The sequence below is a fragment of the Ambystoma mexicanum genome, chromosome 7p, assembly GCF_040938575.1.
Source record: "Ambystoma mexicanum isolate Mex_15411 chromosome 7p, UKY_AmexF1_1, whole genome shotgun sequence".
Lineage (NCBI taxonomy): Eukaryota > Metazoa > Chordata > Amphibia > Caudata > Ambystomatidae > Ambystoma > Ambystoma mexicanum.
In genome coordinates this window covers 721,793,947-721,866,035 of record NC_090939.1, presented here as the reverse complement: position 1 = coordinate 721,866,035, position 72,089 = coordinate 721,793,947, and positions in this window count along the sequence as shown.

Below are 72,089 nucleotides of genomic sequence, written 5' to 3'. Positions count from 1 at the left end.
GCCAACTCACTGCTTCTTAAGTAAAGGCTCCAGCCAACTCACAGCTTCTTTTGAGTCCAAAGTGGTGTTATCCCCACCACGGAGGACAAAAGTCAGGACATTATTTCTGTTCAGGAAAGCCTTCACTCCAGCTAGTTTAGTCATGTCTTTAGCCTCCTTAAAAGACTTCCTGATAGCCAAAGATTCCCTGGGGTAATCAGGGTAAAAGAAAATCTATTTTCCCTTGTAGAAGACTTTTCCTTTCATCCTTGCATATCTGAGCAGCTCCTCCTTCATCTTTGTACTCATAAAGGAGATGAGAATTTGCCTTGCGTTAGGGCCTCCTTTCCTTCCAACCCTATAAATATTATCCAAGTCATTCACAGTAATCTGGTCACATTGAAAGGAGGTTTTTAAGATGTCCAACACCAACTGCATCAAATCTTAAGTATTATCCTCCTCAAATCCAACCAGCCCCAGATTTCTGGCTCTAATCCTCAAATCCAACTCCAATTGTCCATCTTTCCCCTTCTGTACTTCCTCCTTCAGTCTGTTATAAGCTCTGTAGCTGCCAGCCATTTCAGAGGAGATGGATGCAGACCCACTTTCCAAGGCAGAAACCTGACAATCTAGCTGGGACAACTTCAAGGAAATATCCTCCATGGCAGACTTGACATCCCCCACATCTTGTACTACCTTTCCAAGATCCTGGGCCATCTTCAACAGCAAAGAGTAAATGTCCTTTGTGCTTGGTATCTCCTCCATCCCCACAGCAGGCTTTGACTTCTTAGAGATCGGATTTTCCGCAGTTTCAATTTTCTTTTTTGAGTTCATAATCATCCAATATTATCATAAAAGGGAGAGGGTCAGGAGCTACAGGATTATGCTGCTGCCTCTGCTGCCTGCATTCTGGAATCTCCACCGGTCTGATAGCTGTCTTTAATCGTAACTTCTCTCTTCCTTAATGCCCCTGCTCTCCCACAGCAGGCCTCCACTGGCACTCATAACTCTCTGGACGGCTTGGCTTATGCTGATGGCAATTACATGAGGGCTGTCAGATTCCTCATCCAAGTAATCCCTACTCATGCTGTCTGTCTATGCCGTTTTATGTCGCAGAATACCTGGGTTGTCCCTGTCTCTTTATTTTGCCTTTTGTAGCTAGTCAGTCAACACTTGTCAGTTTACCTTGGGCCTGTCCCCATGTCTAGGGAGTTACTCCTTGGTCTTTGACCTCTGAAGTTATTTCAGTTTCTCTTGGGACTGTGCCTGTCACCTCGCTTTACTGCTTGCAGGGTTTGTAACCTGCAGTGTGATCCGGCTGCCAGGAGGGGATGTGTCCTACAATGAGGCTCTGCTGTTGCTCTCTGACGAGCGTTAACGTTCCAGATGATTTTTGATGCGTTCTTACGGCCCAATACACCTCCTAAAACACTATTTCCTTGATCAATTATTCAGCGCTCCTTCAGGCGGTTGAGTTCGGAAGATATGCTTCAGCGCCGGAACCTCTACGAGTCCCGTCATGCTCAGCGCAAAACTTCTGTTTATTTTTTTAAAACTTTTATTTATTAAGAGAGCAGCTTCACAGCAAGACCATTTATGTAAACATTGCAATATAATTTGAACATAATTCCGCTACTCGTATACATAAGGTAGGCAGGCAAACATCGCAATTTAAGGTGAAGACATAGGCGTTACATCTGTGTCAGGAATCAAATTACACAGGTAGAGGCGTAGCAGTGCCCATATGTCCTTGGGGCGGCAGGGTGTCGGGATCGACAGTACAAAGAGTTCCTCATCATCATTTACCATACACAGGTCTTTCAGGAAATTAGCTCGGGTTGGTCCAGCTGCGGATTTCCAACATTTAAGGATACATCGTTTGGCAACTATGCATGAGATATTAAATAATCGCCTAGTGGTCTCCCTAACTTTGCTGATGTCGCCAAATAGATATTTCAAGGGGGACAGACTCGCAGGGATCCCCGTTATTTCCTCAAGGAGTCCCGCCACCTTCCGGTAGAATTCCACAATCAAGGGGCATGACCAGTACATATGATACGGCCCAGCATTGGGAGCATTGCATTTTGCACATGACCCTGTACAATTTTCTACAAATGTAACTAGTTTAGCAGGGGTGTAGTGTAATTGATTCAAGATTTTAAATTGAATCAATTGGAGACCAGAATTCATTGAGACAGATTTGGTAAATTGGCAATAACGGGTCCATCTGATGTCATCGATTTGAGAGCCCATGTCCCGTTCCCAGGTCTCTTTAATTGTGTTACGTGACGGGGAGTGAGTTTGCACTAAAGAGTATAGCATTGAGACCCCTTTGCCATAGCCATCTGTGGATACTACAGCTCTATGCATTCGTGCGCCTGGGGTTCCAGTGGGAATTTTGGCCATCTAGCAGCAAAAGCGGCTCTCATTCGATGGAACTGGAAGCGTTTAAGCTGGCCTCCTCCCAACGCATCAATGAAGTCCGTAAGTTTGCAGAACGTGCCATCTGTGAACATGTCCCGCATCTTGAAGAGCTTATTAGGGTCCAAAGATTGCTGAAGGGCCTTGTCAAACGTTGGGGAAATGCTAGAGAAATTCCACAGGGGGACCTCTGGGTCGTAGGGGGTCTCCAGGCCGATCCTTTTGTAGATCTTGGACCAGCCGTGTGTGGTGGTACATACCGGGACGAATGGGCAGATCTCCCCATAAGTGGGGTTAAGGATAACGGAGCGTATGTAATTGGGGCGGACTGCATGTTTTTCAAGGGGTATATGTGGGGCTGTGTCCTCGGGATCGAACCAGTGCTTCGCAAATTGCACCTGTGCAGTTAAGTAGTACAGTTCGAAATCAGGTGCAGCAAAACCGCCCTGTGAATATGGTTCCACCATCTTAGCTCACCCTAGCCTGGCTGTCTTCCTGTTCCAGATAAAAGAGGAGGCGAGTGACTTGAGTTTCGTGAAAAAGGGTTTACCGGGCCAGATCGGGATGTTGTTGAAGTAATATAGGAGTTTGGGGAGAACCACCATTTTGAGTAGTGCTACTCGGCCATATAGGGACAGTGGAAGGTTAGCCCACAGCTGGAGCTTGGTCGTCAGGTTCAGCAATAATTCACTGTGGTTATGTGTGTAAAGCATTTGTCTATCTCTAGCCACCATGATTCCCAAATAGTGTACCTGAGTAGGGGCGGGTTTAAACCCTGTTATCCCGGATAGGTCACCTGTATCAGGGGTCAAAGGAAATATTTCAGACTTTGGGACACTAATTTTGTATCCCGAGTGTTCTGAGAACTCATGTATGTCTGATATAATGTGTTGCACATTTTCCTGTGTGTCTCGGACGTATAATAGGGTGTCATCTGATATGATCTGTGGGGGACCAGTCATCCTGAGACCTCTATGTGAGTGATTCTGACGGATGTATTCCGCCATTGGTTCTATGGTGAGTGCAAAAAGGATAGGTGAGAGGGGACAGCCCTGTCTGGTCCCCCTGTGTAGCCGAAATGTAGAGGATAAAGTGTTATTGGTTAAGACTTTGGCAGACTGCTGGGTGTCCAATAGCCGCACGCATTTAATAAAGTATTGATCGAGACCAAACTGCTCGAGCACCAGAAAGAGGTATGTCCAGGACACGGAGTCAAAGGCTTTTTCAGCGTCTAGGGCCACCGCGGCAGCTTTTGCTTCCGGATCTATCTGTGCCATTACGTTAAATAGATGCCTCAAATTCAGGGCTGTGGATCTTGTTGGTATGAAGCCAGCCTGGTCTGGGTGGACCAAGACTGGCATATACGTCAGGAGTCTGGTGGCCAGTACCTTAGCGAAAATCTTCACATTGGTGTTTATCAGGGAAAGGGGTCTATAGGAGGCCATGTCTTGTGCTGGCCTACGGGGTTTCAAAAGGACCATGATGATTGCCTCGCACATCGACTCCGGGAGGACACCCCGGTCCATAGCCTCTTCCCATACTTTCAATAAAAGCGGGGCCAGTTCGCTCTGAAATTCTTTATATAATTCCGCGTTCAGGCCGTCCGAACTTGGGGCCCGACCACCGGGTAAGGATTTAATAGTTGCTATAAGTTCTTCGACTGTAATAGGTTGGTCCAGTATGTTTCGTGTCTCAGGGGTTAATGTAGGAAGGTCTAGGCCATCTAAGTACCGGAATGTGTCTTCTCTGGTTTTTACATCGTACTTGGAGTATAGAGAGGAGTAGAAGTCGGCAAAGGTGGAGTTAATGTCTTGTTCTTTATTTACCCCGACCGAAGTCTGTATGCTGGCGATCGGCTTGTGATGTCTATTAGCTTTAAGCATATTGGCCAGAAATGTTCCCACCTTATTGCTTTCCCGGTATCTGCGGGCCTTGGCCAGGGCAGCCATGTATAGGACCTCCCTGTTGGCAGTTCGTTGAATTCCTCTAATGTAATGAGGATATTCGACAGGGTTTCCTTATCCATTGTGGCGCTATATTCCGTTTGTAACAAATCTATTTTGGCTTCGGCTATACCTAGTTCCCTTGACACAGATTTCAGCATACCCGTGGACTTGCCCAGTATGGTTCCCCGAATCCGGACTTTGAACGCCTCCCACAGGGTGGCGTAGGTGCTCACCGAGCCCTCATACAGTTCCAGAAATTCCCTGATTTCAGTATATAGGGCCTCACAGACATGGGGATCTCTAAGGATCGTGGGGGCATCCACCATCTTCTAGCCGGAGGTGAAGAATCATCCAGGCCTATGTCAAGTGTTATCAGTGAGTGGTCTGATATGGTGCGGGGATGTATTTCGCAGCTAGAAATCATTACAGCCAGGGATGAACTGATAAGCCAATAATCTATGCGCGAGTGGGAATCATGGACGGACGAATAGAAGGTGAATTTCCTCTCATATGGGTGCAGTGTACGCCATGCATCTATCATGTCAGTCTGTTCCATCAATTGTTGCACGACCAGTGCAGCTTTGGATGGGGCCCTAGGGGCGGCTGAAGAACGATCTAGGGATAGATCAAGTATCGTGTTAAAATCTCCATCCCAAATTATTTGTGCCTCCCCCAATGTGAGCAGCATATCCAATATTGTGCAATAAAATATTAGGTCCATATGTGTTAATCAGGATTATCTGGCACCCTGCCAACTCCCGCCACACCAGTGTATATCTACCTTGCGGGTCTATCTTGCTGGAGTGATATTTGGAGCATAGCTTGGGATGTATAAGTGTCAGCACTCCCCTAGATTGCGCTGATTATTCCGTATAGTATCTGTGGGGGCCCCACCGTGGCAGGAATTTGGTGTTGACATTCCCCAATGCATGTGTTTCTTGTATGGAAAGGATATGGGGGTTATGGCGTACGATATATGCTGCAATCTTCCTTGCCTTAAGAGGGTTATTAAGCCCACAAATATTCCAAGAGAGCAGCCTGATGTTTAAGCCTCTGTTAGCCTGTTTCATAGTCGTATCTCGGGATAACCATTTGCCCGTTGCATTGCCATTGTATCAAGTAGTGGGGGTTTCCCGCTATGAAGCAGCCCTCTGATTTTAACATTGTAACTTCCCCTAACAGTCCTGACGCAGTGCCAGGATGAACCCTTTCTTGATTTCCCCACCACCCTCCACCCGCATCATCAACCCCAACCCGATGATGTATCCCTTGAAACATAACTTGGGAAGTCTCCTGGGGGTGAGAGCTGTACTCACGTGGCCGTCTACCAAGGGGGGCTCACGGCCCTACTTCAAACATGTGGCAGTCAGGGCCACCTCGCCGCCCACAGGTTTTTAACTTTGTGACAGTGCAGTGTGGTCTAAGGCCTGTCAGCCAGCGTGGTCCCCCGGTTCGTCAGCTGGCTGGGGTGGCAAGTTCTGGTTCATTGCCCGGCCTCCCGGGGGAAGTGGGATAGAGGCTTCAACGTACGACATGGCTTCTGTAGGATTTTCAAAGAAATGCGCCCGGCCTCCTTGTTGGATCCTCATCTTAGCCAGGAAGACGAGCGCATAGGGAATCTGCCGTAGTCTCAGCTGTTTCTTAACTGGCTCGTAGGACCTTCTTAATGTTTGCACATTTATTGAGAAGTCCGGGTATATGTGTACTCTGTTGTTCTCGTAAAATAAGGAGTCTTTCTCCCTGGAGATTCTCAGGATAGCGTCTCTGTCTCTATAATTAAGGAGGTGGGCAATGATTGTACAGGGTGGTGCTCCAGGCCTGGAAGGAGGTGCCAGGGTTCGATGAGCACGCTCCACAAGAAAATTATCTGAGAAGGAGTCAGGGCCCAGAAGGGATTTCAGGAGGGTTTCCACGTGGCGTTCCATGGATCCCCTGCCAAAGGTTTCGGCAACCCCGACCAGACGGATGTTGTTCCTTCTGGACCGAGATTCAAGATCTTCGCATTTATCTAGGGTTTTCTGTAGGTCACCCTTCAGCTGGGCGATGTCACGGCTGTGTTGTGTTATCCAGTCCTCATTGGCGCTGATCCTGTTTTCAGCCTCAGTGGTGCGTGCGCTTTCTTTATCGACTCTTGCCTTCAAGGAGCTGATTGTTGCCCCGATATCGTCCAATTTACTATTGACCACAAGAAAGCCATTCTGGACCATTGACATCAACCTGTCCACTCTCTCGTCCATCGGGGGTTCTGGTTGGCTATCCGCCGCTCTGAGAGGTGGTGTGGTGGACCCATGCGGCTGGGAGCTGGCGAAGGAGTCCATTGGGTTGGTTTTCTTGGGGCCCATCTCCTTCTTTTCGTGGCGGCCCATATAGTGGGTCGAGTGGTTTGTGTTCTCCCACGTGCCTCTGCTCTCTATAATATTATTATCCAGCAGTCTGGAGTGGAGTGAGTGCAGTGTTCTCGTGTTCGCTGAAGGTGATCCTTCTTGACGTTTGAGTTGGGCTTGTATGGTTCAGCCGCAGTGAAAATAGAGGTGCCAGGGTCGCGTTGGGGTTTATACTGTAATGGCCGAGCTGTATGTCGGGTTATAGGTGCTTAAGCAGGCTCCGCAGACTGTTGAAATTTAGTATTTCCAATGTTCTCCTACGGGCGCCAACCTGAGGTCCATTGCCAGAATCCAGGGCCGATGTGTAACCACCTGTTTAGGATAGTGTCCAGTGCCAGCGGCAATGCCAGCAAGCACCCAGCTAGCCTGTTGCGTTGCGGGTGCATCTGGAGTCGGGGGACCTTGTGGACAGGGACAGGATTTGTATGGCCTCCTTAGACAGCTCGTGTTGCCACTTGTGGTTGATCCAGGCAGGTCACTTTGTACCACCAATCCGCCTGTTCCCTTGACCTGTGACCGTAGTACAGAGTCATTGTGTAGGCCGGATCCAACTGGATAGTGGCCCTCCTGGGCCCCGGGACGGGAGGTTGGTGTCCTCTGGGCATATGGATTAGCTATTCCCACTGTCTGGCCGTCCCACCAACCCCCTCAATACCACAGCCAGTTCGGTGTTTGTCCGGGTCGTTCCAGGGCCGCAACGTGGGGAGCGGGTAGTATGTGTCTTGTAAGGGCAGGGCCAGGGTAGGTCGCTCCAGGACCCGACTGTTCTCCCACAACCCGTCCGATGGTTGTTAATGTATTGGGTATGCTCGGATCGCTCTATGGAGGGGCTGCGATGCGGGCTCCTACCTCAGGCTGGCATGCGCGGGCTTCAACCGGCAGAAATAGTTGCCGCGGCGGTCGCTGCAGGGTCCGCCCAGGCCACGGCCCGCCACCCCCCAGATAGTCTCGGGCATGGGTGGAGGGTTGATCCGTGTCCCTCCAATGGTCAGGGTGGAGGACTGTGTGGCCCGGGGGCCGTCACCAGGATTTTGGCTGCAGCGGTTTGCCTCCACCAGATCGGCGCACACAGCCGGGAGAATCGGAGTCCTCCGTGGATTCACCTAGACCGCTCTGGGGATGTATGCCTGGGCTGATATCCGGACAATTGCGGTGTCCGCCGCAGGCCATCTCCGCAGTGTCTCGGCGGGATCTTTGATATGGAGGCGCGTAGCATGGACCATCCCCCACTCGGCCTGCAGTCGAAATCACGCCCCCGGGCTGCTGTGGATTTCCTGTGGAGCCGTGACTTAGGCCGTCTCCGCCGCTCCCACGGTGCAAGTTCGCTGGGTGACAGCTCGCGAATACGTGTCCGTTTATATTTAAGTTTTGCCTGAGTGGCGCTACAGGTCTTCCACTGCCATTTGCGAGCGTTTTCCAGCGTTTAGGTGGCCCCAGAAGGATTAATTGTTAAAACGGATGAATTACGGGCCGGAGCTCTCCTCTCAGGCGGCCATCAGCATTGTGCGCAACAGCGCCCCCCAACGCAAAACTTCTGTTAATGTACTGCCTTCTGCTGAGCGCTGGAGCTGAGCGCCGGAGCTGAGCCCCGACGCGGTCCCCTCACTCGCGGATAAACTCTGCCACGGCTAAGCGTACAAAGCTAATAATCTAACTAACGCGTGTCAAACATTCCATGCACATACAAATAAAGGATAATGAAATTGACTTATCTCAGCTGCTCGAGCAGCAAAGAAAGAGCAAGAAGGAAAAGAGGACAAGTTGTTTATACTGGATTGGAAGTATATGATTGGACTTTTGGGACCACTTGAAGTGTTTAACCAATGAGACACACACTTCAAATTCACATTTCATGGACATTGTAGTATTTGACAGTGTGTTCCAATTTGATGTTAACTGTTTTTTGGCTGCTCGAGAAGTAAAGAGTTGAGTTGAGCATAATTCGAGCCTCCGAATTTTGACATAGAATTAAAGGGTCTACGTTGCAAAAAAGGAACAACTCGGGAACAACTCGGGTTCTCTTCAACCATCTCTGCTTTGTTATCAATTTCTAAAACTAAAAATATTATCTGTCGATTCTGCTCCTTTCATGACTGCCTTAAGGACTACAAAGCCATCACTTACGGGCAGACATTTTAATCAGTTTCATTTTAAATGGGACCTAATCCCATCCGGGTTGACAGTTTTCTGTAAATATTCACGTAATATGCTAATTCAACATCTCGGCAGGACAGCGCAGAGCAACACAGGTTCGATCACCCGGGTCTGTGCTTAGAAATCTCTGGGTATTAAGCGCGTTGTAAATACTGAATTATTATAATCAGGCATGTTTTCGGTGAGAATACCTCTGATGTACAGCTATCTCTGAAGTCTGCCGGTAGGAGTTGTGAGCGCTGCAGTGGGAAATCAAAAAGAGAGCCTGTGGATATGCCTGTGCACTTATGTGTATTGTATGCGTGTTTGAGGGAATGGACTTATATGTTCTTTGAAATTGTGTCTATGTAGATGGGTGAAGTATATGACTAACTATATAATGGTTTATTTGGGTCTGTATATGTTCGAATGTGTTTGCGCTTGGATATATATGAGCGTATAGTACAAGTTTGTCGCTAGAGTATGTATTTGTGTGCGTGTATGGCTAGGCATGCCCAACGTGTGTAGTCCACATGTGTGAGGAAACGAGCGCCCATCTATAGATATAAAGTGTGTGTTAGTGTGTGTGTGCAGGCACTCATTTGCGTACGTATGTGGAGGCATATTATGTGCATATATGTATATCGCCGGACCGTGTGCAAGTTTGTCTATATGTGCTTGTTCACATATGTTATGTATGGATGTATTATGTGTGGGGGTGTGAGGTTCCTGATTGCGGGAGGGGCGCGCTGGGACAGGGCATCAACAGCACGCATGCAATGATGACTGGACACATTGGCTGCCAAACAGGAACTGATTTATTCGCACGTGATGCGCGTGAATAAGAACTATGGTCACGTGAGTGTTCTGCGGGTCAGCGGGTCCCAACAGGGTGACGTTGCACGACCCTACATCGCCCCTCAAAATACATGCAGTCTTACCCCATTTCCTCAATCCATTGCCGAGGTATCCTGACTATGCAGTGTGGCCTTCCTTGTCGGGGTGACTCCTCATTTTCATCTGGACATTCCCCTTCATGGCTCTGCTAATTTCTATTGGGTTATTCTTCATCTGCAGAGTATCCTGACCCTCCTTGTCTCTCTTCATATTCTTCTTCATCACTCCACTGTCCCCTCCTGCTATTTTGAAGAAGGAGATGTTTCTGGTTATGAACCATCCGTCTCTCTCTGCCGTGATCATGGACCCCTTTATGTGGGAGACCTTTAAGGGTTGTGGATCGAACAGTGGCATGTCTTTGTGTGTAGGTGTTTGTCTTACTAGTGTTTGTTCTCCTACAGTCAGCTTGGCAGCTCATGCTCATTTCCTTTTGTCCGCATACTCCTTCATCTTCTCTTTTGCGCAACGATCCATTATCCTGGCTTCTGCCATTGTCTCGTTCTCTTGCATTGCCCTTCCCCCCAAGGGAATACTCGTCCTTACCAGGCGTCCAAACATGAGTTCTGCCGGGCATGTTCCCGTGGAGTCATGCAGGGTATTGCGGTAGTCCTTTAGAAGTTGGCAAAGGGCCTGTTCAATAGGCATGTGGAAGTTCGTTGCAATGCGAACGGCCATCTTGATGTTGGCCATGAAACGTTCTACTATTCCATTCGTCTGAGGCCAGCGTGGTGTGACCTTGCAGTGATGAAACCCAAGGTAGTTGGCAAAGTCGCGGGAAATCTTGGCTGGTGATTGGTGGGCCATTGTCAGATTTTACTACCTTTGGCACTCCAAATGCAGAGAATATGTAGTTTAATGCTGGTGGCAGCCGTCGAGGGCACTATTTCTGTTTCTGTGTAGCGGGAGTGTTCATCTAAGACGACCAGTATATATTGCCCTCATCTGAGGGGCCCAAAGAAGTCTATTACTACTTCCTCCCAGATGCCTTTCGGGAGTCCGGACATGTATAGGGGCTCCGGGAATGCTGTGCTTTGTAAGATAAAGCAGATATGGCAAGATTTCAGTGTCTCTTCTATTAGTATGTCCATCCAGGGAACCATATCTTGCATCTCAGCATGCGTTTCGTGGACACAATTCCACTGTGGCTTTCATGGGCTATTTCTATTATTTGTTGATGAAGTGCAGCTGGCATGATTATCCGGTCTCCTTTTAGTATCAGGGATGATGGTGAGATGGACAATTCATCTTTTGACCTTGACAGCGCTTTGAATAGGCTTTCATCCAATGCTTCATTTCCTCGGATCACCTGTTCCGCCGATTTCCATCTTCCATGGTTGATGCAACACGCTACCAAGCAAGGGTGGCAACTTCAGCCGTATGTTTTGCAATGTCCTTCATGGGAATTGTTAGGGAGATTTCCTCAGAATGGCTAACTTCCCTTACCTACTGAGTCCCCCAGCAGCTTTGCTGGATTTCTAGGATTTCTTTTTTTCACCTGGTAAGAGTGTGAGCCTTTTTTCCCACTCTTATGTGTGTTTTGCTGTGTGTTTAACATTTTTGTGTTCATAGACTGTGGAGCCTCACCTACTCCATAGGCATCATCTTTTTAGTGTGTGTTACACAGCACCTTTAGTGCAGTGACACAGGGTTGTCTTTTTCAGACTTCCCACTTTTAAACTCCATTTTCTGGGACTGACTACTGTCTCCCAGAACATGTAAAGTTTTTTTTTTAGTTTTTTAATTTTTTTTTTATTTTCAAATAAGCAAAACACACACCAACCTAATACGAATTGCAAACAACAATACAATTTCACATTATTATCAATCAATGTTAACCACTGCTCCCATTGTCCCACCCTCCCCTACGAGCCTATTGTTTTTCCCGCTCTGTATCCGCACCGCGTGGTGGGGTCTCACTTCTGGTGGATTCTGTCCACTCTTGTATTGTTCCAAACAGTTCCGCTATCATCAATTTCCATGCCATCAGGGTTCCCACTTCTTCTTCTCCCCCTATATTGCTTGCTTCTTGCCATACCATGGTCTCTGCCTCTGCCCATTTCTGCAATTCTTTCCACCACATCTCGACCCGTGGCCTGTGACAAGCCTTCCATCCCATGGCAATTCTCCTTTTTGCGAGCACATATGCTAGATCCTTCAGTTTGTTAACATGCTTGAGTTTCTGCGATCTGGGGAACCCTCCAAGTAAACAAGCCCAGACTCAGTCTATAACAATAATAACCCCCTTTGCCGCTAGTTTACCCGCTATCTCGCTCCAAAAACGCCCAATCACCGGGCAGGACCAGAACATTTTTTTTTTTTGAAATATATTTTTATTTTATATAAACCAAACAACAATACAACAGAACATAAATAAACACATTTAACAACAAAAGCACTGCAATCCCCATCCCTCCCCCCTATGAGCCTGTATGGTGTCCGCCATCGGTATCCGCTGCAAGCGGAGGGGCGTCGTCGCTCTCAGGTTCGATTTGAGCCGACCCTGTTCCAAACAGCTCGGTTATCATCAATTTCCATGCCGCGAGGGAGCACATTTCCTCCTCCTCCCCTGCAATACTGGTATCCCGCCACACCGCCGTCTCGGCCTCCGCCCATTTTTGGAGATCCCTCCACCAGACCTCCACTCGTGGCTTATGACACTCCTTCCATCCCATAGCAATCCTACGTTTAGCAAGCACATAAGCCAAATCTTTCAATTTCTCAACATGTCTGAGTTTACGCGCTCTGGGATATCCCCCCAGCAAGCAGGCCCAGGCTGAATCCACTTTGAGCGTGATACCCTTTCCTGCCAGCTTCTGCGCCACTTCACCCCAGTAGCCTGCAATTACTGGGCACGCCCAGAACATGTGTATCATGTCTGCATTCTCCTCGTCACACTTGGGGCACGCCTGGCGTCCAGTGTCCCGAAATTTGGATATTCTCAAGGGGGTCATGTATGCCCTGTGCGTTATATAAAGCTGTATTTGCTTAAACCTGGCATTCCTCGATACTTTTTTGTGATACCCCAAGGCATGCTCCCACAACCCATCTGCCATCGGGGCCCCCAACTCTGTTTCCCATTCCAGTCTCAAGTGCGCTAAATCACTCCCAACCTTTGTCATCAACATCTCGTACAACCTAGAGACCTCATGCCCGCCCTCCGATGTGTCGTATAGTATCTCCACCGTGGCGTCCGGTTCATCGGCCAAGGCAGTTTCAGGCCACCTACTCCGGATCTCCTGCACTATCCTGTGATATGTTACATATTGACCCCTGTGCAATCCCGACACTGCCTCTAGTTCTTCGAGCTCCATGATGGTCCCATCCTGCCAAATATCTCCCATGGTGACCAACCCCACTGACTCCCAGTATGTCCGGATGTTTGCTCTGAGCTGCCCGTCTCCTTTCGCCAGTGCGACCAGTGGTAACTGCGGCACACACGGCAAAGGGTTACCCATCATCCGGCAGGCCCGTCGCCACATGTTCCATCCCAAAGTTAGCATTCTAGGACGTTCCCTCATGCATACATTAGACACCCAGATCACCTCCCGCAGATAAAAAGGGGAACAGTCCCTCCCAAACAGCCTGTGTTCAGGGGTCTCGTCGTCAGAGAGCCACCTGGACACATATTGCAGCTGCGCTGCCACATAATAGGCCTCAAAGTTCGGCAGTTTAACTCCGCCCTTCTCGTAGAAGTTCTGCAGCTTCCACAGTGCGACTCTGTTACGCGTGCCGTGCCACAGGAATTCCCTGCAAACACTATGTAGCCTCACAAAAAACTTCTTAGGTATCATATAAGGGATGTTGTTAAAATAGTGCAAAAGCCTGGGCAGTACCACCATTTTAAGCATAGCTCCCCGGCCCATCATCACTAATGGCAATCTTTCCCAGAACCTCATGCATTTCTCGATCTTCCCCACGGCAAGTTCAGTGTTGTGCTTGTGTTCATCTTCAGTCGTGTGATACACGTCTATTCCCAGGTATCGGAAAGAGCTCGTCGCCCACGGGATCTGCAACACTGGCAACCTCTCCACCGGAGTCCCCACATAGCCACCCAGCGGAAATAGGGTGGATTTCTGGGGGTTTACTGCTATACCGGACAACCAGGCATACCTCCCCATCACCTCTAAGACATACTGCAAATTTTCTTCTGGATATCTCAGATATAGCAGCATATCATCTGCATACAGGGATATAAGATGACACTCTCCTCCTACATCGATGCCGACCGGGTCATTTTGTTGCCGGAGGTAAATTGCTTCAAGGGCCAGGATGTACAACATTGGGGACCAGGGACACCCCTGCCTAGTGCCTCTGCCCAACTGCCATCTCTCTGACACCACTGCACCCGTGCGGACCCTAGCCAGTGGTGCACTGTATAGCATCTCGGCCCACCTAATGTAACCTGGTCCCATCCCATACCATCCCAGAGCCGCCAGCAGCCACAGCCACCGAACAGAGTCGAACGCTTTAACTGCGTCCAATGCCACTATCGCCATTTCGCCGTCGTCACTACGTCCCCATTCGACCACCCTGTGGAGGCGTCTGTGGTTGTGAGTAATGTTCCTGTTTGGGACATAGCCCGTCTGGTCAGGGTGGATCAACTTGCCGATCACTCTCCGCATTCTAGTAGCCAGGACAGCTGTCAGGATCTTGCTGTCCTGGTTCAGCATCGACAAGGGCCTGTAGGAGCCACAATCGTGTCCCGGTTTATTTGGCTTGGGGAGCGGTATTATAATCGCCTCCCTGAGTGACTCCGGCAGCCGTCCTACCTCGTACGCTTCGTTGAGCATTTCCAGCATGGGCGGGAGCACTTCATCTGCATATACTTTATAAAATTCACTGGGGAACCCATCCGCCCCTGGGGCTTTGCTGGTGGGTAACTGCCTCACAATCTCCTTCAACTCTTCCAGGGTGATCGGAGCATCCAGCTCCTCTCGCTCCTCATCACTGACCCTGGGCAGGCCTACGTCTTCCAGCACTTCGTCTATCTCCTCCTGGCTGCCCCCCTCACAATCTTCGTATAAGACCTTATAGTATTCCACGAATGCCCTGTTTACGCCTTCTTGGGTGTCCGCCTCCTCACCCTTTTCATTGATTACCAATCTGATCGGGGATCGTGGGGTCTCGCTTTTGTACAGCCAAGCTAGAAGTCGGCCCGTTTTGTCTCCCCCCGCATGCAGTCTCTCAATATACTTCCTATAGTTCAGATTACAGAGCCTGTCCCAATGTTCCGCACACTTCTGTTGCAATTTGGAGACCGCCTCCGTATCTATCCCACCACCTTCCAGCTCCTCCTCCAGCTCAGTCTCAGCTCTATGCAGATCCGCTAGGACTCCCCCCATCAATCCCTTGGACTTCGCAATGGCGATCCCCCGCATTACGACCTTAAAGGCCTCCCATAAGGTGCCCGCCGACTTAACGCTACCTGTGTTCACCTCAAAATAAGCAGTTATCTCCTCCCTCATATCCTCTCTGAAGGCAGGGTCCTTGAGCGCCTCCGCCCTGAGGCGCCATGTTGGTATACGCGCTCGTGGGGGATAAAGCTGCCATCGCATGACCAGGGGCGAGTGGTCAGAGAGGACTCTCGCCCTGTAGTCTATATGGTCGCACTCCGCGACTATGTCCGGCGTGGCAAAGAAGTAATCAAGCCTCGTATGCAGTTGATGTGGGGCCGAATAATGCGAGTATTGCCTCCTGCCCGGGTGTTTCGCTCTCCACACATCTACCAGGCCAAGATCTGCCAACAGCGTCCGCAATACCCTGGCCGCCGGACCGGGCTTAGCCATCTTGTCATCTGACCTATCCTCCCTGGGATTCAATACACAATTGAAATCGCCGCCCCAAATCACTGTACCCCCCATCTCGACACTTAGCTTGGTGCACAGCGTCCTAAAGTATGTCGCCGTGTCCTGGTTAGGCGCATATGTGTTTACAATGCACACTACTTTGTTCTCTACCAGCCCCCTCACCATAACCAGCCTCCCATCCACCTCCACAACCTCCTCAATTAGCTTAAATGGGACATGTGGCGCCACCCACACCAGCACTCCTCTGGCATAGGCAGAGTACGTTGATCCCACCACTGTCCCCTTCCACTTCCTCCCTACCAGCTCCAGTTTCTCTCGCTTTAGATGCGTCTCCTGTAACAGGGCTACGTCTATCTTTTGCCTCTTGAGATACAACATAACTTTATTTCGCTTCAGATAACTGTTAAGCCCTCTAACGTTCCAAGTTAATACCCTAAGGTCCCCCATGGTCTATCAGTAGTTTCCTCCCCCCATCCGAGGCAATCCCTCCCCACTATGCAGACACCCAATCCCGGCAGGACCAGAACATATGTACCATATCTGCCTTTTCCTCATTACATTTGGGGCATGCCTGTCTGCTAGCGTTTTCAAACCTTGATATCTTCAGGGGTGTCATATATGCTCTATGCGTGATATACAGTTGTATCTGCTTTAATCTAGCGTTTCTCAACACCTTTTTGTGGTATCCCAGGGCACCTTCCCAAATCTTATCCTCCATTGGGGCTCCCACCTCCGCTTCCCAATCCGATCTTAATTGCGTTGGTTCCTTCCCGACCCTGATCATCAGCATTTCATACAATCTGGAAATCTCGTGCCCTCCTTCCGTCATATCATATATCATGTCTATGGTATCATCAGGCTCTCCTATCAGTACTGTCTGGGGCCAAGTTTTTCTAATTTCCTGCACCATTTTATAATATGTAATATATTGACCCACATGTAACCCTGCTTCCTCTTTTAACTCTTCAAAATTTATGACAGTCCCTTCCCGCCAGACATCTCCCATAGTCACCAACCCTACCGATTCCCAGTGGCTTCTAATTATCCTACGTAGCTGCACATCTCCCTTAGTCAATGCCACTAGCGGTGTCTGCAGGGAGCATGGGGTCGGCTTTTCCATCATCTGGCACGCTCGGCGCCAGATCATCCACCCGAGCATCATCAACATAGGACGCGTTTTCATTTCTGTTTTAGGCAGCCAGATCATTTCTTTTAAATAGTATGGGGCACAATCTGTTTTAAACAGTCTAGACTCAGGTGTCACTTCGTCCGAAAGCCATTTGGCTACATATTGCAGCTGGCTGGCTACATAATAAACCTCATAGTTAGGTAGTTTTATTCCCCCTTTTTCATAAAAATTCTGCAACTTCCACAGCGCCACCCTATTTCTGGTACCCCGCCACAGGAAGTCTCTGCATAGGCTATTCAATCTAATAAAGAACTTCTTGGGTATTAGATACGGAATATTTCCAAAATAATTTAGGAGCCTGGGCAAAACCACCATTTTGAGCATTGCACTACGTCCCATCATTGCTAAAGGAAGCTTTACCCAAAATGTCATGCGTTTTTCAATTTTTCTTATAGCTACCTCGGTATTATGTCTATGCTCTGCTTCTACTGTATGGTACACATCTATCCCAAGGTACCGAAAAGTATCCACAGCCCACGGGGCCTGCAGCACCGGCAATCGCTCAGTAGTGAGGCCCTTATAGCTGCCCAATGGAAATATAATAGATTTCTGTGGGTTCACCGCTATGCCAGACAGCTTTGCGTACCTATCCATGACCTCCAAGACATAATGATGGTTCTCCTCTGGGTATCTCAGGTACAACAGCAGATCATCCGCATACAAGGAAATCAAATGTCGTTCCCCTCCCACTTCAATACCTATCATATCGTACTGTTGTCTAAGGTATATCGCTAAAGGCTCTAAAGCTAGTATGTACAGCATAGGGGACCATGGGCACCCTTGTCTGGTGCCCCTGCCTAGTCGCCATCTATCAGAGATCACCGCTCCTGTTTTGACCCTGGCCATCGGCCCGCTATATATCATCTTTGCCCACCTTATATATCCAGGTCCCATACCATAACCTGCCAAGGCTGCCAGCAGCCATGGCCACTTGACAGAATCGAAGGCCTTCACAGCATCCAAGGACACAATTGCCATTTCGCCCTCATTCCTGCTCCCCCACTCAACAACACGATGGAGTCGCCTATGATTGTGAGTTATGTTCCTGTTTGGGACATAGCCCGTCTGGTCTGGGTGTATTAGTTTGCCAATGACCCTACGCAATCTGCTCGCCAGGACAGCTGTCAGTATCTTGCTGTCCTGGTTCAGCATTGAGAGTGGCCTATAAGAGCCACAGTTGTGTCCAGGCTTATTAGGTTTGGGAAGTGGTATTATTATCGCTTCTCTAAGTGACTCTGGCAGCCGTCCTATCTCAAATGCTTCATTTAACATGTCCAGCATCAGAGGGAGCACTTCAGCCTTATACACCTTATAAAACACACTTGGAAACCCATCTGCCCCTGGGGTCTTGCTAGTGGGCAGCTGCCTCACTACTTCTTCCAATTCCTCCATGGTAATTGGGGCATCCAATTCCTCCCTTTCTTCAGCGCTTATTGTTGGTAGACCTATGTCATCTAATGTCTCTCTTATTTCTCCACAACTGCTTCTCTCCACATCCTCGTAAAGGTCCCTGCAATAATTTGCAAACTCCAGATTAACTTCCTCTTGAGTGTCAGCTACACTGCCATCTTCTCTTGTTATTGTCCTAATATTGGGCCTGGAGACCTCGCTCTTGTACAACCATGCCAGGAGCCTACCTGTTTTATCACAGGCATGCTGTCTTTCAACATATTTCTTATAGTTTTTTTTTTTTTAAATGTATTTATTGGTTTTAACAGATTAACAGAATCAAGTATACATCACTTGAATATCAGACGAATAATCAGAAAGTAACGTAACCCACCCACCCCCACCCCCCCAACTCAAGACCAAGTAAACATTATTGTCCCATTACGATAGGCCAGATTGATGGCTAGGGAAGTCCGATCCATCCGAGGCATCGTCAGAGTTATTAGGATGCAGGAGTGGCTCAGTCAAGGCCACCCAGCGTTGTAGTTCTCCGCTGGAGTCTAGCCTTTGTTCAAGGATAGCCGTTTCCCACGCGCCAGTCTCCGCCATATTTCTTATAGTTAAGGTTAGATAGTCTGTCCCACAGCTCCGCACATGTATGTTGCCATTTAAGTATGAACTCCATGTCTATCCCTGTGTCATCTTTACCCTTCAGGGCCACTTCCAATTCCCTTTCTGCATTATTTAGCTCAGCCAGGATTCCCCCTTGGAGACCTTTAGATTTCGCTATAGCTATGCCGCGCAACACCACCTTAAATGCTTCCCATAGCGTGCTCGCTGAGTCCACGCTGCCCGTATTCACCTCAAAGTAATTTATAATTTCCTCCCTTATGTCTTCTCTGAAAAGGGGGTCTTTGAGTGCCTCCGCCCAGAGGCGTAGGTATCCTCGCCCTCGGAGGGCGGTATTGCCAGCCAACTACCAGAGGTGAGTGGTCCGACAGGACCCGCACCTTATATTCTGCTTGCACTATCTCTACCATGGTTTCAGACGTGACAAAGACGTAGTCTAGCCTCGTATGCAGCTGCAATGGAGCTGAATAGTGTGAATACTGCCTTTCATGGGGATGTTTTACTCTCCATAAGTCCACCAGGCCAAAGGCTTTCGCTGCTGGGGCCGGTCTATCAAATCTCTGGTCTGATCTATCTAACATAGGGTTTAATACACAGTTGAAATCACCTCCCCAGATCACAGCGCTTCCCATACACATGCTGAAATTTGTATTCAGGGCTCTGAAATATGTCGCCGTGTTCTGATTGGGGGCGTAAGTATTCACGATGCATACCTCCTTATTCTCCACTAGTCCCCTCAACATAACCATCCTCCCGTCTGCTTCCGCAGTTTCTTGCAATTTGTAAAAAGGGACATGCGGTGCCACCCAAATGAATACACTTCTAGCATATGCAGAGTATATCGAGCCCACTACGATCCCTTTCCACTTCTTCATAACTGTTTCCAGTTTTTCCCGCGTCAAGTGAGTCTCTTGTAGCAGTGCAATATCTATTTTTTGTCTACGCAAATAAAACATCACTTTATTCCTTTTTAAATAGCTATTGAGGCCTCCCACGTTTCATGTAATTATTTTAAGGTCCCCCATGGCATGTTAGAATTCCCATTCCCCTCCCGCCAGTGCAGATCAGGTTCTCTTTCCATTTTTGACTATATAGGCTTGTTTCCCAGTACCAACCACCCATAACTACAAACACCCCACACAGCCCTCCCTCCTTCCCTCCCGCCACCCTTCCCTTCCCCAACTTCCCAAACTCCCTTTTCTCATCCCCATCCCCCCCAACATCACCCCACTCAACTGTTGCCCAGCTCCATCCCTGGATCTCAGGCTCCCCCGCATCTAGCTCTTTCTGGCTCACGCCTATACTCGAAGCACCGCAGGGTGAGGTCGTCCTAATGACCAACCTACTACAACTACAATTATTACTCGGGGGGAGTAGGGTGCTTGTGTCCTGCCGCTCCTGTATGCAACAGTATAATTACACATTGCTACACAATTAGCGCATATATGCACACTACTATATTCCAGTCTCTTAAATGAGCAATGTCAAGGGTATCCCAGCAGAGTGTGAGCTTGCTCAGTCGCCTTACTTAATTTTAAACACTATCAATGTCTCCGCTGGGATATTCATTCTGCATCCCCACAGTATATTTGCAATGTCCCCATCACTTATCGTGTTCCGCTCGCGCTGGTTCCGCCTCTTGTTCCGGGCAGCCTTGTAGATCCAGCCATATCGATGCTTCCTCTGGGGTGTCAAAGAAGTGCATCTTGCCCTTGTGCTGCACTTTCAATTTTGCAGGGTACAGAAGCATGTATTTTATTCCAGCTATACGTAATCTCCTCTTGACTGCGACATAGCTGTACCGCTGCCTCTGGACTAGCATTGTATAGTCAGGGTATGCTGTAATAGTGCATGAAGCCCTTTCAATCGTTCCTCCTTTGCGGAAGTACTCTAATATCTTCTCGCAATCTTTATAATTCAATATTTTTGCAATTATCGCCCTAGGGGGTGCCCCAGGCTTTGGTCTCCTCATGAGGGCTCTGTGCGCGCGCTCCACTGCGAATCCTTGCGAAAGTTTTTCAGCCCCTATTTCTTGCAAAAGAAGATTCTCGACATAGTCTGTAGGGTCTTGGCCCTCCTCCCCGTCCGGAAGGCCAACCACGTGGATGTTGTTCCTCCTTGCTCTCCCTTCCGCCTCCTCTGCCCGATTCTCCAGGTTAGCTACCTGTTGCTTCAGCACATGTACCTCCTTTGCATTGCTGCTACTATTGTCTGTGTTGATTTTCACCTCACTCTCCAAGCTGCTCGTTCTTTCTGCCAACGCTCTAACGTCCTGTCTCAGCAGGGCGACATCGATACCCACAGCATCTATCTTGGCCTCCAGGGAAGTGCGCAAATCCGCAATCATTAACCCCCATGAATCTTTAAGTTCCGTGATAGCCGCCAGCACCTGGTGGTTGTCAGTCATCGAGGTGCTCTCCGTCGGTGCTGTTGCGCCCTTGGGTGCTATGGTCGCAGGGGACTACTGCATCTTGGCAAATGCTTCCATAGTAGATTGTTTATTCTTACTCTTAGTCGTGGCGCCTCTTCCCGCCATCTTGTAGCTGCAGCTATGTGTCTATGGCCTCTGAGTCTCTGACGTGTTGACTCCGCACTTCTGTTCCGATGCAAACCCAGTACTACGCCACCGGTCTGAAGAAGCTGTCCAAGAGAGCTTTCGTGTAGACTTGTGTAGCCGGGTTATTTCTGGAGTGGGTTGTGCTCTCCCACATATTGGCTCATTTTCTTGATCACAGAGATCATCTTGTCTTTTGCTGCAAGCACAGAATTTTGGGGCTCTTTGCACGGTGCGCGCTGTTGGGTTTGTCTTCAGCAATCTTTTCCACATACTGCCATATGCCGTTCTTTTCTGCAGTGCCCGTTGCTTCTGAACTCTATGTCTTCTCTGGGGCGCCCTGCTGACCCTCAGCTTTCCAGCAAACCCACAACGCTCAGGATTGCACACCCCCTAGCCCCTACGTGTGTAAAGCCATCTCCGTTAATATCAGCCCAGTGACAAGTAGAGTGTCAATCAATAGTTGTTGTTGTGGGGTGCTCAATTCCATCACCCGACTGCTTAAACTACTGGCAAGAGGCTTCTCTTTACATCAGCTGCCCCTTCTGCCGTATGCTGCCTTTCAGCTCAGCTCTCCCGCTTTGTTATTTGTTCACGGTTGTTTTGTTACATTGTATCCCAGGTCTGTGTGAGCAGCGCTCGTTTTTGTTCTGGGAAGCATCCAAGTGGCCTCCAGCACGCTTGGGATTCTCGAACACAGTAAAGTATCTTTGTTAGAAATGACACGTGCTGTTGCTCTGCGAGAGCAAATGTTACTGCGAACTCCCTGTTTGTTTTCCACAGGGAGTTCTTCTCGTTGTCGTGCCCGCTCGATGCCCCTCGCTCAAGCCAGCTTCTGCACAATTCGAGCCGGCAGAGCAGCTATTCGGGCGCTCGGTCCGATCCGACTGCTCTCACTGTTGTTGCCCGGGAGTCCACCACGCAAATACTCCCCGCGCCCCGCAACTTAACATGGGCTTGTGCCGCAGGGGCCCAATGTTCCTCCGTGCGCTTCGGTCAGAGAGCGCTCCACAGTCACCGCTAGCAGCACAGAGATTCAGTTCGTTAGAGGTCTCTTTGTCTTTATTCTTCCGTCATTTTGGGAGGCTTCTGTTCGTTACGGGCAAACACAAAGATGTTCTTTTCTCCGCCGCATCTGGTTCGATTCACTCGCCCGTTGCTGCCGTGATGGGGAACACGTTCCGACGCCTCTGCTCCTGGTTTTGACCACATTTAAGTCCATTTATGTGCTTTGACACGGATCATCGTCGGATTCGCAGGAGCAGCACACCAGAGCACGTCCTACTCCATGGCAAGCTGGCCACACCCCCCAGAACATGTAAACTTGCGATTGAATTTATTAGCCTTTTTAACAGCACAGACCCAGTACAAACTATCTTACATAGAGTACTCGAAAGGGTTAATAGTTATCCCTTTTTGTCTGTTTCTCATGGAACATTATTTCGTTCCCCTTTCTTTAAGATTTGGCTGGTGGCAGTGGTATCTACCCTATTTTTTCTACTGCGGTCTATGTAAATAGCCTTGGTACTGTTTTAGGCTAAGTTAGTAACCTCGAACTTAAATCCGCTGGACCCCATTTACTTTTATTTGTTTCCGGCTGGGTTTATTTGCCATTTCTTTTTGTAAAGGTCTTTCTCGCGTTTTACAGTACGCTCCAGACCAGGTTTGGTTCCTTTGTTCGCCGTACTTTGGCGGGCTTCTGCAAAGAAGTCCTCCTTAGGCACCTGCATGTCTGAGGGGAACAGGATATGAGGGAGGGGTTTGAGACTCCCTGCACAGGGTCTCCTTGGAGACCCATGTCGCACTCTGTATGATTGGCTGTAGTGACTGTCCCGCCAGGACAGCTACCCTGCTGTGTGATTGACAGCCAGGCTGTGTGAATTGGGGAAAACCGCATAAAAAGCAGGTCTCTGGGACTTGGAAGGCAGAGTCGCCACTGGATCGAGAGAAATGAAGAGAAGCTGAAAGAAGAGGACCGCTACCACGACTGAACCTCCCGGTGAAGCCCTGCTGAGGGTCTGAATCTCCAAACTTCGGCGACAGAGAAGATCTGCAAGGAATCCTCTTCCCTTCAGCTGGTGGGACCAACCAGTTCGCCAAACACCAAGCAAGGCCTCCCTCCCCTGGTCGACTTTGCTGTGCACAGCTGCAGTGAACCGGATAGCCAGGAGGACCGGACCCTGTTTGGATTTTAAGGAGCGCACCTTTTATTCGTTGCTTTGCTCTGCTGCTGGTTTCTTCCCTGGGCAGTGCAGGACCCTACAGTCTTCCTACTTCGTGTGAGTCCAACAGTCGCTTCAGGAACTGTGAGCCTGCAGGATCTGCCAGGAACTTCTGCCTCAGCTACAGCCTTCTTCTTAATTTAAGGTACTGTACTAACCCGGTTGTTCGTTCTGTCCGACCGCGGTGAAAGTGTTTGAAATACTTCGCCAATCCAAGGGCTTGTCCTTCTCTACTCTTTTAAATAACTTTTCCTTCGACCAACTTCGTTTCGATCTCTTGGCAAAGACTTAACCGCAAACTACTCTGAACTGTGTGATCCTCTGCAAAGACTCTGAACCATTAACATTGGCCCAGGCCTATTGATTTGAATCCTCATTGTAGCAAGCCTTTTCTAGATTGCCCTGCCTACTTACTTGTTGGTGCTGCTTAATTGTGTATAACCTTGTCTTTCCCTCCCTTTTTAAATTGCTGGAGTGCCATTTTGCTAACACTTCATTTTGAGCCTAACTTGTCCAGAATTGATTGGGTGCGGTGTAGTATATTAAGAGTGTGATTTTTTTGCTGCTTTGTTTAGTGAACTGTTGTACAAATGAATGTGTAAATAAATGTATATTCTTTTACTCAGAAACCTTGAGTCAGTGTTTGTTTGAACCATACTAATTGCTGTCCTTTGTGTAACTATTGATACTGCTCACTTTACTCTTTAGATAAGTCTGGCTGCTCAGCCATTGCTACCAATTTACTGTGCAGTACAGGCTTATACCAAAGGTGAAATTGTACTGCCACTTGTAGTCTCAATTGTGTGTGGTGTTCATATGATTCTGCCTAACAGGAATAGCTGGTGGGATTGCCTGGTGTATTATGTAATTTATATAGCCATCTGCTCTGTCTTTTGAGGTTACCCTTCCTGCAAGCTGATGTCGCGAAAAGAAGTCTGCATGGTTTTCATATGTTCCCGGTTCCCGGTTTGTACAGTATGGTAAATTTGTATTCTTGGAGTTGTAATCCCATCTTGCGATTCACATTTGTGAAATCCAGTGCCGAATATGACCATATCTAAATTGTTCGCCTTCGGCTACTGCGACTTGAGCCTTACATTCAGACACGAGAGAGGGCAGCCCTCTTGGTACAGATGATGCAAGCTATGCAGACCCCCATTATGCCAATTTGAAAAACTATTCCCCAAGAATCCTGGGGAGAATTCTGCATTACCAAAGACTGGAGAGCAAGGTCCGAAACCCAGATTCACACCCTTCTTCATAAAAGCCATGCGTCAGTAATACAGCAAGATCTTTGTCGAGCTCAAGTGTGTGTCCGATCGGGGAGCTTAGTAAAGGGTAAGAAAGATAACCAGCAGGAAGAATTTTTTTGTTTTTAAAGTTTTTAATAAATTTTACAAACAAACAAACAATAAACCAAACAAATAGTGCATGTTCCAACAGTTTCAATACACTTTTTTTTAACTTCCTAACCACTACTCCCTCTACCCCACCCCCCTTGCGAGTCTATTGCATTGAACCTTCAGTTTCCACACCCTGTGGTTCGGTCACCACCTCCACAGGCTCAGTCGGGTCGTCCAATGACCCAAACAGTCCAGGTATCAGTGATTTCCAGGCCATCAGGGTCTCATTCTCCTCCTCCCCCCCATTGCCACACGCTTCTTGCGATGCCGTGGTTTCGGCTTCTGCCCATTTTTGCAAGTCCTTCCACCACACCTCTATCCTCGGCACATGGCATGACTTCCATCCCATGGCAATCCTCCTTTTTGCTAGCACATAAGCCAGGTCCCTTAGTTTGCTTACGTGCCTGAGTTTCTGTGGTCTTGGGAACCCCCCCAGCAGACAGGCCCACACCGTATTCACTACCATCTTGACCCCTCTTCCTTCTAGTTTCTCCTTTACACCCCCCCAGAACCTCTCTATGATCGGGCATGACCAGAACATATGCACCATGCCCGCGTTCTCTTCGTCACATTTGTAGCATGCTTGCCGACCTGCATTCTCAAACCTCGATATCCTCCAAGGCGTCATGTAAGCCCTGTGTGTTATGTACAACTGTATCTGTTTGAGCCTCGCGATTCTAGACACCTTCTTATGATACCCCTGCGCCTTTCTCCACATCCCATCTCCCATTTGGGCCCCAACCTCCGTTTCCCAGTCCATTCTCAACTGCGTGAGCTCCTTCCCCACTTTAGACATCAACATCTTATACAGTCTGGAAATCTCATGACCCCCCTCAGCTACATCATATATCACGTCTATGGTGGCGTCCAATTCTTCCCCCAGCACAGTTTCAGGCCATGTTCTCGTAATCCTCTGTACCATTCTGTGGTACGTAATTTACTGGCCTTCATGCAACCCAGCTACTTCCCGTAGCCCCTCAAAAGTAACACTAGAGCCCTCCTGCCAGATGTCCCCCATCGTTGCCACCCCAGTCGGTTCCCAGTGGGTCCGGAGTATCAGTCGTAGCTGAGCGTCCGCCCCTGTCAATACTACCAATGGCATCTGCGGTGAGCATGGGGACGGGTCCCCCATCATTTGGCATGCCCTGCGCCACACCTTCCACCCTACAAGCATCATTTTAGGGCGCCCCCCCATTTCCGCTCTGGGTGCCCACATGACTTCTTTCAGATAAAAAGGTGCACAATCCCACCCAAGCAACCTGTGTTCGGAGGTCTCTTCATTGGCAACATACTGCAACTGGCTCGCCACATAGTACGCCTCGTAGTTGGGCAGCTTAATTCCCCCTTTGTCATGGAAGTTCTGAAGTTTCCACAACGCCACTCTGTTTCGCGTGCCGTGCCACAGAAAGTCCCTACACATGCTATTTAGTTTAGTGAAAAACCCCCTAGGAATCAGGTACGGTATATTCCCAAAGTAATGTAGGAGCCTCGGCAGGACCACCATCTTTAGCATCGCTCCCCGTCCCATCATCGCCAGAGGCAGCTTCACCCAAAACTGCATGCACTTCTCGATGTTTCTAATGGCTACTTCTGTGTTACACTTGTGCTCCTCTTCCACAGTGTGGTATATATTAATCCCCAAGTACCGAAACGTGCAAACCGCCCATGGAACTTGCAATACAGGTAATCGCTCCGATGGAATCCCCTTGTACGTCCCCCAATGGGAACATGCTGGACTTCTGGGATTCACTGCTATACCAGACAACACAGCATATCTCTCCATCACTTCTAGGATGTACTGGAGATTTTCTTCTGGGAATCGTAGGTACAGTAGCATGTCATCTGCGTATAGGGAAATCAGGTGCCGCTCCCCTTTCACCTCAATGCCTATAGTGTCATATTGTTGCCGCAGATAGATCGCAAGATATTCCAGGGCCAGTATGTAGAGCATAGGAGACCACGGGCATCCCTGTCTAGTACCCCTGCTAAGCTGCCACCTCTCTGAGATCACAGATCCTGTTTTAACTCTAGCCAGCGGTTCACTGTACAAAATCTTCGCCCACCTCACATAGCCAGGCCCACACCCATAGTGTTTCAGGGCCGCCAGCAGCCACGGCCACTTGACGGAGTCAAAGTCCTTGATCGCATCCAAGGACACGATTGCCATTTCCTCATCCCTTCCACTGCCAAACTCAATGATTCTCTGGAGTCGCCTATGATTATTGGTGATGTTTCTATGGGGGACATAGCCCGTGTGATCCGGATGTATTAACTTGCTAATGACCCTCTTCAGTCTATTCGCCAGGACTGCAGTCAATATCTTGCCGTCTTGGTTCAGCATCGACACAGGTCTAAAGGAGCCGCAGCTACGCCCAGGTTTATTCGGTTTAGGGAGAGGTACATTAAGAGCCTCTCTCAGTGACTCCGGTAAGCGGCCCATCTTGAATGCTTCGTTTATCATTTCTAGCAGCGGGGGGAGGACCTCTTCTATATATACCTTATAAAATTTGCTTGGGAGCCCATCTGTCCCCGGGGTCTTATTAGTGGGCACTGCCTCACCACCTCCCCCAGTTCTTCCAGGGTAATCGGGGAGTCCAATTCCTCTCTTTCCTCCTCGCTTATCTTGGGCAGCCCCATATCCTCCAGCGTTTCCTCTATCATTACACGGCTGCTTTCCCCGTCTTCCCCGTATAACCCTTTATAGTAATCCACAAACGCTTGATTAACTCCCTCCTGGGTATCCTCTACGCTACCATCTTCCCTCTCTATAGTTCTAATTGTGGCTCTGGGGGTCTTGCTCTTATATAGCCACACCAAAAGTCTCCCCGGTTTATCGTCTCCCGCATGCTGTCTCTCTATGTACCTTTTATAATTAAGGTTATACAACCTCTCCCAATATTCCGCACATTTTTGCTGTAGCTTAAGTATCAAATCTAGTTTCTCCGCTGTATCATCCCCAGCTTTTAAGGCCTCTTCCAATTTTGCTTCCGTCTCCCTCAGTTCAGCCGAAACCCCCCCCTGTAGGCCCTTGGATTTCGTCAATGGCCGCCCCCCTCATGACAACCTTAAAGGCCTCCCATAATGTCCCCGCCGAGTACACACTCCCAGTGTTGGTTTCAAAATAGTTTACTATCTCCTCCCGCAAGTCCTCTCTGAAGAAGGGGTCCCTCAACGCCTCCGCTCGTAGGTGCCATGTCAGGATCCTCGCCCTCGGGGGTAATATTGCCATGCAAGAATCAGGGGCGAGTGGTCCGAGAGGACCCTGGCCCTGTACTCTATGTATGCCATCTGCGCTATCATGTCAGGTGATGCAAAGACATAGTCCAGCCTCGTTGATAACTGCTGTGGGGCCGAGTAATGCGAATATTGCCTTTCCCCAGGGTGCCACACTCTCCATGCATCTTCCAGACCAAAGTCATCAAGCAGTGTCTGTAGCGCCCTGGCTGCAGGGGCCGGTCTATCTAATTTCCCATCCGATCTATCCACCCTCGAGTTCAGTACGCAGTTGAAGTCCCCTCCCCAGATCACCGCGCTACCCACACACCCGCTCAGCTTCACCCTCAGTGTCCTAATGTACGCCGCTGTGTTTTGGTTCGGGGCGTACGTGCTAACAATACTTATCTCCCTGTTCTCTATCAATCCCCTCAGCATAACCATCCTCCCGTCTGTCTCAGCCACCACTTGCAACCACTGAAACGGGACATGTGGCGCTACCCATATAAGTACTCCTCTTGCGCAGGCCGAGTAAGACGAGCCCACCAACACCCCTTTCCACTTTCCCGCAATCCTGTCCATCCTCTCACGTGTGAGGTGGGTTTCCTGCAGCAATGCAATGTCTATTTTCTGCCTGCGCAGATACAGCATAACCTTGTTCCTTTTTAAATAGCTGTTAATCCCCTGCACATCCCATGTGAGTATTTTAAGGTCCCCCATGGCCTGGTATAGTCCCGTTCCCTTCCCCCCAGGTATCGTTTAGCTTCAAGTTCCAATCCAATCCATATAGGCTTGCATCCCATTCTAAAACCCCTTTAACCAAAAACACACCAAACATCCCGTTCCCTCTCCCCCCCGCCTCCCATCCCTTCCCCAACACTCCCCCCCCCAACCGTTGCCCAGCTCCATCCCTGGATCTCAGGCTCCCCCGCATCTAGCTCTTTACGGCTTTCGCCTGTACTCGAAGCTCCGCAGGGTGAGGCCGCCCTAGTGGCCAACCTACTACAACTACAACTATAATTTGGGGGGTAGGGTACTTCCGCCCTGCGCTCCAATAGCACATCAATCAACTACACATTGCCAAACAAATTAAATATATGTAACTGCCACTATATTCCAGTCCATCAAGTCTCTCACAATCAGCAATATGTAATCGAACATCAGCCTCCTACAGCCAGGCCCATCATTCTCAGCCTTCGCCTAGGCGCCCTCGGGAAGTTCACTCACCGCCCTGGCAGTATGCATACCGTATCTGAGTCACTTTTCGCGTCCATTTTGTGTCTCTTCCGTGTCTTGATCCGGGCAGCCCTGCAGATCCAGCCATGTTATTGCTTCTTCCGGAGTGTTAAAAAAATGCAATTTGCCCTTATGTACGACCTTCAGTTTCGCAGGGTACAGCAGCATATATTTTATCCCAGCAGCCCGTAGCCTCCTTTTGATAGTTACATAGCTGTACCGCTGCCTTTGGACCAGCATAGTATAGTCTGGGTATGCCGTGAGAGTACTCTAGGCCCTCTCAATTGTTCCGCCTTTCCGAAAATATTCCAATATTTTCTCGCTGTCTTTATAGTTCAGTATTTTAGCAATTATCGCTCGTGGAGGGGCCCCTGGTCTCGGCTTCCTCATAAGGGCCCTATGTGCACGCTCCACCGCAAAACCCTGCGAGAGTGTACCGGCCCCAATTGTTTGTAGGAGTAAGTTCTCAATGTAATCAGTCAGGTCCTGGCCTTCTTCGCCTTCCGGCAAGCCCACCACGCGGATATTGTTTCTCCTCGCTCTCCCCTCTGCTTCTTCTGCTCGAGACTCCAAGTTGGCCACTTGTTGTTTAAGGACATGTATCTCCTTTGCATTGTTGGTGCTGGTGTACGTGTTAGATTTCACCGCACCCTCCAGGCAGCTTGTGCGTTCCGCCAGTCCCCTGACATCTTGTCTCAGCAGGGAGACTTCGATGCCCACTGCTTTGATTTTAGCTTCCAGGGAAGTGCGTAGGTCCATCATTGCAACCCCCCAAGATTCCTTCAGCTCCGTGATGGCTTCTAAAATCTGATGATTATCAGCCGCTGTGGCGCCCTCAGCCTGTGCCACCGGGCCTTTGGTTGCGCAGGCCGCAGGAGACTGCTGTGTTTTCGCAAAAATTTCCATCGTGGGTTGTTTGTACTTATTCTTGCCCACGGCCCCTCGCACTGTCATATTCCAGTCTCCATTGGGTCTCCCTAGCGTCCGAGTGTCTTCCCAACTGTAATTTCCGCTCTTCACCGACCGTCGTGGTGATCTCAAGGCAGTCGTGACATCCTTTCACCGCTGCTAGTTGCTGATCAATGCCGAGCGAGCGCCGCTCGTGCTTGTCGTGGTGCGGCCTGCATTTTCACACCTCTGTTGCCCTTGGCCCCTGCCGTCCGGGCCAGCACCCAAGCCTCCACGACCCAAGGCCCACAGGCACCAGGGGTTTTGTTCCGTCTTCACCTCGCCATTGGCGTTCTTTCCCGGTGGCCGCCGCCTCTATTCGTCCTCTTCAGGTACCCCAGTGTCGTTTCATTTGTTGTCGGCCATCTTGTGTGACAATGGACCGAACTGCCGCCGTCGTTCGTCGAGCAATTCCTGTAGACTCCCGCTTGCGATTCTCTCAATCTTTACACAATGAGCAGAGCATACATTCCCATGCGTGTGTGATCAATTCTGGAACCTGTGGCGCATTTTCAAAGGTAGTTTTTTCGGATCATCTGTCGGATCCTCAGGAGCTACACGGGAAGCACGTCCTACTCCATGGCTGCTCAAGCCACGCCCCCCCGGCAGGAAGAGTTGCCTTGCTCAAGAGCTACCCATCTGTGAGGGGACCTCCAAGACAAAATGTGCGTAACCCGAGCAGCCACATAATACCTGAGAAGGTCCAAAGCCACCATTCCTCCCCTCGGGGCATCACTTAAAACCTCAGCTTTTGGAACTCTAGGCTTTTTGCCCATCCAGATACATTGTAGGACCCCACGCTGCAGCATATGTACTTCAAGGTTGGGTATTTTAACTAGCAAGGCTTGACAAAGATACAAGAATCTGGGTAAAAGATTCATTTTTACTGCAGCGATTCGTCCCATCAGTGATATTTCCTGCTTACTCCAACGTTCAAGATCTTCGGCAAGATCCTTAAGCAACCCTGGGAAGGTGACCCAATATACATCCTGCGGGGAAACAGGAATCCTCACCGTCAGGTACTAAATAGTGTCAGATGCCCACGAAATTCGGCAGGTAGATCCCGCAGCGGCAATGACTTCCTTGGGCAATTGCACACTTATGGCAAGGATTTCTGGTAATTGACAGAGAAGCCACTTCAAATCATCTTAATTCAGACATGACAGCCTCAAGGGAGGTTGGTATATTAGTTAACATGAGTAGGACATCATCGGCATAAAGTGGCATTTTGTGTTGCACCAAAGCTACCTCAGTCCCTGTGATCTCCGAGTTGTCTTTGATCCTTTGCGCAAATGGCTCCATTACAAGAGCAAAAATCAAAGGTGACAGTGGACAACCCTGCTCAGTTCCATGAGGAATAGGGACAGGGGCAATTAACCCTTATTCGAGTAAAAGGCCAATGATAGTTAGCCAATATCATACACTGGAACAACGGTCCAAATCCGAAAGCAAGCAGAACCTCACAAAGGTAGGGCCAGTGCACTCTGTCGAAAGCTTAAGTAGCATCCGGTGTGAGTACTCCCAGGGCAAGACTATCTCCTCCTGGCTAGGTCAAGGATATCCAAGACTCATCTGATGTTGTCTTGTGTGCTTCGCTTTGGAATAAACCCAGCCTGATCCGGATTTATCAGTTGGGGTAGAACCGTCCCCAACTTCGAGGCCAACACCTTAGAGTACAACTTGGCCTCCAGGTTCAAAGAAATTGGCCTGTACGGGTGACAGTCCTGTGCGGGATTGCCAGCTGAAGTATTAAAATTGTAGTTGACTCCATCGAAGGAGTAACCCTCCCTAAATCCGGGAATTAATTGAATAAGTTAGTCAAAGGTTTGAGTAGTTGTGGTTGAAAAATCATATAAAACGATTCTGAGAAACCATCCGGACTAGGGGTCCTGTGTTTAGGAGAAACCATTGCTATTGCAACCTCTTCCGTGGTTACAGGAGTGTCTAAATTCTCCTGACCAGTAGATGAGAGCCTGATTTGGTAGTCGGGCGTAAGTCGCAGAGAGGGGGGGGCCCTGCTGCAGATTCTGTGGGAAAATATCCTTCAGAAACCTCCCTTTTCACGGATTCCCTGTACTGAATATTTATGTCTGAGTCTCCCAGCACTGCTATAGTATTTCTTGTATGTATGGCCTTCAATTTATGAACCAGAAATGTATTCACCATATTACCCATGGCATAATAAGATTGCTTAGCACGAATAATCGCTTGGGCCGTACGTCCTGCTAAGTGTGCTTCTAGTTTATTTCGCGCTCCCCATAGGCTCTTTCTGGCCATGACAGAATTGAAATGCTTATGAAGTGCCTACCTTAGGGTTCTATTCCTATAAGTGAAAGCAGTCGTGTGAGCAATCAGTTCCCTTCTAATCACTGCCTTCATAGTGTCTCATGCCGTGGCAGTCAGAACGAGATCAGTGCTGTTTTCCCAAAAGAAATCAGTTATTGTCTTAGTTATGGAGTCCCTCCAACACCAAATCTGAGAGGGCCGGGTCGTGCAGCTTCCATGGGGGCCTGCTAACGGGGGACAACCTATCAACTGAAAGTGTACACTCAACCGCTGCATGATCTGAGAGTGCATGGGTAGCAATGAGTACCTCTGATACAAACGGAATCAGAAGGAACAAGTTACTTACCTGTAACTATTGTTCTCCAGAATGGGTCTGGCATGGATTCACATGCTCATGAATATTCCCTGTCGTCAGGCCGGGAATCAAAAAGAAAAAACAGTTTCATTTTCACTTACAAACTGTCTTTCTCCGATAAACCAATCACTGAGCTCTGGGTCATACTGCCCCCAGCCAATGACTGCCCTTCGCCCTAAGCCCCTCCTCTGGCAGCCATCTTCAGATTTGGTAGCCCGTAAAGTGGCAGTATGACCAAGAAGAGCCGCAGAGGGGCGGGAGGGAGGGTTTGCATGTGAATCCATACCAGACCCATGCTGGAGAACAATAGTTGCAGGTAAGTAACTTGTTCCTTCTCCAGCATGGGGTCTGGCATGAATTCACATGCTCATGAATAAAGAATACATAGCAGTACAACATTACACAACCACAGGAGGTGGCAAGGCTCAACAGAAGCAAATACTCTTCCCTCCGGAACAGGCTCACCTTCAAGAGAACAGGTTGCGTAGCACTGCTTGGCCAACCCTGGACTCCTCTCTGGAATACCTGTGGATGCAGTAGAATCTTGTGAAGGTGTGCGTGGACCTCCACGTAGCAACCATGCAGATGTCCAGCAGGGGCACACCAGACAGGAACACCGTCGTCACAGCGATCGCTCTGGTAGAATGGGCTCTCGGACGGCCGGGCTGTGGTTGGTTTGCCAACCGGTGACAGTGTGTGATGCAGCCGGAGATCCACCTGGAGATGGAAGCCTTGGACAAGGCCTTCCCATGGTTCACAGGACCAAAGTTCATTAATAGTTGAGGTGTCTTCCGGAAACTCTTTGTGCGTGACACATAGAACTTCAGCGCACAAGCCACATCCAGCGAGTGCGAATTCCTTTCAGCCGGAGACAAAGGTTTTGGAAAAAACACAGGCAACACCAAAGGCTTGTTGAGGTGGAATTCCAACAGAACCTTTGGCATGAAGGAGGGGTGCGTCCGCAGCGTCAATGTTGTGTTGTGAAAAGTCATATAAGGCTGTTCGCAGGAACGGACCTGGATCTCACCTACCCTCCTGGCAGAGGTGATGGCCACGAGAAAAGCTGTCTTCCACAAAAGGAACTTGAGAGGGGCCTGATGCATATGCTCGAAGGAAGCCCACATGAGCCTTGTCAGCACCACGTTGAGTTCACAGCCGGGGTAGGCGCCTTCACCGGCGGTAATGATCGAAACAGTCATTTGAGGAACTCCTTGACTAGACGGTGGGACCAAAGAGAAGACCGTCCTGGAGACCTGGTGTAGCGAGAGATAGCCGCCAGATGCACCTTGATAGAGGCGTGCGCCTGCCTCGCCTTGACCAAGGACAACAAGTACGGAAGAATCTGCGGAGCCAAGATACTCAGAGGGTCGATCTTCTGCGCCCGGCACCACGATGCAAAACGTTTGCACTTGTGGCCATAGCACCAAAGAATCGACAACGCTCTGGCCCTGGAAAGGACCTTCCCGCAGTCTGCCGGCAGCTCGTACACTCCAAACTCTAAGGCTGCAGGAGCCAAGCCTTCAGGTTCCGCGAACCTGGGTTGTGATGTAGGATTGCGCTTCCTTCTCTGGCAAGCAGATCCACAACCACCGGCAGCTTGACCGGGGGCAACACTGACAGGCTGAGAAGATCCGGGTACCAAATCTGACTCAGCCACACCGGGGTGACGAGGATCATTTAGCATCGCCACCGTTTGAGTTGATTGATGATTCGCAGCAGGAGAGGCAACGGGGGGAGGGAGACGCCGGCAGTAACAGGCCTTCCCACAGAAAGGAAAACACGTCCCCCATGCTCCTCGGCTGGTGGAACCTTCTGGTGAATCTCTGGCATTTGGAATTCATCGCTGTCGCAAACAGATCGATCTGGGGTCTGCCTCATTTGAGGAAGAGGCTGTTCACTTGATCATGTCGAAGTTCCCACTCGTGGCAAGAGGGGAGCTCCCTGCTGACGGAGTCGGCGATGGTGTTCTTGACTCCAGCCAGGTGAAAAGGAATGAGGAACATCTCTTGGGTGACAGCCCAGTGCCACAATTCCTGCGCCTCTCTGGAGAGCGCTGGGTATCTGGTACCTCCTTGCTTCCTGATGTAGAACATTGTGGTGGTATTGTCCGTGAAGACCCTCACCACCTTGCCCTTCAGTGACAGAAGGAATGACTTGAGGACCCAGAACACTGCCCGCAACTCCAGGACATTGATGTGGAGATCCCTCTCCTATGGTAGCCACAGGCCTTTGGCGTGGAGACATCCGCTGTGGGCTCCCCAGCCCTCCATGGGAAGTGTCTGTGGTGACTGTCTCTTGTTATGGGGGGCTCTGGAAATCCGTGCCCCCAGCGATGCTGAAGCGCACACCCCACCACCTAATCGCTCAATGGAACTCCTCGTCCAGAACAATCTTGTCTGCGAAGCTTCCGGACACCTGGATCCACCAAGGGCCCAGGAATTCTTGAAGGGGTCACATCCGCAACCTGCAGAGTCGGATCCGGTAAGTACACAACGACATAATGCTGAGCAGCATTTTTTTTGTTTTTTTTACATTTATAACGCGCACCGGATGAATTCAATCGTAATTGGGCGCAGATGTATCAATTGCCACTAGACCATGTCCTAATCCACTTAATCATATGAGATTGAAATACACCGGCTAAGGTCCAGGAGAGTTCTAACAAAACAGGTAGGTCTTCACGGCCTTCCGGAATGCTGGAAAGGTTTTAATCTCATGGATTTCTCTGGGTAACTTGTTCCATGCTCTTGGACTGTAGACGCTGAATCTGCAGTCCCCTTTGCTCATATACCTGGTGCTGGGTATATGAAGCAGATTTTGATCTGCTGAGCGCAATTGTCGGGTCGGAAGATGCGTCCTGATTTTATCTGATAGATATCTTGGTCCTGTCTTGTTAACACACCTATAAACCAAGCAGAGTACCTTAAACTCAATTCTCTCCTTTACTGTCAGCCAATGTAGGGCTATTCTTAAGTTAGACGTTGGAGCTGATTTTTTTACCCTATACGCCAGCCTAACCGCTGCATTTTGGGCCACCTGCAGTCTTCGCAGCTGATAGGCTGGTATACCCGACAGCAATACATTTTACATAGTCTAGCATCGAGTTGACCAGAGAGCCAATGACTACCGCTCTGTCCTCATTCGCAATGAATGGTAGTATATGTTTCAATAGGCGTAGTGAGTGGAATGCTGCTTGCACCTTCGCACTAACCTGAGCTCCACTTCCCATGTTATCCTCCCAGACACAGCCTAAATGTTTTATTTTCAAGGAGAAATTCAGCTGTGTCCCCAGGAAACATGGGGAGTGTAAATGCTCCCTCTGCAGATAGAGCTTTCAAGTGAATAGAGTCACTTCTGTTTTGCTGGCATTCAACACTGGCTGGTTCGCACACATCGAAGCCTGTATTTCTTGTATGCACCGTTCAACTATTTCGTACGTCTCCTCCAGATTCTGTATCTTCAAGAACACCTGAGTATCATCTGCGTACAAGTGACACTGTATGCTGTGCTTCCTCAGAATGTCTATGAGTAGTTTAACATATAAATTAAAAAGCAGTAGGGAGAGCGAGGATCCCTGTGGGACTTCACAGCTTTATAATTCTGAATCTAACAAGAAATCTCCAAGTCGAACTCTGTTCTCTTCTATAGAGAAAAAATTAAAACCATTGAAGAGCTTGTTTCCCTACCCCACCCACTTCTCTCAGACGTTTCAGCAGGGTCCCATGGTCCACCGTATCAAAGGCGGCGGACAGGTCCAACATGACCAACAGGGACACGCCCCCCTGATTCGCTGTCTCCAATAGATCGTCCTAGACCATCAGCAATGCTGTCTCCGTCCCAAAACCTGGCCGGAAGCCGGATTGCAGTGAATCCAGCAGATTCTCCTGATCCACATGTTCCTGCAGCTGAGCTGTCACAATCTTTTCCAGAATTTTCGATGGCCATGACAATCTTACCACTGGCCTGTAATTCTGGAAATTCTTAGGGTCTAAATTAGTTTATTTTAGCAGTGGCGTGACCACAGATTTCTTCAGAATCATCGGTACTACCCCTGATGTAAGAGATTTGTTAACAAATTTTGTGATAAATGGGGTAATATCTGGAGCTATTCTGTCACGCCATTAACAAAACACACATCACGTCATGATAGCTGTACCCGGGTCCCCTCCCAAAAGCAGCAACGTGTATCAGCGAATCCTCGCCATCTCACCCAGGCTGCAAAGAGCTCACCGTGTCCTCGGGCATGGCAGCTTTGGTCGCGTTGGCATTGGCAGTGGCCAGGGCTCTCGAGGAGCGTCCGCATCAAGCAGCGGTCACATGGTTCCACGCAGCTCCGCTCACGTGATCCCATGCGGGCATGCTCACGTGACAAATCAGGAAATCCTTTGGAATAAAAGCACGCCGGCCGCACTAACCAGCGCTTCTCAGCTGTTTTCCTTGCGGCGAGTGGTGTTTCTGATCTTCTGTCTTCACGGTCTTTTGGATTTAATTTGGCGTTTGGATTTACGGATTGCATCTGGATACTTGTTTGGAGAAGGTACTTTAGAAGGACACCTGGCTTCTGGCCTACAGTGACTTGTTTCAAATCCTTCTTGATCCAGAACATTTGGTACTTGCCTATTCAGGCTCTGGTGACTACCATCATTCATTGCAGGTACTGGAACAGTACGGATCCCTATTGAACTGCTGCTATCATCTTGCTGCTGCTTGCTTCCCCCATTCTTCCATATCAGGGAGGGAGTCACAGGGATTCCCTTCATCCACATATCATCCTCAAGCAGTCTGCTGGTAGGTGTCATTTAATTGTGTTTACTTGGGGTTATTCCTTGGGTTACTTATATTTTGGGACCTCATGTGTAATTGACTGTTTCCTTTGCAGCTGCCTGGGTATCTGTGTTCCTGCTTACGTCACCTGTGGCCTCAATAACTGGCTAGGGAGTGGGTCTGGTTCCTCCCTGGCCGGTGCTTGGGGACGAAGGTATTCATAGTCATCGCGGAGTCATACCTTGACATATTTGTTTAGCTACTGAAGATGGAATAACGAAGAGTACATCATCAGTAGCCTTCAACGCAGAGAGCAAGGTGCAGACCCTTTCCTCAGATACTTCCGTAAACATAAATAGCTTCTGATCCGCCCCAGTGTCTTCATCATGAGCTATGCATTCTGGGTTAATCTCCTCTGTTACTTCCATATCCTCTTGGGGATGGAATGGTTTAATTTCCATAATCGTTCCTTGTATTAGCTCTATTTTATTTATAAAGTAATTATTAAAAGCATCCGCCTGTGCTTGTGATGATTCAGGTGCTGCTGACGCACACCTAGGATTTGCTAACTGGGAAATAGCAGCGTACAATTCCCGTGGCCTGTTCATGACTTTGTCAATTTTCCGTTATAAATTTAGCTTTGGCTTCAAAAATGGATTTTCCATATTCTCTTCGGGTGCTCTTGACCTGTTCTAAAATGCACTCTGTAAGATGTCTTCTCCATTTTTTCTCTAAAGATCTCACCTGTCCCCTTTTCTTGGAAAAATCTGGTGAAACCCAGGCGTTACATGGCTTTGTTTTGTTGGAGAGGGGCCTTTTCATTATATAGCGTAGCCATGATTTCCATGCCTTTATTGAAGAACTCCTCACATGGAAGAGCCTCTTCAATCTATGCCAAAGCATGTTTCAGAGTTTCCCCTGAGATTTTCAATAAATCTTTTGGCTTGCGGAACTGCCCCATCTATTTTCCGTGTGCACTTCCAGAGTTTTCTTATGCACTCTCAGTTCAAATACTCTGGCATAGTGGTCCGTCCATGATATTGGGATTGTCTCAACATAACGAATTATCTTCCCGCGATATAGCAGGACATCAAGACAATGGCCCTGGCAATGTGAGGGGGGTGATGCTAGAAGTTCCAAAGCATGGGCTTCCAAGGTCCCCCTTAATTCTCTCCCATTCCCAGATGTCACCTCCTGAGCCCATATATTGAAGTCCCCCAAACATAACATCTTGTCATGCTTATTCCCTTTGTCTGCCAGAAATAATTCTAATTTCTCCAGGAAACCCTTTGCTGGGCCAGGAGGTCGATCCCCAAAGAGAATTTTTATAGTTTTATTTGGGGAACACTGATTACAGGCATGGCCCATCTGACTTGATGATCCGCACCGTGGCAGTCTTCAGTGTCAACAGCCATTGCACCTTTCCCAGCATGGCCACTATCCTCTGTTCCGAGGGGGCGGTCAGGCAGGAGACCAAGTTGAGCCTGGCCCCCAGAAATAGCGCGTTCTGCGATGGTATCAAGCAGGATTTTGGATAGTTGATAGAGAACCCCAGATCTGTCAGCAGCTGGGCGGTCCTCTCCGTGTGTTCAACTGCTACTTCCCTGGACTTGGCACGTATGAGACAGTCATCAAGGTACGTGTACACATGTATCCCTTGTAGGCGCAGATAGGCCGCAACTGGCGCTAGGCATTTCGTGAACACCCTGGGCGCCGAATTTAGTCCAAAGGGAAGGGCCTTGAACTGGTAGTGCCTTCCCTGTACTACGAAGCACAGGACCTTCCGATGCTTCTCGTGAATGGGGATGTGGAAGTATGCATCCTCCAGATCCAGTGACAACAAGAGGTGCCCTTCCTCCAGTTGGCCGAGCATGTGCTGCAACTTAACCATCCTGAATTTTTGGGACTTGAGGTATTTGTTACCTCGGGGGTAGGGCCACTCTGGGTGCCACTGGGGTCCCCTGGACCAGGTCAGCCCCTTTTACCTTCGAGAGGGCGGCCGCCACCAGATCGATCCTCAAGGATGACTTAGTCTGACCACCTGGGCCTTCAGGGGCAGGTCGGACACCTTTCCCTGCGCCTTGGTCTTCTCTGGCTTCTCCTGCAGCTTCCCTGGGTTAGCCGATTTCCTCTTCGAGGAGGAGCTGGTGCGATGACTGGAGATGGAGGCAGATGGCGAAGCTGAACGTGCACTGCGCATCTGTCACAGGTTTCCCCCCTTCTCACCTGGTACTGTTGTTTGCTGGAGCTCTTTGAAGGAGCCTTCTTGCGCACAGTCCGAGTCTTGTATAGTCCCATGTGGACGTCTTCGGAGTCCAGTGTGCATTCGGCGTTCCAACGCCTGGGATGTTCAGTATGTCTGGGAAATCCAGGAGTAGAAGAAGTGTACTCGGAGACGGTACACGGAAGTCCGGGAAATCCAGGAGTTGAAGAAGTGTACTCGGAGACGGGTACACGGAAGTCCGGGAAACAGGGGGAAGGTGAACGGAAGGGAATAAAGGAGGAAGGGATAATAGGACCAGGAACTGGGAATCAAGTAGTCAGCTAGAGCGAACTACGGCAGCACACGTCTAGCCACTGAAAGCGGTAGTGTTGAGACGCGTGGGGCCACGGGGGCGCGGCTTACTTATAGAACGTGCTCCGTCCAGCGCGGAAGCTGGTAAGCAATGTTCCGTGATTGAAGGCCATGTTGGTAATAGCGCAGAGTGCAAGCCCAGATGTGCCAGGGACCAGGAAGTCCAAAAGGAACACGTCCGACGATTCATGACAGCATGCCTCCTCCGAAGACCTGTCCCTCCGGGTTTGCCCGGGTGTACGAGGTGATACCTTCTAAGTAATCTGGGAGCATTCAGATTCGAAATTGGTTCCCAGGTGCGTTCACTAGGCGGGTACCCTTTCCACTCAACCAGGTATTGTAGCTGACCATGTTTGTATCTGGAGTCACATATTCTGGATACTTCGTATTCCAGTTGATCATTGATAAGTACAGGGTTAGGCCTGGGGGCAGTTCGGGAAGACTGGATGTATGGCTTCAGTAGGGACGTATGAAACACTGGGTGGACCTTCTTCCAAGAGTCGGGTAGTTTGAGTCGGAAGGCCACTGGGTTTATGATTTCCTTTATGGAAAAAGGGCCATAGTACCAGGGAGCCAGCTTGTTCGGCCGTAGATGTCGAGGCAGTAGTTTTGAGGATAGCCAGACCTTATCACCCACTGCATAGGATGGTCTTGGTCTTCTTTTGGAATCTGTATAATGCTTGCTGTGAGTTCGGGCCCTTTCCAGGTGTTCCTTGGCTTCCTTGTGTACGTTGATGAGAGATTCGATCCAGGAGTCGACTGTGGGTACTGGTGTAGGATGTGGGAGAACGGAAGGTAGGACTTAAGGGTGGAATCCTTGACTGCAGAAGAAAGGGCTTGTCTTGACAGCCGAGTGATCCGAATTGTTGTAGGCAAATTCAGCCAGGGGTATTAGGAGTGACCAATCGTCCTGTACCTTGGTAGTGAAGCATCGAAGATACTGCTCTAGGGTTTGGTTCACACGTTCAGTAGCTCAGTTGGTCTGTGGATGATAACCTGAGGAGAGGGCAAGTTGGATCCCTAGTATTCGGCATAAGCGTTTCCAAAACTGAGAAATGTATTGAGGCCCTCTGTCAGATATAATCTTAGAAGGGAGTCCATGAAGTCGGAATATGTGTTCCATGAAGATTCCAGCAAGTTCTGATGAAGATGGTATTTTGTACAGTGGTGTGAAATGAGCCATATGAGTGAATAAATCAATGGTGACCATGATGGTAGTGTATCCCCTGGAAGGGGGTAATTCTACAATGAAGTCTGTAGCAATGACTTCCCAGGCTCTTTTTGGTAATGTAGGTTGAAGTAGGAGGCCAGCCGGCCTCTGGTTATCATGTTTATTTTGATTGCAAACTGCACAGGCTTGGAAATACAGTTGAACATCATTCTTCATTCTCGGCCACCAAAATTGTCTTTGTATTAGGCGGGGGGTGTTGGTGATACCACGATGTCCTGAGTGAAGGGTATCATGACAGAGATTTATGATTTTTTGTTGTAGTTTCTGTGTGGGAATGACCAGGCCATTATCTTTGAACAGATACCCGTCCTTTGTTCTTAGACCCCAGCGATTCTTCCCTATAAATACCTTCCAGAGGTCAGAGGACTGGGTTTGTATTCGGACGTCTTCCAGGAGGCTGATTGCTTGAGCTACAAAAATTGTGTTGGGAAACATCTTTGGGAAGGATCGATTCTCAAGAGTTTTGTAGTCGGGACGCCGGGATAAGGCGTCAGCAATTATGTTCTGTGTTCCAGGGACATGCTGGATCTGGAATTGGTACTGGGCAAAGAAGAAGGCCCAGCAAGCCTGACGGCTATTTCTACATTCCAGGGACTGTAAAACTTGAATATTCCAATGGTCCGTGCGGACTTGGACCAGATGTTTTGCTCCCAGAAGTAGATGACGCCACTCTGTGAAGGCTTGACGGATGGCTAACAGTTCCTTTTCCAAAACTGAATAATGGGTTCGCTAGGAGTTAGAGTTTGTGAAAGATACGCAATGGAATGTTCTAATTTATCCTCGAATTTCTGCTTTAGAACTGCTCCAATGGCATAGTTAGAGGCATCCGTTTCCACTAGGAATGGTCGATTGATGTCAGGCTGAGCCAGGATGGCAGCTTGTGTAAACTATGTCTTCAACCTTTGAAATGCCTCCTCTTGGGATGTGGTCAAGAGAAAGGGAGTATCTTTTTTCAACAATTTAACGATCAGTTGAACTATCTCAGAAAAGGAGGGTATGAACTTCCGGTAGAAGTTGGCAAGCCCTAGGAAGGATTGGATCTGTTTCACAGTTGTTGGAACAGGCTAGGATAGTATGGCTTTTACCTTTGATTGGTCCATTCCTATTCCTTCTGGACTAAGGACGAATCCTATATAGTGAACAGTGAAGACGTGGAAAAGGCATTTCTCGGGTTTAGCCAGAAGCTTGTGTTCGCGTAGTCGCTGTAACACTGCCTTCACATGCTCTTCATGCTGAAGATGGTCCTTAGAAAATATTAGGATAACGTCCAGGTACACTATGACAAAAAGGAACAACATATCAGAAAACGCCCGATCCATGAAACATTGGAAGACCGCTGGAGCATTGGCGAGTCCGAAGGGCATGACCAGGTATTCAAAGTGACCAAAGGGCGTTCTAAAGGCCGTTTTCCAATCGTCACCTTCTCTGATACGGATCAGATGGTAGGCACCTCTAAGATCTAATTTCGTGAAGACTACAGCTCCTCTCACTGCTTCCAAGATGTCTGAGATTGAGGGCAATGGATAGCGGTCCTTCAGGGTGCACTGATTCAAACCACGATAATCAAGACAAGGCCTAAGCTCTTTGGTGTCTTTTTTAGGAACGAAAAACAACGAAGCTCCTGCGGATGATTTGGATGGTCGTATAGTGCCATTTTCAAGGTTGGTATGCAAGTATTCACGGGGGCCCTTTTCTCAGGTTCAGACAAAATGAACATTCTTCCAAAGGGAATCACGGCTGAGGGTTCAGTGTCTATTGCACAGTCTTCAGGTCTGTGAGGTGGTAGGGCCTGAACTATGGCAGTTGAAAAAACATCAGTGTAATCCTGAAAGGCCCTAGGAACCTGGATGATATTTGAGACTATGAATGGCTTTTGCTGGTCTGACGGTGTAACTCCAGGAGATGTCGTTGAGGAATCCGGGAATAGACAATGAGACACACAATGCTCTGAACCCAGAAACAAAGAACCTGCTGTCCAGTTGATGTATGGGTTGTGCTTTTGTAACCAGGGCATACCCAGCACCATTGGGTAGTGAGCAGACTTTATGATGTCAAATTTGATCACCTCTCGATGGTGATTTATCAAGAGATGCAACTCCTGAGTTTGTAGAGTTATTGGACCTGATGAGAGGGGTCTTCCATCAATAGCCTCTACAGGTTGCATGATGCCTCGAGTTTCATATGGAATGTGGTGGGTGGTGACCCAATCTTGATCTATAAATATCCCCATGGCTCCACAATCCACCAATGCCAAAATGGGGTAGGTTTCGTTCTGGGATGGCGATAGAAAGGCCTGTAATATCACAAGATTGTTTTGTCCAGGAGAGTTCAAGGATGGAACAGACGTGGAGCAGACTTCTCTCTCCCGAAACTGTGCTCCATCTAGGATCGGGAGCTGGCATTTCCTGAACGCCGTGGAGGGGCTAAGGGACATTCCCTCACTAGATGTTTGTCTGAGGCACAATACATACAAAGCCCAGTGTGAATCCGTCGTATTCTTTCCTGCGGGGATATGGGTCCACGGAAGGCCCCGAGTTGCATGCGTTCTGGTTCATTAGCGGGGTTAGGAGTGTGCTCAGTCTTCGAGGAGGTTTCCATGCAGGTCTTTTGGAAAGACAGTCTAGACTTCTTCTTTTCTGCCTTCCTTTCCTGGATACGGAAATATATCTGTAGGGAGAGGTCCATATGAGCCTGGAATGTTCCTGGTCGAGCCACTCTGGCGAGCTCATCTTTTATTTCTTCATTTAGTCCTCTCCAAAAAAGGGTACAGCAGGCTTCTGAGGACCAATCTGCTTCTTTGGCCAATTGCTTAAAACGTGTCACATATGTAAGCATGTCTTGGGAACCTTGTTGGAAATCCAATAGGCGTTCTTGGTCACTATAGTCCTGTTCTGGGCAGTCAAACATGGTCTTTAGAGCCTGTACGAATCCATCGTAGTCATCCAGGAGGGCATCCCCGGAATTGACTAAGGACGTGGCCCAAGTCAGTGCATTCCGGGAAAGATGGAAATCATAAAGCCCACCTTTGCCCTGGGGGTAGAAAAGTAGTAGGGCTTGAAGGTGAAGTGGACTAAACATGAGTCAAGGAATCCGCGAAGGGTTTTTGAAGAACCGTCGTATTTATCAACTACTCTGCCCAGCAATACGCTTTCCTTGGTTGCGGAATCCCGGGACAAAACTAATTGTTTTAACACAGCGTTCTCAGCCTTAAGATTTTGCACTTCAGTTGTTAGCTCCTGCATGCCGCGCATGAGATCTTGAAGTGACGCCTCCATGTTCGTATCTATTTCAGTTCGTTGGCGTCTCAATCTTCTGTCACAGGTTTCCCCCCTTCTCACCTGGTACTGTTGTTTGCTGGAGCTCTTTGAAGGAGCCTTCTTGCGCACAGTCCAAGTCTTGTATAGTCCCGTGTGGACGTCTTCGGAGTCCAGTGTGCTTTCAGCGTTCCAACGCCTGCGACGCCCGGAAAATCCAGGAGTAGAAGAAGTGTACTCGGAGACGGTACACGGAAGTTCGGGAAATCCAGGAGTTGAAGAAGTGTACTCGGAGACGGGTACACGGAAGTCCGGGAAACAGGGGGAAGGTGTATGGAAGGGAATAAAGGAGGAAGGGATAATAGGACCAGGAACCGCGAATCAAGTAGTCAGCAAGAGCGAACTACGGCAGCACACGTCTAGCCACTGAAAGCAGTAGTGTTAAGACTCGCTGGGCCGCGGGGGCGTGGCTTACTTATGGAACGTGCTCCGCCCAGCGCGGAAGCTGGTAAGCAACGTTCCGTGTTTGAAGGCCATTGTTGATAGTAGCGCAGAGTGCAAGCCCCGATGTGCCAGGGACCAGGAAGTCCAAAAGGGACACGTCCGACGATTCATGACAGCATCGTGGGACCCACTTGTGAGGAAACCCCGATGGAAACAGACTTGCGATACTTCGCCTTGTCTTGGGCCCCCACGGATGGAGCACCTTCAAAGGACTTAGAAGCCAGCTCTTCGGACCGGCCAGTCCTGGGTAAGGCATGCCCCTGCTTGCCGCACAGGGTAGAGGTCTTGGAGTTGAGCCATGCCGCCAACCTACTGTGACTATCCTTGATGGTTCGCTTGGAGAACCCAAGGCACATTTCACTATATGCTTCCAGATGGAGACAGTAGAGGCACTGAGAGTGTTTGTCCTCTACAAACACGTTCCTCAATCCGCAGCTGGAGCAGAGCTTGAAGAGGGAGCCTCCCTCTTTCTTCTCCTCCGACATGGTCCGGCGTGCGATGTAGGCCAGATGGCCTCTGGAATCTTCCATGAAACTCTCGACGATTCTTGCAATTAAGGGGCGTTGAAAGATGCCGACAAACGGATCCCTGCTTGCCGGTGAAAGGAACAAAAGAGCGCACAGGCTCTATTTGACAGAAATCGAAACTTTTTATCGAAAAAATGCAAAAACATAGAAAAGCTCTCTGAGCACAACACAAGGACTCCCAACACTTGAACGTGCAGTAAAAATGTGAAGATGGCTGCTAGTGGAGGGTCTTAGGGAGAGAGCAGTCATTAGCTGGGTGCAGTATGACCCATAGCTCAGTAATTGGTTTATAGGAGAAAGACAGTTTGTAAGTGCAAGTCAAACAGTTTATTCTTTTACTGAGGATTCCCGGCCTGACGACGGGGAATATTCACGAGCATGTGAATCCATGCCAGACCCCATGCTGGAGAAAGGGTGATATGAGCCAGAGATCGATCCTCGAGAAAGTCCTATGTACGTGTAAAATGTCTGTTGTCAAGTTCTCCCTTGTGCAATAGCCTCCACAAGTAAACCAGATTCATTTTCCTCAGAACTTTAATTAAAGACTAGGCCAGTTTAAAGTCTGTAGCAGAGTTTGGGTATGATTAATCATGGGGTCAGGTATTACATTATAATCCCCTCACCCCCGCCACCAAGATCACTTGTCCATCTGCAAAAGCAGTCCTTTACGACAAAAAGTCCACCAGGAATCCACCCTGCTTCTCACTGGAGGAATAAAGAGATATGACAGTAAACAGATGACCGCCGAACAAGCCCTTGACCCCTATAAACCAACCCCCCGGGTCATTCTTCACCCCCAACTCAACAAAGAGAATTCCCCGGGAGAATAAAATCCCTGTTCCCCCTTTATTAGTACTGAAATATGCCAGATATTGTTTAGCAAAGTGTCTATTGCTCAGTCGATGAAAATCAGAGTGACACAGTTGCGTCTCCTGTAACAAGGCTATGGAACATTCCTTGTCCCTCAATCTCTGCAACACAGATTTAAGGGGGAGTTCAATCCGTGCACATTAAGAGCGAGTTCTTTAACTCTGGCCCAACGGGGAGTCCGCAAACACGACCTCAGTGCTAAGTGGAAATAAGAGATAAGCTTAAACTAAGCCGCTGTCACACTCTACAAGTAGCAAACTGAACATGACTCTTACCATTCCGCATCCAATTTTTCCTCAACATTTACGAGAACCCTTCCAAAAAAGCCCATCCCACACCACCAACAAGAAAGAATCGTCCCAAAATAAAAATAAAAACGGCTCAGAAAAGGAGCTATTATCACAGACCGGGGCTATTGCCTGCTGTCGTCAGGCCAAAACACAGTTGCAAATCAATAGACAGAAAATTCATGCCATCACCAAGTCCATCCGCTCACAGACTCTAGATAATCCAAACAGTTAAAGTGAACGAGAACCTATAGAGATAAGTAAAAAAAAAAAGCATCCAAAACTACTTCACCTGCGTGGTGCCAATCACCTTCATTTTACTCCCGAGGGGTCACCAGGGTTTCGCGCCTTACCAGCTCTTGACCATAATCCCCTCTGTGGCTTAGGGACATTAAGCTTCATTGGGGAAGGAGGTATAAACGACCCAACCTCATGAGGGTCAGATGGCCATGATGACAGTAAGTCCTAAGCCTCCTGAGGTGATGTTATTGACCAATGTTTCCCCTCCAAAGTGAAGAACAGAGCAGTGGAGAAGCCCCATCTGTAGTGAATACCCTCCTCCCTGAACCACACAGTAAGTGGACAAAGCATCCTGTGCCCCTGTATTATGAAAGTCGCCAGATCCTGGGATATCTGAATGGGGAGGGGAACTCACGCAGAGGGAAGAAACAGATGCAGGTAAGTAAAAAAGGTAAGTGATTCCCACCTTAGATAGGGATTTAGGGGTGGTGGGTAGAGGGAATGCTGGCGAGGGCGATCTATGTGATTATTGTAACATGCAGTTTTCGAATTCAGAATTTTCGGATTCGAAATTTGCCACACTGCAATAATCACTAGATCCCATAAGAGGTTCTGGCAAGAAAAGGATGCTAGGCACTTGAAAACACATTAGAGGTCCTGGCAAGAGAAGCAAACCAGGCACTTGAAAACACTTAAGAAATCCTGGCAAGAGAAGGATACCCGGCAATTGAAACACAAGAGAAGTCCTGGCAGGGGAGTATACCAGACAGTTGAAAGTGCATAAAGAGTCCTGACAGGGTAGTATACCAGGCGGTTTGCAAAGCTACAAGAAATGCTAAAGAAGGGCAGTGTTTGTTAGACAAATTAGAAACTTGTGTTAAAGAAAGTCGATTACAGAACTTGTTGCCCAACAGGAGTATTGTTAATCAAGGAAAGACACAAAGGAACTGTCAGTAAAGAGACATTTCCATCCCATTTAAGAATCCAGCGGAAGGAAACCACCTTCTGGATCAAAGTTCTTTTCACCTTGGAGAACATTTTTGCTGGTGCTATTTTAATTTTCATTCATGAACTCTTTTTGTCAATATCAGGTGGAAGACATTTCCTTTCTCACTTTGTTATTTTGTTTATAGTGTGAGATTCAGGATAGGACGTTTTGGAAACAAGGACAGCTTTTTAGTTTCTGACACCCTGAAACAGAGAGTTTGTGGTCTTTAGGTAGGGAAACTCCTATTTAGAATAGGGCCACAGAGGCATTTTCCCAACCCATTTTCCTTTAAATACAAGTCTTTAACCAAAAACATGACAACTTTGTGCCTGGTTTCAATACAGATTAGGCAGGTCTGGGAAGCAGACTTGCAAGAGCCACTGTCAGACGCAGCCTGGAGTAGAACCATGGGGTATCATAAGAAAGTATCCAGAAATGTGAAACTACAGTTGATCCAATTATATGTTACACACAGAGCATATTTAACTCTGAATAAAATTGAAAAATTTAGTAAGGCAACAGACCAAACTTGTCCCAAATGTGGCCTGATCAACGCAGATCTAGTACATGTGTTCTGGGCCTGCGAGGACATATGCTGATTTCGGGGTGAACTGGTCCAGACCTTAACCAGGATTGGCTTATCGTCAAACTCGGTTTCCCCAGGGGCGTGCCTGCTGGGTATGTTTCAGAGACCAACGCAGGCAAGACACGTCAGCAAATTGAGAGATCTAGCGTACATCTTGGCGAAGCATAGGATTGCAATGGGGTGGAAAGCACACAGTGGCCCATTCATAAGTTTGTGGTTGAGGGACCTCCTGAAATGGTCACTGGCAGAAACAACGGTGTGGCAAGAGGCGTCCGCGTCAGGGTCAGGAAGAGCAGAACAGGGACTTAACGGCCTGGAAACATATGATAAAGGAATTGATGCCCTCTGCACAGGAAGACACTCAGACTCAGACACCCGCACCAACACACAAAGAGGGGAATAGAGATATGGAGAGAAGTTCAAGCAAGCAACTATATACCTTGACAGACATTGCAAGTGTAATAGGCGGAGGGGAGGGAGGAAGGGTGTGGGGTGGTTGAACAGACAACAATGTGACGTATCATCGGAAGCTATTAATAAAGTCTGTATGTTATTTTGTTTGGAAACATTTATTAAAATTTTTTAAAAAAGAAACGTGCCTGCTTTTCATTTCTGACCTCTGTGAGACAGGCATGGTATCATGAGAGAAACACAGACACAAAGATTCAAGTTCATGAAAACATTTATTTTGTATAGAAAGGGTGATGGAGACTGCTTACTAGCCCTACGTCTATAATGGGAGTAGTCTCGACCATCAACTAAAATATAAGTCCAAAGTCAGTCAAGTTAATCAAAACAAAAAGTGTCTGTGTTAAACCTATGCTTGCCCCCACACTCTAATACAGTAATGTGCATGGGATTGGACTAAATACAAAGGGTGCTTCAAAGTAAAGGCCAGGATAGTATTGGAGCTGGTCCACAGCTCCCTTCCCCAGGTCTTGAGCCACTTGGGATTCAGCATGCGCTCCTCGGCTTTCAAAAGCACTGCATAAAGTTCCTTTTACAAAGTTAAAACAGTTCTGGTCGTACAAGTTCAAAGTTAATTTAGGCAACAATTCCTCTGTGTCACCTCTCATCAGGAAGTCTGCTACTTCTCATTAATTCACAAGACTTTCATAGTTCACAACAGGTTGGTGTATTGGGCTATCAGAGCCTTTTGACAACGCCCAGTATTCCTCAGGCCCAGATGGCCTAGCTGGCCCAGGATAACGAACACCCATCACAGACTTCACTCTGGAGAACAGTGTTGCACTCAACCCCCTCCTGGCTCCTTGAAGACCCGTCTCCCTTGCCACGCTTTAGTTAGCCCTTTTACACGATAGGCTCCCAGTGTATTGTCCCTCAGTTCTCTCTCAGCAGGTCTCGGGTTCTCTGGGCATCCCAGTTCGCCTGTGCTCTCGTACTCAGACTCCTGTAGCTCAGGCCCCAGCTCACTCATTCTGTTTCTTTGGCTCACTCCTTTTATACACCTGTGGTATGCTAACAGTCCTCAGGTGTGCTTGTTCTGTATTCAGTGCCTGACCTTGCCTGTCCTTCTTAATGGGACATGGATAGAAAAAAAAAATGTGCTTCCGTTGGTTTTCGCTGTGTTCTAGCAGAGCGGAGAGTTTTGTCAAAGGGAAAAGTCTGCTGTCATGTAATAGTAGGGAATGTCGGTTAAGGGGCCATTGGAAAAAAGGGGGCACCATGTCTCGCCATCGGAAAATCCCTCCCCAATCCCAAAGGACCCTCCACCCAGGTGATCCTCCCTCGCTCGTCCACCCCCTGGGTCAGGATCCAACAGTGATGGCCCTTCTCTGGCCACCTGTAAAGAAAAGCCCCCAGGAATGGGGGGAAGACCAAGTTTTCCACACCCCTCACAGTATTGACTCCAAAATTACTGAGTAACGGCATGGCAGCCAAACAGGCTTGTCTTACCCGTGCTAAGAGACTTGCCTCATTAACTGTCACTGTGACAGTGACGTATTTATTTATTTTTTGACTGTTAGGTGTTTATACAATAACAAAATACTGTTTCAAAGCGCCCACAGGGCAGGGAGGGAGCAAAGGTGGGAAATACAATAAAAAACACAGTATTTAAGAGCAGGGGGGAGGTAGAAAGAACAAACCTACTATGCCTTGTGGTGCAAGTACAGCAAAGAAGAGGGAAGAGGGTGTAAGTGCTGGGGAGTCTGAGCTCATGGGTGAGCCAAAGATGAAGTGCTAGGCATGTTGAGTGCTACACGGACTGGGGCCGCAGGAGTGCAAACCTCGTGTGCAGATGCACGTGCTGTGGAGAGACAGGAGCTTGGCAGATTGCTGTGGGAAGTCAGGGCCCAGAGGATGCATAAGGGCCCAGGACACCAATCGCAGGAACTGTGACGGCGTTGTATGCAAAGATAACTACTTTCTTTGCGTTTGAGAACACTGAGAACCTGCAAGACCCGCATAAATTGGGCTTATTAGTTAACCAAGACCAGGGAGATCCAAATGAAATTCTGCATGCAGACTTTTCAAGCCTGTGCCAAACGGAGAAGGAGTTTTTAACAAAAACAGAGTCCCTAGTAGAACCCAAGTGCTTTTCTCCAGATTTACTTGTTGGGAATTCTTGTGTTTTGTGCACCTACCACCGGACTGCAGCAACCACAATCCGTTGGTGGCAACAGTTGGACTGCGCTCCTTGCAATCACACCCTGTGAAGTGAATAAAATATGCTGCAGGAAGCTGAAGCAGCCATCAATCCCACGCATAAGGGCCACACCTTTCAACCTGAGCCAAATGCAGATCCACACCCTGTACCGGCTAGACAAGGACACCATCACTTCCATAGCGAACCTGATCCATGACGACTTGGTCAGCCTGATACATATCCGTTCAGCCACCCCCCCCCACTTGCTCAAGGTAGTGTCTGTGCTACACTCCATAGCCACGGGCACATACCAACACCCTGTGGGTGAACTGCATGGGATATTGCAACCCTGTTTTTCGCATGTCCTGTTTCAGATCATCAATGCACTCCTGCGTCACGTTGGAGACCACATCATCCTACCCAGGTCTGCTGACCAGGTCAATTCCGCTATAATTGCCTTGCATGTCCTTGCAGGCATGACTGCATCTCTCTTCTGCCTTTGACATGGTCAACCATGCCATCCTGCTGGCCAGCCTCTCTTGGCCCTCTTTCTGCTCCCACCTGTGAGGCTAAAAACCTCGGGGTCATCTTCGACTCCACACTCTCCTTCTCTCCTCACATCTCTGACATCTCTAAGAAGTCAGACTACCAGCTGCACCTCCTCAGAGGTATTCTTCCTTTCCTCTCCTTCCCCCAGAAGTTCACTGTCTCCAGACCTCTGGTTCTCTCTAGTCTGCACTACTGTCTCTATCTTAATCTGCCTGCTTCTACTCTGCACCCTCTGCAACTCATCCAGAACAGGACTGCAAGAATTGTCTTTGGCCTCAAGCCCAGGAATCGTATCTCTCCAGGACTGAAATCGCTGCAATGGCTCACAGTGGCTGTGAGGATTAAGTTCAAAACCCTCTGCATTGTCCACAAGGCCTTCTGAGAATTGGGGCCTCAATACCTTCAACTCTCTCTTGCTAAATATCCTCCTTCTCAAGCTCTTTGCTGATCTGCCTCCAACCCCCTCAGGGTCAGTCGCTTCTCCATGCAACAAGTTGGTGGTAGATCTCTTTCTTAGGCTGGGGCCTCCCTCTGGAACAGCCTCCCTGAAACTTGAGGAGAACGATCTCCGGTTCCGGAAGCACCTCAAGACCTTCCTCTTTGCTTCTGCTTTCTCTCCTCTTTTCCACTGCTGAACTCCTGACTGAAACTGCACTGGTCACCTGGCTACCCTCTGATCTGGGGCCCAGGTCCCCTTCCCCACCAGTTGTACACCTGCACTGCCTCCTGGGCAACCCCTGCACTTTGGGGACTGTTTCTGTATCCCTACAGTCCCCTACCAGCACTTGACACTTGATGTCTGCACTTACCCCTGCATTTGCCACAAGCTGGCTGCACTTTTACCTATTGTTTTTATTTAATTTATTTTTTACTGTTGATCCTATGTATTGCACTGCCACCTCCTCCCCCGCACTTTTCCCTTTCCCCAGTCCCCTGCACTTGCGCGATCTTAATGTCACCTGGCCTAGTAAGAACGTTGTCTTTGTCATCCCTTTGTTGCCCCTCCCTTGCCTCATTGCACCTTGAAACACTTGTGTATAGGTGCATTATAAATCCCATATTATATCATTGGTGTATTGGACTGAACACATGTAGAGCTAGTGGTCAGGCATGCTGTGGAGCCTGTCTACCGGAACAGAAAACTCTCTCACTCACCGAACGTGCAGATGGTGTGTGATGCCGGCCACCTCATCACCCACTGCTGTGCCAGATTTCCTGGTTCAACCCACGACTCCATGGTGCTGCGCAACTCCACGTTGCCTGAGTACATGGCACGTCACAGTGGACAGCGTAACTGGCTGCTGGGTGAATGTAACTACAAGGGCTTGTGCACTGTTGAATTATGGGCACGTATAACACCGATCAGCAGTGGCTGTGCGCAGTGTATGCATTCTTTTATTTGTTGTTCAACTATTCTGCGCTCATGCAATTAGCAAAACACCCTGAAAGCGCACAGAGGGCAGACAGGGTGGGTAAAGGGAAAGGTAGACCATGAAGTAGAGCAAGGATCAATAATTGCTACAATAGGACAACAAGTAATGATAAAAAAAGGTAAGGGGAGATAAACCTACTATTGCTTGTGAGTGCATTGAACCTGCAAGTGTATAGGGGGAAATCAAGGTGCAACACAGTAATAGCATGCGTGAGTGCAAGGCCTTGACAGGTGTGTCTCAATTGAAGAAAATGATCCAGTGCATGCATAACAACATTCATTCCGTACACCAATACGAAAATCACTACATGTACCAGAATGCACAACACCAAAGTGACATAAAGAAGCACACACACAGTCAAGAAAACCCACACCACCTGATGCAAAGACAGAGAATACATATGCTCCCATCCACATACCACCATTGGCCTGCACACCAATTACCCAGGTCCCCTGCCTGTTAGAAGTGCACAATCACATATGCTTCGGATTGGAATTTTAAATGATTTGCAATACATATATATGATTTAGTGTCACAATAATGACACATACATCAGTTCCATTTGTGTGAGTTGTACTGAAAGGGTCAGAGGTCATGTTGGCTGCTGCAAAATGGGCCAAATCGTGGTCTCCTGTCACGTGAGCCAAGGATGGAAATAGAGTTCAGCTTGGAGTCGTAGAACAACGATAGTGAGAGCCTGCACGCCCATATATTCCCACAGACAAGGATACTTTGCAAGGCCAAGTTAAAAAAAATCTTCATGGCAGAAGCCATGGTGATGAGAGATGCTGGGCTAAGGCTAATTGGGTGGGGAGGTAATGTCCAGTCCACCTCCTGGCACCTGTGTTTGAGCTTAAATGCTGCTAAGTGAACCGAATGTTCCAGACATGGCACGAGCGTGCCAACCAATTGTAGAGGGCCATATAACAAAGGGCCTTATAGTTTGAAGACCAATGATAAACTGTGTACTTAATAGTGTTAAAGATTACATGTTTTAAGCGGTATGCATAGGTTGTCCACCTGACAGTGGGCATCAAATCACAATCCTAGTCCCTATGCAATGTATACTTAGTTGTTCCCCTTAAGCCTATCAAAGCCTTTGATAGGTTTCCTATTATTTGCCACGCAGTATGACATCACGTCCGACGTATTCTTTGCATATAAGGATGTTTTTATGAGAAAATCGTCAAGAGCCTGAGCGAACATCCGTTGATGTCCGTTGTAACCTCCCTTTTTTGGATAATTGTTAATAAAACAGTACCTTTGCCATCTTCCCGAGTTGTTTCGATTATTTGGACCACTTTCACCCTGTGAGCATGTTCTATTGGGCTTGGTGCCATTCTGGCCAGACTGCAGAGCTCACATTGTAGTGCTCTCTTTTTTTATCCCTAATGACTTTGTCAAATTCATGCTGATGTGTCTTGCTTAGACCAATCTCCATCCTTTTGCAAACAATTGACTCTGATATGGAGCAGGGCTTAATAATCGAAACAGAATAGAGTTAAGTTCCCTAATAGGAACTCCTGTCCCTCGCACACTATCCTAGGCTCTAACATGAGCCAAACATTTTAGAAAATGAATTTCAGCAATTTGCCAAAATTATTTTTGGACTATATCATGTGTCCATACAATCTTTCATAGTGGAATATTTCATACAACATTGTTTTTCCTTTTTACAAAAATCTGATTAAAGGCAATATTCATAGGTATTTATTAGTAAGGCCCAACACGTTTCAAAATCATCTTTCTCTTCATCAGGGGCAAATTTCAACTTCAATTCTATAGGAAAAAATATAAATAATATGGTTTTAGTGTAGCATCATATTTTATGTAAAGAAAGCAGTATATAATTCATGAATATCTCTACAATCTCCAGATTGATTAGCTACAATGAAATCATTTGATCATACATGAAACTCAAATAATAGATTTTAATTACAACTTCACATCGCTTTATACAAAAAGAACAGTGTATAATGCATCATTGCATATACAATCTCCACATCAAATGTTCTCGTTCCAAATGGAAAATCAACAATGGATTGATAAAATAGCTTCAGGGAGATCCATTTCTTTTTCGTGTACTATACCCAGCAAATTAATCAGTCACATCTTAATACTTAGATAAAGGTTTATATGGGGGACTATCAATACACAGAAGATTGTGTCAGATCATTCCCACCGAAACTTGCCCAAATGAATATAAGCAGACTATTGTACGCTGAAGATCGTATCCTACTTGATTTGATCCAGATAGGACTACAGCGTCAACTTGCCAACCTGCACACATTTTCCATTGAAAATAACCTTGAAATTAACATCGAAAAGACAAAAATAATGGTTATGGAACGCCCCACAAAGAAGTTGGAAAAATTCAATTGGTCTATAGACAAGATCCCTATTGAGAAAGTTAAGAAATTCAAATATCTGGGCGTGGTTTTAAACAACTCCACAAAAGGGCTGGCCATGCAAGAAGCTCTTTTTGCAAAAATCCGAAGTTTGGCAACAAAAGAGAAAGCCATAGATAGAAAATTTGGCAAGTTTAACACCATTCCACTGTTAAATTTCTATAAATCTAAGGTGGTTCCTACGGTGACTTATGGCTTGGAGGCCATGCCCAGCTTGACCAAAGCTCTCTGGCCCAAGCTGGAGGCTTACTTTTGGAGGACAGTCCTGCAATTGCCAAATTCAACCCCAGTTACACTAATTCGACAATAACTAAGTCTGCTTTCTCTGCAAGGCACTGTTGACTGCAACACACTCATGCTTTACCGGAAATGTGTTCTTCCAAATCCTTCCTTCCTTCATGGTCTGGTGCTTAAAGAAATCCAAGCATCAAACTGCAAGATGCTTAACGCATGGAAAAACGAAAAATCTAACTCTACTAAAAACTATAGAGTGCACAGAAGATGATCTGATCGGTAATCCAACAAGGATAATTAAAAAAATAAAGGAGATGGACTGGATCCGGACGTTAACTGCAGCAGCTGGAAATAAGATTACATCTCATTTGCCTCCAGTATGGAAGAAATTAAATGTGCTCCAGAACTACATCAAAAAATTCCCAAGTCGTGCAGCACGAAACCTTATAATGCGAGCAAGACTGAATCTTCTTGCCTCTAACGAAATACGTCACATTCGAGGTCTGGCGCTGACTAACAACTGCAGATTCTGTGATAAGGATAAGGAGACAATTCGACATCTAATTCTGTCCTGCCCTGGAACGATGGAGATCAGGCTTCCCTATATGAAATATCTTCTCCGGCAATCATCAACTTTCGATGAAGATGCATGGTGGGCAAGGATGATCAGTGGAGACAGAAAATCATGGCAATTAGCCACCTTTAAGATCTTGAAACAGTTAATGGAAAAACTGGAGCTCAAACAAAATGAAACCAACTAAGACTTTCTCTTCTACAGTTTCTCTTCTTTTCCCAGTAACTCTGCATGTTTTCTAAAGAGACTATCTTTTACCAGAGCGAAAAACCTGGACAAAATTTTGGAAAATCTGAAGATGTTGTAAAAATCAATTATTTGATTAAATTCAACTATAATAAAAAAAAAGGTTTAGAAGACAGTCATAGCTCACCTTTCTGCTATCCGAGACAACCTCTGATTGAAAAAATTGAAGTCCTAATTTTCTGAGCTAGTGGAGGATCCTAAAATAAAAGGTTGTCGGATTCAGTATACATTGTATCTAATGGATATATAATTAATACTGTATCCATTTTAAATGGAGGTAAGTAACAAGGAGGTCTCAGACCCATTACTTACCCTAGAGAAACTCTTGTTGACCCATGTTAGTGTTAAGCTTCAGGTCAATCCCGCCCACAGTATAATGCTGTTGATAAAAATAAGTATTTAAGAATCTGGTAACAAAGTACCCCCTCTTATCTGGTCTCCCTACATATGGTCTGCCTGCTTTCCCTCACCAGCAGTCTTGTAGATTTTGTTCTGGAAGATCTCCTGCGGTAAAGATTGAGCCGCAAAAAAATGGCCGTAATTTATAATAGGGTGAAAATTACCTTATGACGTAATCACGCATGACGCAATGCTCATCATCCTTGTAAATATCATCAACATGGGTAGGATCACACATGGGAGCCTTATTTAGAGCAGAGTGCTTCTCAGTGTTATCTTGTTAACTTAATTTAAAATATTAAAGTGAATGAGTAAGGACTTGTGCGTGTAAGCTTGTAGATGATGCAATGACGTCATCACGCTAGACATCCGTGACGTCATTCTTGTAAACTGTCTGCTGGCAAGTATATGCGTGTTCCTCTACAACTTAGTTGTTATGTTGCCATGTTTAAAATCACTCTTCCGTCCAGGCCCTAATTAGGGAAATACTGATAATGGTCACAATGAAGTACTCATAAAAGGATGAAAAAAGTTAAAGAAAGGACTACAATATACACATGGATCAATTGTTAATGATTAGCAATAGTGGTGAACGTCACCTTGTTGTTATTCCCAATAATGAGGAATGGTATTATAGGTCATACAATGTTATGAGATGAGACTGCCCCTGTTGGGGTTCACATTCTGGTAATCATTCGTAGGAAAGATTAGCCCCATGCTAATACCCCTGTTCGTCTTTGGTGCCTCAGGTGTGCTAGAAAAGTCTAATATTTTCTTTAAAACGATAATAATCTAGTAAGAAGCCTTTAAAACTGTGAATTTGTTGTCTTCTCCTGAGTTCACTTTCTATTTCATTTATCTTCTTGCAACCATAATAATGCTCATCTACAGTATACTGTAATTATACACATCATCTGGTGATTGGAAACCGGCTTCTATTAAACTACAGATCTTCGAATGACAATGAAAGGTGTTTATGACATATATCTTCTGTCTCATAAGAGGGTGCACAATCTTGCCCCTGACACCCATGGTCAAATAGTTAAACCTTTCAGACCACAAGGAGCGCAGAGTGTGATACTTAATAATCCCCATATAAACCTCAAATTGAGTCATAACCTCTTTAACGTCCCTGCTGGTTAAATCAGTGTCAGTGGCAGAAACGGCACCAAGCAATGCATTTAGGTTGACTTGTGGCACCTGTGAGGCCTTGTCAATGTTTCCATCGCTCCATGTAATCCAATTTAATGCAGAGTTGACATTCAGACAGCCGGCAGTTACGGGGCCAGGATGAGCTATCTGCAAACTCAAAGAAACCACAAGAGGATATGATCACTCTTGTAGCGCTGGCAGACACCCAGGTCAGCAATCAGGGAAGTAATGTTTGCAGCAAAAACATAGTCCAAAGTGCTGCTCCCCTTAGGTTCCACACAAGTGAATTGAGACAGGTAATCTGACGGGTGAGCTCCATTAGCCATCATGAAGCCCATCAAATAGTGCAATGCAGCCCAACTAATTCCTCGTTTACAGGTCCCAAGGGGGCAACTTTATTTAACGATGGTGGACAAATGGTCCATGTCCTGCTCTCTTTGCAGGGCAGTCTTTGGTATTTTTGCATTAAAGTCCCCGCAGATCAAAACTCCAGTATCCCTTGAGCGGTTACCAATGATTGCTTCCATTTTCCCGATTCCGGCTGCGTGGCTATTTTTATACAGAGGGTCGTAGATGTTGATGATGAGAATGTCCCTACTGGCACAGGCAGCATAATCCTGTGGGAAAACCACCCTTCCAGCTAGCATATTCTCACAAATGGATGGTAGTTTAATTAATCCAAGGGGATTCTTCAACCCAGGATAATGCCCCCCCCTTTGTGCGACCCCTAGACCCCTGAATAGTGAGGGAATTAACCATTGTCCATCCATCCACTGCAAGTGGACACTTGAGCCAAGTCTCTTGAAGTGCAATGACACTAAATCTACCAATGTGATTCAGCAGGCCATCATGCTCAAATAAATGGGAATGTCCATGCGTGTTCCAGCTTAGGAGCAAAAGGGCAAAAGGGAGAGATTTTAATGTTAGGATTGTCAAGGCTCGTGTTGTTCCACCATTTTGGCAAGCAATGCCTGTAGCGTTCCATGCTCTGCATACAACATTCCATGCTTAACCTGGTATGGAGTGTGGAATGTACAGCATGTAATACTAAAGGAAAAATGCGCTAGAGAAAAACAGTTATTCATTAGAAGGCGTTGTGCGAAGGAGCCGGTGGGTACATGCATATAACTGGTAATAAATGATTACTCTCACCTTCATGCCTCCTGGATTATTTTACTGGCCCACCGAGTAGCCGTCCTCTACTGAATCCACCAGAAATTGCACCGACACCCTAAGGCTGCCCATCGGTTTTCATCTTTCCCGGATGACCATTGTAGCATTGGTGCTATCTGTGCTGCCCATAAATACCTACGAAATTCTGGAACCCCCAGTCCCCGCAGGGATTGTGGTCTAAATAATACTTTTTTGGGGACTCTCGGTTTCTTCCCCCCCCGAATAAAGGTCATCACCTCCTTCTGTCATTTTTGGATAGCTGGGCCTGGGATGCGTATTGGGAGAGCGCCTACTACATACAAAAACCTAGGGAGCAGGGTCATTTTAACCGCTACTATCCATGCCAATCATGATAACTCCTGCATATCCCAGCATTTTAGGTCCCTTGCCAATGTTTTCAGTAGGTACGGGATATTAGCCCCGTATAGTCTGTCATACCTGGGGGTCAGTTGTATTCCCAGGTATTTTACCGACTTATGTTCCCATTTCAGAGTGTATCGGTTCTCCCATTCTGAAATTTGTTCTGCCCTTTCAGTAACGTTAAGAGCCTTGGACTTGGGATAGTTGATGTGAAATCCTGAGACCTTAGCGAATTCCTCTAGTAATGCTATGGCCGTCGGCAGTGAGTTTGCAGTGTCCTTCAGGAACATGAGAACATCATCCGCATAAAGTGCTACCTTCTGGGGTCCCCCGGCGCCTACTTCCACCCCCTGAATTCTCAGATAGTTACGGGCCCTATGCGCGAACGGCTCCATAGCCATAGCAAAGCTCAGATGTGACAATGGGCACCCCTGCCTTGTGCCCTTCTGAATAGGAATACTCTCTGTGAGCTGCCCATTGATCATTAATCGTGTGGATGGGTGTGCAAAGTTGGCCAGCACCATGCGGGTGAAGGTCGGCCCACATCCAAATCTTTCCAGGGTAGTTGCAGAAATCCCCAATGTAGGCTATCAAAAGCTCTGTAGGCATCCAGCGCCATTACCGAGAAGCTCTGCCCCGTCCTTCGTCCCCAATCTATCGTGTCTATGGCCCTGCGAATATTGTCGTAGGTGTGCCGCCCCTTCACGAAGCCCGCCTGGTCTGGGTTAATTATCTACGGAGGACAACTGCCAACCTTCGGGCTAGGACCATGGAATAGATTTTTGCATCCCCATTTAATAGCGAGATAGGGCGATAACTCGCGCATTCCAGTGGGTCCCTATCTGGTTTCAATAATAGCACTGTAGTCGCCAGGCTTATATCTCGGGAGACTCGCCCGTGTCCCTAATGAAGTTGAACAAGTTTGTGAGGGGGCCCACTTAGGTGGCCTTAAAAGTTTTGTAGCATGTGTTGCTTAGCCCACCTGGACCCGGGGATTTGTGCCCTTTTAATGCACCTATAGCCTCCCCTACTTCTTCCTCCGTTATGGGTGCATCTAACACTTGCCTGTCTGCGTCGTTAATTTGCATCAAAGCCGCCTGGTTCAGAAATGCTATCTGTGCCTCCCCCTCCAGATTTTCCCCTTTGAGGTTATTGCTGTAGTATGAGAGCATTGACTCCTCTATTTCTTTCTCCCCCCTCACCAGGTCCCCATACCCATTTCGCAGTTGAACTATATGATTCCGGAGCCTCTGTTGTCTCAATTTGGCTGCAATAAATCAGTTGGCCTTACCCCCATTTATATAATAAAATTGTTTAGTTTGCACAAGAAGACGTGCAGCTTCGTCCGCTAAGTGAGTTTCTAGGACCTCCCTGACCCTTTTTAATTCTCGCCATGCTTTCTGTGAACCTCTATCTTTATAATCTGCCTCAGCCTTTGTTACTTTGGCCTCCATGTCCCGCCTCACCCTCTCACGACTCTTAATATAGTTTGATGTCTGCGCAATAAATTCCCCCCTTTGCTGGCATCCCAGATGGTAGACCAGTCGACTCCCGGTGTCACATTTTCTCGAAAATAATTCTGTACCGAAGCTCTATGCCTGCTCTTATAGTTAGATCTCTCAATACTATCTCGTTTAGATGCCATGGTTTGTGGGATTGCTGCCGTGGGTAACTTGGTTCTAGTTTTAAGAGGACCGGGGCATGGTCCGATATGCTCCTCTCTCCAATTTCTAGGTCCGTGACTTGTGGGACCAGAGTATCCGAGATGAGCACCATATCAATGCGGGAATGACCTTTGTGTACTGCTGAGTAGTGGGTATATACCCTCTCTTGTGGGTAAAAAAAAACGCCATGTTTCTAATAAGTGTAATTCCCTTAAAAGTTTAGCTAGGGCCTGTCTAAACGCGTGATCACTAGGGTTGGATGGAAGGGTTTTGTCCATTGCAGCGTCCATCACTCTGTTAAAGTCGCCTCCAATCAAAATCTGACCCACTCCGCATTGTGCAATTTTGGGCAGCAGACTCAATAAGAAGTGGTCTTGCTTTTCATTCGGGGCATAAATCGAGATCAACGTGACCTGTTGGCCCATCAGTTTCCCCCCCAATATCAGATAGCGGCCTTCTGTAATAAAGTCTCTTATTAGTCACACGGGACACACAGACCAGCTGTGGAGACTGATGTTGATCCAGGTATGCTTTATTGGTACAGTATATACAGTTCCAGTTACTCTTAGGTATATACAGTAGTATGGATGACAGGACATGGACAGGGATGGGTAGATACAGTATACATGAAGGAGAGGACCCACGGGCCATCCACTCACTCCAGCTCAGGCCCCCAACTGACTCACTCAGAACATTCATACAGTGATGCACTCAACATTCTCCTGGCTGCATCATACATCACATTCTATTTGCAATCACTCCAGGCCAGTGACAATGTACAGGACTATATATAACATCTCCCTTTCATACCAGATTCAACCACAACATAACACCTTCCGGGTCCTTCTTCATAAATTGTTTCTCAAAACTGATACTCTTTGCCAACAAGATGCCCACTCCCCGTTTTTTGGTCCCACTGGAGGCTAGATATTGCGCAGGGAAGGCCCTGTGTCTTAACCTATGCTCATTCTCTGGGAGTAGGTGTGTCTCCTGCATCCATACCACCGAAGCTTGCATATCCCTCAGCCTATTTATCATGGATTTCCGTTTGATTGGGGAGTTGAGCCCTGGACATTTAATGAAGCAAATATTAAATCAGTCATTATTGTACCTTGGCATCTTGCCCCACTCAACGCACTCCAATCCGTTCACTCTTTTAGATATTCTATTTGTGCTGTGTATAGCTTTACCCCAGAAAACATAACTCCCTCCCTCCCCCCCAACTCCCAAACTTAAACTTACCCATAGAACTCTCACCGTGATGTTATCCAGTGATTCACCGGGACCATTATGCACCCGGTAAAATTGGGATCCGACCCCCCCTTTCCACCCTTCACTCCCCTTTTTCTTTTCCTTTTCCAATAGCCGTTAGAATTATTTCTTATATGCCCAACATTGCCTGAAGCTGCACCCAAGAATTGGACCCCCCATCACTTTCGACCCCCTTCGATTCTAATGAGCTTTTCCTGGCCTTCCGGGAAGTTGTTCAAGTGGGGTCTGTGGGTTTGGATTCCTTATTGCGCCTCAGAGGACGGGGCTGCCCCAGTCTGCATTGGTCTCTTCCAGGTCCATATTCTTTCCCCCTATTTCGGGGTAAGGCTCCCTCCTTATCTGTGATGTCACCTCCTTCTTTCTCCCGCATTAGTTTGTCCATGTCTTCCTCCATTGTGACAGTGAACCTCTGGCCTTTCCATTCAAAACGAAGGCATGTCGGAATATCCCCATCGGTACCGCACATCCCTGGATCTCAGCCAAACTGTGACAACCCTCAACCGTTTTCTCCTAATGAGCGTTGTTTGGGCTAGGTCTTGAAATAGCTGAATTGGTGTAGATCAGAAGATTATAGGTTCCTTCTTCCGAGCAGCCCGCATAATGTCTTCCTTCAGTTGGGACAGATGTATCCGGGTTAGTACATCAGGAGTTAGGTTCTTATTGAGTTGATATGCAGCGTAGACCCTGTGCGTCCGGTCCAATATGATTTCCTTATTCTCTCCTGTACCCAGGATTTGCCGAAACAGATCTGTGACATATTGTTGTAGATCAGAGTCCATTACCGACTTCGGGATTCCACGGATCCGAATACTATTTCGTCTGGACCTGTTTTCAGCATCCTCCTGTTTACTCTGGACGCGTTCCATTTGCTGATCAAGTTCATGCACTCTGTTTGCTAACATGTTGTGTTCACGGCCTTGTTCTGTTACCACTGTTTCAACCTCGTCGATCCTTTTTTCGACTGCCAGGACCCCTTTGTTAAGGTCAGAGATAGATTTGGTCAGGTCAGCTGCACTGTCTTTAATGTCTTTTTTAAGCTCTTGTAACATTGCCAGCAAGTCTGATTTTCAGATAGGCGGGTCCTCAAAGTCTCCTGACCCCTCCAGGGGAGGAGTATGTATCTGGGCCATTGCCTGCAGTTGATTGCGTTTCTAATTTTCTGCGGTCTGCATCAGGGCCTTGATGTCCGCGGAGCCCTGACCTTTTGATTTTGTTGTTTGTTTGGACATATTGTTTAGTGTTTGATGTAGAGAAGTATTCTTGTTTGCCGTCCCGGTTTAGATTTGCCGAGCCATGACTAATGTTGTTTGCCAATATTTCCCCCTGGCCGGTCTTCCCCCCTGTCCTCCACCAGGGGCAGCCCTTTTTCAGAGTTATGTATGGCTCCTGATCATGCTCGCTGTGTTTTGGGGTTTATTCATCACTTTTATGGTGCAATCCCGATGGACCCACCCAGCTTCTTCTCTCTGCCCCCTTTTTGGGGGCTTTTTGCCACTGTCTACCTTCTGGATTGTTTGCCCCCTGGTGCTGTGCAGTGGGGCGGTGTGCTCCTTTCCCCTGTTGCAGCCCCTGCTACACGTTCCTACCCAGGTATGGCTACTTGAGAATTGTCCGCCTGGCTCTTTTCCGCTTCAGACAGTGGCCGCTTTTCCCCCAGATCTAATTACCAAGAGACCACGATTCATTGCAGTCCAGGTGGTTGCCCAGATATGAATGATTTTTACTCCCCATTCCTTTCACAGACGTGTTGCCTGCTGGTACGCTTTAGGAGACTCATGACGATGCCCTTCAGGTATCTTGAGGCAGCCCGAATTCGGCATCAGTAGCCTTCCTCTGGGTGCATGCACATGCCAGTCTGTGTGCTAATCAGATGTGTAGCCAGTATTTTGCTTTCTTTCCCCCCCCCCGGAGGCACGTTAAGGTATGGCAGATGCATGCCCCATGCTGCGCGGCCGCCCAACTGCCACTGCGTACATCAGGCAGCAGCTAATGCTTTGGGTCCCCGCCGGAGTGCAAGGCCTCTCTGGCCGCTGTGTGTCCTGCTGGTGTCCGCACCCCACGTTGCCCGCACTGCGTTTTATGAAGCGGTTGAACTCCGTGCCAGGATTGCGGGCGGCCTCTCTGTGCGTCCTGGGCAGCGCAGCTATTATTTTCTCCTATGCTAGCCTCTGCCACCCCCCATCGACTCCTTACCCGCTCTCCCGTCGGGATCGCTCCTCTGGACCCGACAGGAAGGAGGCGATTCGCGGGGTTTGGGGGATGGGAGGGATCTTTCACCTCGGTGTCTCTTCTTCTATGCACATCTGGCCGCAGCCAGTGCTTCGGGTCCCCGCCGGAGTGCAAGGCCGCTCTGGCTGCTGTGTGTCCTGCCGGTGCCCGCGCCCCTTGTTGCCGGCACTGCGTTTACTGAAGCGGTTGAGCTCCGTGTCAGGATTGCGGGCGGCCTCTCAGTGTGTCTTGGGCAATGTGGCTATTACTTTTTCCTATGCTAGTCTCTGCCAACCCCATCGTCTACTTACCCGCTCTCCCTTCGGGGTCGCTCCTGCGGACCCGACAGGAAGGAGATGATCCGCGGGGTTTGGGGTGTTAGGCAGAATCCTGTGCAGTTCCCTTAGGGAGCACTACAGAAGATTAAGACTACAGGTATGATCAATAAATCCCCTTTGGTATCAGTCTGTACCACAAAGATTTCGTATTAAAAAGAATATATATATTTATTTTACACACTTCTAATTCAACACATTATCACAGTTATTAAAGCAAGTTTAAATCAGTCAAGAAAAGTATACACAACTCCCTAGTTAAATTGTAGACAAGTTTGAGCAAGAGTGAAAACTGAGCAAAACGGCACGGTGAAAACCAAACACAAATGGCACTCTAGCAATTTCTCACAAGGGAGGGAAAGAACAAGTTATACAGGAATATACTCTTAGGCACCCTAGCAACACTTCTCAATAAGTTTGTGAACAAGTTTAGGCAAGGCAGTACTTTAGCATGTGTAATACTTAGGTGAAAACCGAGCAAAAGGGCACTTCACAAGTTTTAAAAGTGGGAAGGAAAAGGTGGTTATAAGAGTTAGGTGCACCAACACAGTTCTAGTTGAGAAGCATTCTAGAGATGGCAGTTATAACAGATTCAGCCAGAGTCAATAGGCCTGTACCAGAGTCAGTGGTACAGGGCAAAGAGCCCAGGAGCAAAATGTTCTTGTAGCTGAAGTCAAGTCTTTGTTAAACGATTCGAAAAGGTGGATGCAGAAGGTGAAAGACAATGTTAGATGATAGGGGCGGCCAACCCAGCAGGTAGGTAAAGGATTTAAAACACCTTTAGTGCTACCAAACGAAAAGGAAGGCCTGGCGGAAACAAAGTACCTTAAAAAGTAGAAGAGGCTCCTGCAGTGGCAGTTGTTCCTGGCAGTTCCTGCAGTTCGGGAGATCCAGCAGAGGAAGAGAGACTCTCGTTGTGGAGGAAGGTTCGAGTTACTGCACTGCCCAGGGATGAAACCAGCCACAGTGCTGCCAAATGAAATAAAAGGTACGCTCCTTTAAATCGCGGTCCGGGTGGACGGGTGCCTGGCTATCCGGTCTCCGAGTGCAGGGTACTGGCGATTCGACCAAGGCAGGTCCTGGAAGGCAATTGGCAAACTGGTTGGCCCCACCAGCTCAGTGGAAGAAGGCTCTTGCAGATGAAGATCTTCTCTCGTCGTGTGGAGAAAAGTGGTGAGACGCTGCAGCAGGGCTTCACCGGTGGTTCAGTTGGTGCAGATGTCTTTGGCTTCTCTCCTCTTTGGCTTCTTAGTTACAGTGGCGACGTCTTGCTCTTCCAGTCCTCAGGACCCTGCTTTTATGCAAAAAGATCACCATTCATACAGCCTAGCTGTCACTCACACAGTCGAGTGGTCATCCTGGCGGGAGACCCTCCAGCCTATCAGGGCAGAGTGCGACATGGGTTGCTGAGACAACCCTGTCCAGAAGTTCTACTCCCCCTCCCACACAGTGGTTCCACCCCAGACTCAGTGGCACCGAAAGGAGGGCTTCTTGGCAGAAGCCCGGCAAACGGACGAACAAAGGATTCCCGACCTGGGTTAGGATCTTAGAGAAAGACACGAGAAAGAATTTAGATAAAAGTTCTGGCAAATAAAACCTACCGGAGTAAAGTTCATATAAGATTAAACCGGCGCTATGTTAGAGGCTGTCAGTAAATGTGGTAGACTCGAACAATGGGAAAATCCCATAGGGAAATATTTGCGGTTGAATATTTTTGGTAGTAACCACTGCCACCAGCCAGAAACTTTTGAGAGAGGGACTGTACGGTCCCCTCTCGAAAATGAACATAAGGGGAAAACTATTAACCCTTGCCAGTATCTCCATAGTAAGATGGGTTGTACTGGTTTTGTTCATAAAGATTGACTAGTAAAGTCAATGGGGACTTTACATGCCCTGGGAGACAGTAGACAGTCCCAAGGTACGGAGTCTATGTTCGGGGGTCGCTACGACACACCTGTGTCACTTCACGGAGGGTGCTGTGTAACACATGTGGATAAAGATGGTTTCTATGAGGGTGAGATAAACCCCATAGACATTAAACACAAAAAATAGCCTAGAACACACATAGCAAATATGCCTAAGAGTGGGAAAAAGGGTCACACTCTTAGCAGGAGCCTGGCAGATTTTACTCTTTGTACGTGTCTTTATCTGTGGGCAGAGACCGCGCTCGCAGATGCCGCGGATGATCTCGTAGTTTTGACCAGTATTTTGTCTTGGACCGTTGGGCTCCTCACTTTTCACCTGATTACTCCTTCATATGAGCTCCGCTACTCGCCCAAGTTACACCATCAGCTCCCATGTTCCTCCGGCGCCCTCAGAGTTGTTTCTTTGGTCGATTTAATCTTTTTAGGGGTTTTTGGGTCCTCAGGAAGGGAAAGAAGTCTCGGAGCTCACCGAGGAGGCATCCAATGGCATCCTCAGCTGGCCACGCCCCCCACATGCTTCTTTTTTAACAGTACATACTGCAAATAAAGGCAATGGGCCGGAAGCACCAGCTAACATACAAGAGGATAGACAGACACACACCAAAAGTGCAAATGGGGAAAATGAACCGAGAAGCCTGTGTGCAAAAATGGATCAGTTGAACAGCAAATTTGCAGAGTTAAAGGCATTTGTAGAAAGGCATATGATGCACAATATTAAGTACCACTGCCCCACTTGTACCTGCACCTCTTCTCCCTGTCCCGGCCAACCATCCCCACAAATTCCCTTTAAACAAAGACTCTATGATGAGAACTCAATCCCTTCCTCCCCTCTTGACCAGCCTGTGCAAAACCCCAATTCCCCTGTATATGTTTCCCATTCTACTCTACTACCCCTTCCCTTTCCTAATGCAATGTTTTAGTGTGTGTTAATAAAGTTTTATGTGTTTACTGTTGCTCTGTGTGTGTGTGTGTTTTTTTTAAAGCCCTGTTAAGAGTCAGTGTTACGCTAACCTGGTCTCTGCGGAGGCGTTGGGGCACGGTTGCAGCCCTCCCTGAACTTGAATCACCCCCTTCAGGCCTCTCCCTCAGTAGAAAAGCTGTGAGCGGTGGTACGTGGTGATATTGCTCCTGCGTGGAGGTAAGAGTGTGTGAGTGTGCCAATCTGTGATTGTTGTACCTCTCGAACCCTTCATCCCAAAGTACGGTTTCTGTGAGCATACGCCGGCCCATAAAGCTCACCTGTGAATTATGGAAGATAAACTCTCCGTCCTGCTACTTCTGGTAGGGGCGCATCGAATGGGATCTAATTCCTTCACTGATCCCTGATAAGGATTAGTCCAGTCCAGCTGCGACTATGCTTCTCTTTATGATTGGTAAATCTTTCTTGAGCTGTTGTGATGCTGTTCGTTCTGATTGATGTCTTTATATGTTGCTCCTATTTATGCCCGCAATAATGTCTCTCTTCTGTTTTCTTCCCTTAGATGGAAATGCGGCCTCAATGCAGCTGTGAGACGCGAGACGCGGCCAGATGGAAGATGGATGCTACCGCAATGTTCGACAGCAGGTAAGTGATGGTTTAAGGAAAAGCACGAAGTATGGTGAAGCGCAACCTTAAATTGACAGTTTTTTCAATGTCTAAGTTTGTCTTCTGTTTTTCCTTGCAGGCGCTGCTGTCGACGATGGAGCGTGTCGGGCTGCGGTGCCAAGATGAAGATTTCGGCGTTCCGGAAAGTGTAAAGATGAATACTTGGTTCGCCGAATAGATGTACTGGTAAGAACAGCTTCCCCCAGTTGGTAAGTATGCTGCCAGGAAGCAGGATGTCCAGGAAGCAGGATCTTCAAAGGTAAGTCTGACCTCAGGCGACGGTGAGCGTTACGCTGCCTGCAAGTGCAGAATAATGCAAAGCATCTGTCTTGAGGATCGGGGAAGCTTATATAGCTGAGATCGTGGGCACGCCCATTAGGGCTGGCTTACCAGCCACACCCTACCACTCCAAGAGAGTGAGCACGTGCAAAGGCAATCCATTAGCAGCCACACCCAAGAATACACTTGGGGCTGCTTAATGGATGGAATGTTCAAGGTTAATGCATCCTGCTTAATGGATGGAATGTTCAAGGTTAATGCATCTGAAGTGCTATGTCCATAATAAAAGCTTTTTGGTGTTAAATGGATGTTCTTGTTGACTTTTGTTCATAAGCCTGGTGCCAAAGGCGCCAGGACAGTGTCCACCCAGGTCTCCTGTGCATACGACCCCTGCATGCCTGTGCCCCTGACATCATGACCAGGACAGTTGGCGGACAGCGCGACTGTCCAGGCTATCTGTAATCAAAATGCAGGTATCCTATGGAAAGCGCGCCTGTCTGGACATGTTCGCAAAGTCATGATGCACCTTATATGATTTGGGGACACACACCCTTACCCGCGGACACCTGGGTGCATGCACATCCAATCCCCTGTGCCCGCCGAACACTGCGCCTGTCTGCAAAGTACGTGAAATTATGTCACACTTTTAATTAGTTTGGGGGTCCCACCCTGTCCTATGGACACCTGGGCGCATGCGCATCTAATCCCCTGTGCCCTCCGAACACTGCGCCTGTCCGCAGATGTCCATAGAAATGCAACATACTTCAATTAGTTTGGGGATCTCGCCCCTGTCCTGCGGACACCTGGGCGCATGGGCATCCAATCCCCTATGCCCTCCGAACACTGCGTCTGTCCGCAAGGTCCATAAAGTTGTGGCGTACTTTTAATTAGTTCGGGGATCCCGCCCCTGTCCTACTGACTCCTGGCCGCATGCGCATCTGTTCCCCTGTTCCCTCTGAACACCGTGCCTGTCCGCATCTGTCCGCTGTACGTGTCGCACTTTTAATTAGTTCGGGGATCCAGCCTCTGTCCTAAGGGCACCTAGGCGCATGTGCACACTGCATTCCATACAATAGGTGTCCTACGGATGGCCGTCCCATCCACAAATGTTTGTGACATCACCATGTGACCACACCCACGCTGAGCATCAGTCCGTATCCGTGGACACTGTTCGGACCCCCCCGGATACCTATAAAGTGCTTTTTTGACCAATCCAAGGTGTTTTAAGGTGAAACGTCACCCATGCCAAAATCCCAGGACAAAGCACTTGGCTGAGCTGTTACCCAGGACAGAGCACTTGGCCGAGCTGTTGCTGGAGCATTGCTGAATTCCTGCTGTTGGACATTATGGCCATAGCTGCTGCTGCTGGCTCCTCAGCACCACCCCCACCACAACACCAACACCACCACCTTTTGGAGGGACTGGGGAGGGGAAAGGCATGGTGATGAAGAGGGGGATCAAGAAGAGGAAGAAGATGAGGTAGTGGAAGTCCCCACTACCAGCTGCCAGCATGAGTCTTGGGTGTGGAGGCTCTTTACCATTGTTGAGGGGTACCCAAGGCACTTGTGGCCAAGGTTCGCTGCACTGAGAGTCGTGGGAAGCCTGGGCTGTACAGCTACAGGACCACCTCCATTCAGCGACACCTGAGGTTGAACCACAAGGCAGCAGTTCGGAGGGTCGTCCCCTTCGAAGGTGGTAGTATGTTGAGTTCCTCCACATCTGCTCCTGTCACCACAAGAGACACACTTGTGGGGCAGCGGATCCATGACCAGGCCTCACAGACCATATGCGATGGAGTAGATCCTTTCCTTTTGAGGGTCATTGTACTGTGTATGTACTGTGATGCGGTACTCTGCAGGGGGAGCAATCCAGAAGCACGAGGAACACTGCCCCTACCTCCATGAGGCCCACCCAAAATCTTCCTCTCTCCACCTGCCCCTTCGTCCCTGTGGTTGGTGCCCCTTCCCTACCCTCTCTTACCTTCCCTTCCTTGTGTATCATGTACAAAACACCCAAAAAATTATAAAACAACAAAAAAAACAGAAAACTGCTATTTTCAGAGCTACCTTTCGCAGTTTAAAAACAGAAGTACCAAATAAATGGTGCAGGCCCCAGCGCAGCCTGCGAAGTCCGCGGACAGTGCGGTAGTCAGCGAACTTCCCAAAAATGTGGGCGGTGGCAGCATCTAAACCATTGTACTCTTTTGCGGGAGAAAATGGTGGCTCTGAAAAGAGCCTTTTTTGTTTTTTTCTTTTTGGAAAGTTTTTTTCAAGGTTTAGACAAAAAGTAGGCAACACCTACTGTAAAATGTTTGCTATAGTTGCAAAAAAGGCTGCAAAGCGTGTTGGATATTTAAAAAAAAAAGCTGATTCCCAGCATCAGTAAGATGGACTCCATCTCTGCGAAAAATAATGGTGCTACAAAATGTAATGTTTTCATTGTGGAAGGACGACATGCCAACATCTCTCAAAAATGTGCAAACAGCCTTTTTGTCATTGCGCCTCGCTTTCTCCATTTGTGGACCAAATGAAGAAAAGCGCAGCTACATCTGTCTCTGGGCAATGAGAGAAAAAATTACTTAGGAGTTAGGAAACATATCCATGACTTTCTCAAATGCCTCCTTCATCGCAAACTGCAGTAAGATTCCGGTAACATGGCCTAAATTGTTGCCTCCACAATGAACAATGATAATGGCTGGATGATGATGCTTCAGCAAAGTGGCACAAAGGGGAAGCAAGTCCACCCACTTCCTGCTGCGCACTCCTTACCAGTGCACATCCACGTGATGAAATCCAAGATTTGCAGCCACTCGACAGTGCTCTGCATACGCCTGCAACCAATGTATCAAGGAATCCCCCAAAATCCAG